Source organism: Manacus candei, unplaced genomic scaffold (genome assembly GCF_025592945.1).
Source record: "Manacus candei isolate 608988 ecotype Guabito, Panama unplaced genomic scaffold, ASM2559294v1 h1tg000011l, whole genome shotgun sequence".
In the NCBI taxonomy this organism is placed as follows: Eukaryota; Metazoa; Chordata; class Aves; order Passeriformes; family Pipridae; genus Manacus; species Manacus candei.
Genome location: NW_026138059.1, coordinates 29,566,465 through 29,638,553, shown reverse-complemented (window position 1 = coordinate 29,638,553; position 72,089 = coordinate 29,566,465). Strand labels below are relative to the sequence as shown.

General features: G+C 37.5%; 1 protein-coding gene across 2 annotated transcripts; it reads right to left on the bottom strand.

Moving 5' to 3' along the window:
* Positions 1-51,388: 51,388 nt before the first annotated feature.
* MANEA (mannosidase endo-alpha) lies at positions 51,389-64,862 on the bottom strand. 2 transcript variants are annotated; one of them, XM_051778201.1, is made up of 5 exons: positions 64,497-64,862; positions 58,994-59,205; positions 56,124-56,233; positions 53,706-53,782; positions 51,389-52,401 (listed from the first exon to the last, which is right to left on the bottom strand). In XM_051778201.1, exons 1-5 carry the CDS (start codon positions 64,631-64,633, stop codon positions 51,765-51,767), a joined length of 1,173 nt encoding a protein of 390 aa, XP_051634161.1. In that variant the 5' UTR covers positions 64,634-64,862; the 3' UTR covers positions 51,389-51,764. The 2 variants fall into 2 exon arrangements, with proteins under 2 accessions (XP_051634161.1, XP_051634160.1); XM_051778200.1 differs by having other exon boundaries at positions 58,613-59,205; positions 64,497-64,859.
* Positions 64,863-72,089: the final 7,227 nt, after the last annotated feature.

Below are 72,089 nucleotides of genomic sequence, written 5' to 3'. Positions count from 1 at the left end.
GTCATTTTATTGTTCTTTTTAACAGAGCGTATTCTTCACCAGTGTATCCAGTCCCTGTGAGGAATTTCGGCATATTTAGATTCATTTTTCTACCTCTACTTCCCACCAACATTCAAGATACCTGGAACAAATCCTAGCAAAAAGATATAAGCACTTTGCTTCTACAGACTTGTCAAGTACAGAAAATGCCCTTGTAGCAGCATACTATGTGAGCTTTCTTCAGCTCATACTGTCTTTAGTGAAATATCCTTTTTTCTGTCCTACATGTTTGCAGTCTTACCCATTCTGATTCTGACAGTTCATTTTTTTAACCGGAGGGAAGGATGTGGACCAGGGGATCACTTGAGGTCTCTCTGTGACTCAAAGTTTCTCTGGAAAATATTTCGAGGGGTAGAGTATGAAAATACAAAGAAGGAAAGTGGAAGGAGACCATCAAGCCCTGTATGAGATCTAAAAGTTAAACTCTTAGTGGGAGAGAAAGACTGAAAGTGCGTGTTGATAAATGATGGTAAGTGCTTTGCAGAGAACGATTTTACAAGGCTAAACAAAGTGAGGTTACCCAGAACTGAAGCAGGGGAAGCAAGGGATATCATTCATACAAATAAGCTAGATGGTAGCTTCAGGAGAAAGGTAAAACCTTTATAAAATCTAATGATGTGTAAATACCACCTGCATTAATTATGCTGCACTACTGAATGTTAAAAATCTGAAGCCCAGAGCTAGAATAATTAACCTGCCCTTGTGATTGCCTTGGAAGGGAAAGAAAGTTACTGTTCCAGCAGTGAAAGCTAAAGTTACAAATAAAAAAACCGGAAGCTTATTGTGTTCAAACCCTTTTTTGACAACAGAGAGTTTCTCAGGGATGTTTGCTGAAAGCCTAGGCAATAGACACACTGTCATTTAACTATTTTATTTTTTTTCCAAAGTACCCAAGTAATTTCAGCCTTAAATCCCCAAGAGCAAGCCATTTCATTGATGTTAGAGATCTGACGAGCTGAGCTCCATACATTCCAAGAAACCTGCCCACAAACAAAGCCAAATACCTATGTTTACAGTATCCCATCACATCGTGAAGGATGTGCTGTATTAAGTATATAGAGAAACAATAGTTTTCTGGTTTATTACTGGCCTAGAGGGCTTGATTTCCTGTAACGTAATTTCTTCAAACGGGGTCTTTTAAGCTGTGTATGCCAAAATGACATTTCAACTTAGAATCAGCCTATCTTTCTATACTAAATTTTCAGAAAATCAGAACAAATTGCTGTAGACATGGAGACATTATTAGAGGGAATTAATATAGTGTCACCAAGAGTCAAGGGAAAAATCACTCGATTATTCAGAGGCATGTATGAATGAATGTACCACAATGAGGGAGATGTCCTGGTTACCCTGCTTTTAATGTGAGAGAGAAACAAGCCCTGACTGCTAAACCTGTCATTTCCTTAAACTGACATTATTTTATACCATAGAATCATACTGTAAATAATAATAATAAGAGGTGTCTTGGTTTTAAGTAAGAAAACTGTGGTTTAAACTTATTTGCCTTTCACTGAATCTAATATTTTTGTTTTCAGGTATAGGTGAACAAGAAATACAAAAGCAAAAATGCAGAAATATGTTAATATAGAAATATATCTGCATGTGGAAATGGCCTTTGTCATGCTTATTTCATATAAATCCTAAAAGATTGCATGCCAGAGAGAAAAATCCATCTTTCCTCTGCACTGTATTGATACTTCTGTCTGGACATATTTATAAAATTTGTCTTCTTAGTATGTTTTAGATAACAAGATAGTTGTGAACACTTTAGGAAAAAAAATTCAAATTAAGAATCCAGTGTGAAATAATCTTGCAACAATAGTCTACCTTCGACAACCTGAAAACATTGCAATTTTCTAGTGTCCTGTTACATGAAGTATACATATTTTTTTAAAAATGGAAATGAAATTTTTGATAAAGTGTTTTCCAATTCTTGTTATTAATTTGTGGCAGGAGTGTTTGGAGTTTTCTGCAGTCTTCTGGATGAATTTAGTAAATTGAAAATTAAATATTGATTTGCTGCAAGAACCAAGCTTTTTCTCTTGAAAAAACTGGCAGCCCACAGCTTGGACAGGGGCACTCTGTGCTGGGTTAGGAACTGGTTGGAGGGTCGGGCCCAGAGAGTGGTATTGAATGGTGCTGCATCCAGTTGGCAGGCAGTCACTAGTGGTGTCCCCCAGGGATCAGTGTTGGGCCCAGGTCTGTTTAGTATCTTTACCAATGATTTAGATGAAGGGATTGAGTCCACTATCAGCAAATTTGCAGATAACACTAAGCTGGGGGGGAGTGTCAATCAGCTGGAAGGCAGGAGGGCTCTGCAGAGGGACCTGGACAAGCTAGAGAGATGGTCTGATTCCAATGGGATGAAGTTCAATAAAGCCAAGTGCTGGGTCCTGCACTTTGGTCACAACAACCCCCTGCAGCGCTACAGGCTGGGGACAGAGTGGCTGGAGAGCAGCCAGGTAGAAAAGGACCTGGGAGTTTGGATTGACAGGAAGCTGAACATGAGCCAGCAGTGTGCCCAGGTGGCCAAGAAGGCCAATGACATCCTGGCCTGGATCAGGAACAGTGTGGCCAGCAGGACCAGGGAAGTGATTCTTCCCTTGTACTCAGCGTTGGTGAGGCCACACCTGGAGTGCTGGTCCAGTTCTGGGCCCCTCAGTTCAGGAAGGATATTGAGGTGCTGGAGCAGGTCCAGAGGAGGGCAACTAGGCTGGTGAAGGGACTCAAGCACAAGTCCTAGGAGGAGAGGCTGAAGGAGCTGGGGCTGTTCAGCCTGGAGAAGAGGAGGCTCAGAGGAGACCTCCTCATTCTCTACAACTCCCTGAAAGGAGGTTGTAGCCAGGTGGGGGTTGGTCTCTTTTCCCAGGCAACTATCAGCAAGACAAGAGGGCATGGTCTCAAGTTGTGCCAGGGGAGGTTTAGGTTAGATATTAGAAGGAATTTCTTTCCAGAGAGGGTGGTCAGACATTGGAATGGGTTACCCAGGGAAGTGATGGATTCTCCATCTCTGTAGGATTTTAAGATGAGACTGGATGTGGCACTTAGTGCCATGGTCTGGTAACCATGGTGGTAGTGGACCAAGGGTTGGACTTGATGATCTCAGAGGTCCCTTCCAACCCAGCTGATTCTATGATTCTATGAATAGATAGAAATAAACAATTCACAGAATAGGAATCAGGCTGCTATTGCAGCTTTCCAGAAATTTAATGCAATTACTTTCATTCTGGGGCAAGTCTGTAGGGAATAAGGTCTAGTGGTACAGGTTCAGATAAATAGACACTGATATCAGTTTTCATGGAACAGTTTTGTAAAAAGTATAGTGTTACCCAGTATTAAGGATAATACAAACACACAAGGCATCTGCCTTTTCTTTTCCCCCCTGAGTGAAGCCTATTTAATTATGTATTGTTGAGAGTTTATTTTCTCTCTTTATCACTTTGCTGGTATATGTCTTTTCTCCCCCTTGATTTATTGCGCTTTTATGCCTAGAAGCATATTTTTAATTAAATCACAGAATAGCACAGAATATGTTGATCTGGAAAGGACCCACAAGGATCATTGAATCTGACTCCTGGCCCTACACAGGACAGCCGCAAGAGAGTATGTACCATGTACATGTACCATGTACCCAAGACTATCATCCAAATGCTTCTTGAACTTTGTCAGGCTTGGTGCTGCGACCACTTCCCTGGGGAGCCTGTTGCAGTGCCCAACCACCCTCTGGGCAAAGAACCATTCCCTAATATCCAACCTAAGCCTCCCCTAACACAACTTCAAGTCATTCCCTGGGGTTCTGTCACTGGTCATCACAGAGAAGAGATCGGTGCCTGCCCCTCCTCTTCCCCTCATGAGGAAGTTGTAACTGCAATGAAGTTGCCCCTTGGTCTCCTCTTGTCTAGGCTCAACAGACCAAGAAAACGAAATAAATTTTGTCTTGTAAGAATCTATGTATGTTTATGTTACAGACAAATGTCGAAGTTATTCATACAATAGGACATTTAACAAATATTGATCACAAAATCACTTTAAAATGTAGTTATTTTCATGAATTTTCTCCCCCTGAAATGAATACGATCTCACTCAAAAATCTCCTGACATTTGTCAAAGGTTCCCCTTTGCTCCATATCACTTGGTTGGGAGTGGCTATCTCATAAGATGTCATTTTATTTTCAAGAGATCCATTTGAGTGCAAATGGTAATTTCTCAGATGTTTAAACAAATAAAACACTGATCTTGAGATGAAAAATTTCGAACAAGAGAGGCATGCTAAATATTGAAAAAATATGGACTGGAAGAAGATACGTTATTTCAAGTCTCTCTTACGCGCTTGCAACAAACATGGGTCAACGCGCTTGCAACAAATGTGGGTAGAGCCCTTCCCAAATCTTCGTTTGCGAAGCCCAGCCATGATTACAAACAGGCTATTCCTTGAAAAATGTGAGTTGTTTGGTCTGGCCTCCTCAATCTGCTTGGTCAGTATTTATACAGTTTCTTTTTTTCAAGATTGCTTTTCTATGATCATCATGGAGTGTGTAGGACTTTCCCACTCACTCTGTTGAAACATTTGGATACCTATGAGAAATTCCGTTTCATATTTGTCTTCTGCCAAAAGATAAATGAACCTGTCTCTTTCATGGTATAGGGCATCCAACAGGAGAGAGTGACGGAGTCTCTCCTCCTTTGAATATCTCCTAAGGCTCTCCTAAAAACTGAGTGCCCTCAAGCCTAAGTTCTTCTATATTTAGAGCTGAGACATTTCAACTAAATTCTCACATACTAGTGACTAGGCCATGAAGCCAAGGCCAATTCATTTCTTATTCTTGAACTGTTCCACCTTGCATACAGTAATTCAAGATTAATTCAGTTAGAAAGAAAGAGAATCAGAAGAGCTATCTGGGATGCTACTTAGGGGATTTAAGCAAAAAGATAGCTAGTGAGAACACTTAGCTTCTAGTCACAGATCAAAATAACTTGTAAATATTTTAGACCAAACTGATGGCCTGAAATTAAAAGATGAAGAGTAGCCTACTCAGCTCAGCAAGTTCTTTAGCAGCTGAGGAACACTGATTGGAAAGTTATATTCCCTGAAGCAGAGGAGAGAAATAAATTTGAGCTATGCATTCTTTAAGTGAGTGCCACCGAGTAAAAAGTGAGGGGCTGTTTCTTCTCATGTCTGGTTTAGGAGTGATTTGCCAAATTTATCTCTTCACTTTGATTTTTTTGCTTTGCCAAACTTACCTGAAATGAAATTAAATTGTTTGGTCTTAGAATCACTTGAAGACATTCCAATTTTTAATTTTTAGAGGTTTTTTTCCTTTAGTTTTTATTTTAAGAGGGGAAAAAAAAGCTTATCTGATTGGATTTTTCTTTCTGCCAACTGAAAAATAATTATTCACACAGACCACATTCCTTATTGTTTTTGCTCCTTCTTCTGTAATATTTATTTCTCAGTGTCCTTATATGTTCAGGCTTCTATAAAAGTTCCCTAACTCAACTCATGCTACTAAAAACATTATATATTAAACAATGCTCTTGTTGATTTTTCAGCAACTTAGTAAACGGATCAAGTGATTTAAATAATGTTTGTCTCAGAGCTCTTCCAAATGAGTCATTATTGTGGCTAAGACAGCATGAATTAGAAAAAAATGAACAATTGTGGGAATGAACAAAACTTTTATATGGTGCTTGGGTAGATGAATACTTCAGATAATTAGGATGTCATTTGATAACCTACTTCATTAGTGTAATAAATCTTTGCACTGAGTAAGCTTTCTCAGTTAACTCTTCAATATTCATGGGATTTTTGAAAGATGCAGCCAGAATTAAAAGGCGTTACACAACTAGAGATTGCTGAGCAAATGCTGATTCAGGTGAGGATGGTCAAAAACACATCCAGGTCAAGGTCAGACTCTGTCCTACATATTTTATTTAGGCCTTCCACCTTTTGTCCCTTTTGTTATATGTCAGTCACTCCATTCCTGTATTTTTCTTCTGTTATAGTCCAGTCCTAAGCAGAAGCATCAAAATAGTTAGTGATAAAATATTAAATTTCCATTATACACATCACAATCTTTTGAATAAATACATGAAAACTTATTGCCAAGTTGAAACTGAAACTCAATTCAGGGTGGTTTTTTTCTTTTTTCTTAAAACAGAGTTATGTCTTTTTGTTTGTACAATAGTACTATAGATTACAGTTTTAGGTGAGATGAAGCACCACAACATGTATTTGTAATTCATGCTTCCACAGTATGAGGAAAGACATTTTACATTATTATAAATTAAAACTGTCTCTTAGTAATACTTAGTAAACACTGAGCTGATTGCTTTGATACAAAGCATCTATTCTACCAAGTAAACAGAGCCTTCCTATAAGAAGTATTTTGGAGATTCATGATCAGCTGACAGTCTGATCCTCAGTGATTAATAATGTCTTCAATTAGTTTGTCTACCATCTGGCAAGGAATGTCAATGTCTTCAATACGGTCTTCAGCTGATAAATACCTGACTTCAACACACGTACCAACACTTGACTTACTGTAATTCTTTTACCTAGTAAAGCAGTGAATGGGCTTCAACTAGTTACTCTCATATGATACTTCAATTATGTGCAAAAGGTTATATGCAAGATTTTGAGTTTAAAGGGATAGATCTGATATTCCCCCTTGCCTCTCTGGATGAAAGGAAAACCTTAAGAGCAAATTCATCCCTTGATTTTGTTATGACTCACCCCAGAAAAGAGGGAGGCAACCCAGGTTCTTATTAATAATTCCCTTGGGGTGGATTAGAGTGAAACAACACTGAATAATCCGTGTTTGAAAACATATATATGTAGGGTTTATTTTAGACCAATTTTGTTTCAAGGTAAATAGGTGTGTTAGCAATTTGGGTGTTATCATCTATATCTCTCATCTATAACAATATGGTATAAAGACAACCTTTAGGGAAAATGTGTAAGGGAGAGAAAGGAAAGACAGGATAAGGGTAAGGGAGAGTAAGGGAAAGAAAAGATGAGAGTGGAAAGATGTCTATAGTCACTGCCCACAGGGTCCAGCGATGAAACTTGGTAGTTGCAGCTTCCACGTCTGTGAGTTGAAGTGGAGGTCTTGATCCATTGGGGGTGGTGGAGGGAAGTCCACACACTCAAAGAAGTTATGAGTTATTATATCCATTGACAGTGTCTCAGGCCATGCCTCGAGCCTCCAACATCTCCTAGGCCTGCGCAGAGTTCCTGTGAGGGGCATGGTAAAAGGGTTTTTCCCACCTTTCAGGATTGGCAGGGGGATGGGTTTTGATGGGCCATGCCATGAACCTCCAACATCTCAGACAGTCCAGCGCAGAGTTCATGTGGAGGGTGTGGTAAATACGGCTCTTCTCACCTTTTCAGGGCTTGACACCTTCAGCAGCACTGGAGGGGGAGATGGACCCAGCTGCCTGTCATGGTATAATATAAAAGTCCTGCAAAAGCCTGCAAAAGTCTCCTGGCAATCCTAGAATGCATAAATCATTGACTGTTTCAGTCTCTTGACAGACTTTCCATACTAAGGTATGCTCGCCTGGGAATAAAATACACACTCTGGAAAATGATAGAACAGAAATGTACCCCAATGATTTAAAAATAAATGCTGAAAAATTCTGACACTGTTGAATGTTTCTGTGCAAAGGATGATCACAGTCATAACTAAAAGGAGAGCTGAGGCATCTCCTCAAATTCTATGCACCACCACAGAGTTTCCCTACAATTCTCTGAAATTATGTCTAATTCCTTTCTCTAAAATTTTCCTTTTCTTTCTTATTGTGACAACTTTTCAAACAACTCATCATATGTTGTGCTACAGACACAAAGCTAAATCAAGTAATAATAACTCTAGTATTTTGCTCCAAATACTTAAGGCATATATTGCAGTGCAATTAAACATACTTATAAACAAAACCCTAAATCCTCAACTTTGTGAGCAAAAAAAGCTTGTGAAATCACATCTTTCAAAAACATATAAAGTGCCTACTTTAAATTTAACTTGGCCAAAAAGGTATTTTCAGACTTTAATTTTCAGGGAACTTCCTGTAATAAACTTTACAGGAAGTTCCTGTAAAGTTTATTACAGGAACTTTAATAAACTTTAAATAAATAAACTTTACTTATTGGCCAAACTTTGCACACTTGCACAAGTAAATGTTCCTGACATCAACACATCTGTGCTTGCATACAGCATACATATTTCATTCAATGCAAATATATCTAAACATCAGATTTCTTATTTCAGGCATTGTATAAACTCTTACATTGTGTATTTAGTGTACAACTAAGTTCATAGAGGGAAAGAAGTCAAAATAAATGCATAGAAGGACTCAACCTCAAAATATAAATATAATTAACTCTATGTACATCCACTATTAGCATTCTGCTATTTTCCATTTGTTGAGTCATGAATAAAATTTTAACTTTGTTCCTCCAGTTGTGCATCTATATCAGTTTCAGCATGTAAGTGGAGTGGCCTCAACAGTTTCATTGGAATATTTAAAGGCATATCAGGTGATAACTTGATCCAGGCTCCTGCCTTGCATCACAGAAATCTTCTGCTTTAATAGAAAACAGCAATTATTTAAATACTGTTAGCACAAGCTAGTAAAAGCAACATTACAAAGTTAAACAGGTAGTGAAAATAAGCAAAATAAGTCTACTGTGTTGGTGTTAAAGTAAAAATGCATGAAAAAACATGGACAAAATAGAAAATCCCTTACCTCTGCAGGGGAGGTATCCCATAAAGGACAGATTTATAACACAAGGCGTAGATGGAACATTTGTGCCCAAGTCCTAGACTGAAGAAGATAGTGATTTGTTTAACTCACTAGTTAGTCACCAAGATATTATATGAAATGTAAGCAGCAGCAGATAATATTGCTCATGAGTGAGGCTATGACTAGTCTGGGTTGTCCCTAGGTGCCTAAAATGCCATGCCTGTCAATGAAGAGATTCAGAAAGACTCTATTAAGCAATTTATTATTTGTCAGTCTTTAAATTATCTGACAGGCTTGCTATCTGCAATTCTCTCTGTTGCAACTTGAAGAATTTAAGCCTAAAGAGTTAATGTGTGGAACTAGGAGCTCCAGACTGCTAGTCATTACAGTACAGTGATTAGGCTAACTAGATGAACTAAAGTTTTCTTGTAGCACAGGGTTCTTCTTCCACAGCCAACTTTATACTTTCACCTGGCTAGTTTCTTCCTCCACTCTTAGCATTGTGTCTCTCTTTTCCCAGCTAGCCATATGTACCATGCAGAAGGACACTTCTCTCTGCTATACTGTCATGCTATCACTGAAATGCTTCAATTTGAAGTTCTGGGTTGTTTCTTTATCACCATTTTAATTTTTGTCCTTTTAATGTAGGAGCTGCAATAGCATGAACTTTGGCACACAAAGTTTTCATGTGGAAGCATAGGTCAATTAAATTTCATTATGAATTTTAGCACTAAGGAATAGGTCCCAGGAAGAATATCTTCTTATCTCTCTAACTTTTAATTGTGTCAGCGAGAAATCCATTACACTTAATTTGTGCTTCCTGGTTAAACAAAATGTTTAGAGAGAGACAAGCACCTCGAACATATCAATGTGTTGAAGGCATCCCTGCCTGCAACTAACTAGTAAAAATAGCCTCACAAGGACTGTTGTTTCTTGTTACCCTACTCTGATTTGATTGGTAATAAGTTAAATTTTTTCCCAAGTCAGGTCTGTTTTGCCCACGATGGCAAAATTCTCCCTGTCCTTATCTTAACCCACAAGCCTTTTGTTTTGTTTTCTCTCCCCTGTCCAGCTTAGGAGAGGAGTGATAAAGTGGTTTAGCTGGACATCTTTTGTCCAGACAGGGTCAACCCACCACAATGAATTATCCAAAAGATGTGAATGTATGTCTAAATGGAATAGAAAATAATACAGTGTGTTCTGCTGTCATTGATTTCACTGTGGTAATGTGTGTGTTTGTATGCATATATACAGATTGCAGGCAAAGTGAGTGTGAATGCTGAACCACCTAAGGCAATTACATATAAGCCATCTCTTTCTGAAGTCAAAAATAACAGGAATAGACATATATCATTGGCTCTGTAACAGTTCAAACTCAAGGATATTCAATTACTGACAGCTGATGATTACATTAGATATGTCCAGTAGAAAACAAAGGGTGAGAGAGGTTTTCATGGAAACAGAAATGCTCAGAAGCAATTTAATTTCTAATTATTTTTCCTGAATTATTATTTTTTGCTTGTCTTAAAAGAGGGTGTTATGTACTCTGAGAGGAATGAGACAATTACATCATTTATTATCCACTGAGAATGGGTCCCTCTTTTCGTAGAAAAAAAATTATAGAAAAGGTTACTTCCATTCACTCTGATGGAAGGAGGAGATCTGAAAAGATCATCTAGGTGAATGCAAGACAACCATATAAGCTAAATAATATCAGGAAGAAGGCCAAGAACTTTAGTGCTTTGTGCTTCAATGAAAATCCAACAGCAAGATGTTAAAGCTCCCTATGCTGTATCTCAAAGAGAGCAGTAAATATGGACCATTTAAACCTTGACTGAAACAGCAGAAAAGGAGAGATTCAAAAGGACCTGATCTTAATAAAAATACCAATTTTCAAAGACCTTTCCAAGTTGCCAGCTACATAACTGGTTCTAAAGATGAACTATATTTTAAGTACTTTTGAGTGTAAGACTAAACACAAACAATACTTTGAGAGTTTTCATGCCCTCTCAGAGTTTGAGTAGTTTTAGCAAGTGTCTGCCAGAGCAGTCAGATTGTCATGTGTGATGTTTCTATCTCTTCTTAAACAAGAAGTGACCAGATACAGTATGGAAACACCACAGCAGTCTTTTTTCCATACTAATTCACTGGCATTCTGATACCACATGTAAATCTAATATCTAGTGCGTGAGACAAAAAGATTATATATTAGTGATTTGTAAAAGGAGCCTTTTATTCATGGATTATATGACAAATAGTTTCTCCTGGCTTGCCTAGCGGAATAAGTGTCAGCCCCAGACAATAGGAAATTATTAACAAGTTCTCTTGTTAATCTTGAGATTTCATTTTCTTATTTGAAACCCCCATGAATATGATAGGATTCAAAAAGAAAGCTGGAAGGAAGCCTGAATAGAAATATCACTTATAGCTTTCATGTTTGAAAACACTGACTGAGTAAATACCTTATGAGTCAGTCAGTTAGAGAAACCTTTGAAGGTCTGAGCCCATGAGCTTCTCTCTACAGAGTACCCTGGGAGAACTGGTTCATCAGAGGGGTGATCCTAATGATACACTAGAGGAACAGGGATACTCTTCCAGGATGGTCTTTAAGGTCCCTTCCAACCCAAGTGATACTGTGATTATATGATTCTGTGAAACTCAGACACAGTGGGACACCAGATTCAGGCAGACTCACTCCTACCTTATATCCCTGAACTTCTCTGAGTATCTGAGCCTTAGTTGCAGATTAGATGAGCTAAGTAGTGTAAGATTCAGTTTCACAAGCTGATGATGCTTGTGTTTCTGTGCAGCAATGTTACCATATCTTACTGATCAAAGGAAAGGCTACAGAAGTCAGGTAGTCAGCAATGCAGGTATTATATTACTGGTAAAACTGGTATGTTGGTTCTGCAAAATGTCACAAGCATATTGGAACAGACCCATACATGAGATGAATACATGGTTCTTGAGTCCTATTCAGGTAAACAAAGGTACATCATAATACGTTTATGCATCTTTAACCTTTCTTTTTACCTTGCAGTGAGGAACAATCTCTGCCATTGGCATTTATCCGCAAACATGAGTTTCTAAGAAATATTTTAAGACTTTTGATAATTAATAAAGCTGATTTTCTTATATGTTCTTTGTTCCTTGCATACTTTGCTTTGATGCCTAGAAGGTGTCCTGTCTTTTGGAAAATATATGTATGTACCGTGACCAAAAATAAATTCTGTAAAAATTATATTTGCTCTACATTAAAATATCTCAGAACACCTTAATAGACACTCAAGGCTCTACTCTAGTCTCCCCCACAAAACTTGTCACTTGACAATCTCTCTCTTAATAATTCTACTCTCTTGTAGAGCCACTGGGTTCTGAGGGACCAATGCTGACTGCTTTGGAAGACAAAATTAAAGTTATTCCCTTAATTTGCTTAGATAAAAAAAGATTCTTTGTTTTTCTTTGAAGTTGACAGTCAACAAAGTATTTGCAATTGTATGTGCCTGTAGTTGTGACTTCCAAAAATGTTGCTTTACTGCAATTGCTTGTCAGCCAGCGAGTTTTACTGAGGCAACAATAGCAGCAGACTGAGACCATCAACAAATGTTTTTTCTAGTGCATGTTTCTTTCAAAATTCCCAGTACACACATAACAACACCATTCTAAAGAATTCTTACATAATTTATTCCTGCAATATTTATATCTTTGTGTGATATCACTCACTTGCATTTCTATTGCTAGCCAAATAAAAGAGCACCATTGTGCTTTAATCATGATGCCAGTTTTCTGTTTGAAATGAACATCTGTGAACTTAACACATCAAGGAAAATAACGATACAAAATTTCTATCAAGCTCTGTACTTTCTCCTGATGCATGAACAATTTCAAAAATCTCCCTTGCTAGTTGGATGGCACTATTAAAGCCATGGAACCCACGCTCAGCAAAGAAAATGCTTTGAAGGAATGCCTTGTCTTGCAGAATCCTGTTATTGATTTTGCCAAGTATACTCAGATCAAAAGTTTGCATTTTCTATGAAGTATACACTCCAGCAAGACTTAAAGTTGTATTAAAATTAAAACAAAATCTGTTATTGAAGAGGCACTCAGAGCTATTGATGGAAACATTTTATTAAAAATGAAAAGAGCACCAGAGCTCTGATATCCAACAGACATATATTGTAATTGATGCAAGTCTCTTAATGATTTAAATTTTTAAATTAAAATAAAAAATAGTAGAAGAGAGTTTAAGTAACATCAAAAACAGTAACAGGATTTGGGAAGATGTAGAAAAATAAGCCAAGAATGACTACTGTACTGAAGGCCCTATTCGGTTACTCTCCTGTCAATAACAGTAATAATAACAGCAACCTCCTGTCCCTACATTGCTAACAAATGAACATTCTAGTCAGTTTTGACCTTACACAGGGAAAAGAAACAATGATTTCATTAAATGCATGGGTTTTTTCACTATTGCTCTGTCTTCCAGGTGAAAGTTGGTGGTCTTATAAGGTTGCATCTCGATTCAAACAAACAAATATATTGCTTTAGGTTCAAGTATAATAAGACTACCATAATCAAATGTAAGGTGACAGTCTCCTATGACTATACACTGATGAAGTAGCAGAAGAAATAAAAAATCAAGATAGATTGCTTATTCACACATATACATAGTTTTATGGGGTTTCTGTGGCCAGGTTTTGGTAGTGGGGAGGCTACAGGAGTGGCTTCTATAAGAAGCTGTCAGAAGCTTCCACCATGTCAGGCAGAGTCAATGCCAGCCAGCTCCAGGATGGACCTGCCACTGGCCAAGACTGAGTCAATCAGGAATGATAGTAACACCTCTGTGATAGCATATTTAAAAGGAGAAAAAAAAAAGTTATTGGGCAGATGAAAATTTGAACCAGAGACGAGCAGAGTGAGAACATGCGAATGGTTCTGCAGGCACCAAGGTCAGTGGAAAAGGAGGTGCAGTGCTCCAGGCACTGGAGCTGAGGTCTCTCTGCAGCCCGTGGTGAAAACCATGGTGAGGCAGGCTATCCTCCTGCTGTCCATGAAGGACCACAGGGGTGCAGAGATCCATCTGCAGCCCATGGAGGGGACCCACACTGGAGCAGTCTCTGCCTGAAGGACTGCACCCCCCTGGAAGAGTGACCAACATTGCAGCAGTTCATGAAGAACTATTGCCTGTGGGAAGGACTCACGTTGGAGAAATTTGTGAAGGACTGTTTCCCGTGGGAGGGACCCCATGGGAGCAGAGGAAGGACTACTCTCCCTGAGGAGCGGCAGAAACAACAACTGACCGTAACCTCCATTCCCTGTCTCCTTGCACCGCTGGGGGGAAGGAGGTAGAACTTGGGAAGGAGTGGGGACGGGTGGGGAGAAAACGTTTTTAAGATTTATTTTGCTTCTCATTATTCTGGTCTGATTCTGTTAGTAATAAATTCAATTAATATCTTCAATTCTAGTCTGTTTTGCCTGTGACAGTGATTGGTAAGTGATCTCTCCTGATTCTTATCTCAACTCATGAACCCTATGCCATATTTTGTCTCCTCTGTCCAGTTACAGAGAAGAGTGAGAGAGCGGCTTTGGTATCTAGTCAGGGTTAACCCACTACAACAGTTATATCCATTTTGTGTTGTCAGCTGAAATTTTTGGTCCTGCAAAGTTCACTCTAAAATTATTATATTATTTAATAAAAGAATATTTTCCCTCTACTCAGCACTGGTGAGGTCACACCTGGAGAACTGTGCATGCAGTTCTGACTCCCCAGTACAAGAGAAACATTGTCTTACTGGACTTAGTCCAGTGAAAGGCCAGATGATTAAGGGACTGGAGCATCTCACCTGTGAGGAAAGGCTGAGAGAGCTGGGACTATTCAGTCTGGAGCAGGGAAAACTCCTGGGAATCTCATCAATATTCATAAACATCTGGAGGGAAGGAGCATAAAGGACAGGCTCTTTTCAGTGATACCCAGTGACAGGGCCAAAAGCAACATGCACAAACAGAAACCCAATAGGTTCCCTTGGAACATCAGGAAACACTCTTTTCACTGTGAAGATGACTGAGCACTGGTACAGGTTGATCAGAGAGGTTATGGAGTTTCCATCCTTGGAGATATTCAAAAGCTGTCTGAATATGGTCATGAAGATGACCATGTGTCATGGGGACTCCATGTGTCCCTGCTTGAGCAGGGCAGTTGGACTGGGGTATCTCTAGAGGTCCTTTCCAATCTCAACCTGATTCTGTGATTTTGCAAAGAAAACCAGGAAAATATGTAAGAGTATTTGTTCTTGTTAACCTGTATACTTTTCATCTAGCTCTTTATGGTAGCAGTTCGGTCAGGTAATAATATTCCCTTTCTTAGTTCCAGTTCTCTGGAATCTCTGCTCAGATCACCTGTAGCTCTGGCAATAATAATGGTTTGATGGTCCCTCAGACATGATCACTCATCATGGGCAATGACATGAGCTACATCTGAGCCTTTAGAAACCATGGATATGTTTCTCTGCTGGCTGCCTTTGTATCGTTAGATCAATGTCCAATACTGTAATAAAAATGCCGGTATTTCCATTTCACATAATATTAAAAAAAAAGGAAAAAATATTTTTTGTATTGATTACTCACAGCCTTTTCTGCCAAGAGTTCAAATATCTTTTCTAAAGTTGATATTCCCTAGAATTACAGTGGTAAGGGATTGATTCTCTTATTAATTAAAAGACAGAATGTTTCCAAGTAGCTTTCCCTTGCTCAGCTTTTCTTTTATTATTTCTGTTGCAGCTGCTCTCTGCCAGTTTTCTTCCCTGACTGAATCTGTCCACAGCCTATATACTTTTGTCTAGTACAAGCAATTTAATCCCTAATGTCCATGTCCCTCAGAAAAATGTAGCAGTGATGCATTGTTTTTCTGTCTTGCTTTACAGTAGTAGCAAAATTTATAAGCCACCATTTATCATTGGCAATTTTTTTTGCATTTTATATCTATATTAGAAGCTAAAAACTGTTGCAAGCAAAAAACCCCATTGCAAGCAAAAACCCCCAAATGGATATTTTATTTTCTCAGTCTTACTGTTGTGGTATCATGTATCAAAAGGGTTGGCAAAATTTACTTGATTGGGAACCTGTTATTGAAGGCCAAAAGTCAATGAACACATAATCAGGAACGTGTACTGGACATAAATGTTAGAAACAAACCAGAGTCCAAGAAGTTAAAAAAGTCTTCAGGTTATCCTTTATAAAGCTTTGTCTGCTCTAGATAGAAGATACAAGTAGATGTTTTTCCTTCATATTTTGACTTTAATAATCATGACTGCCATTCATAAGTCAGGAATGAGTTAGAAATCTACAGCAGGGAACATTTCCACATTTTGGTCAGTAGTTTGCAGAAAGTGCATACAGAAATACACAGTCCTTATAGCTTTGTTATGAATGCACACTTCATAACATCACCCAGTCACCCTAAAGCACTTCAAGCAAAGCTTCAACACCTGTCTTGCTTTTTACACACTAAGCATCTGCAGATCTGAATTACAAGAAAATTACTTTATAATTTTTCTCTCTTTATATAGCAGAATCATACCTCAGATACCACGTTGTAACATGGTACCCTCTAGACATCAACAGTTGTAAAACGAGCTTGAACGTCCCAGTTAAACTGAGACACACCTGTGCTTAGGAAACATAACAGCCAGTATAAGGAGTTATTATATTATTAGTGGGTAATATGTGTTATGCTTAGTTTAACTTCTATACAAAATCCAAGGGAATTGAGAGATGCAATGGGGTAATCAGTCTTGTTCTCTGAAGGCTACTCTAACCTCAGTCTGATACTAATGTAACAAAACCAGAATGTTTCCTCTTGTCAGCAGTTCATAATAAAAAAAAATCACAGCAATTCACAGGATTCATGAAAATAAATAATTTTAAATTACAACATTGCCATTTATTTGGCACATGTCATCACTGCTGATGAATTTAAATGTCTTTTTCAAGTGAAACACATCAATAATAATAATAACAATAATTGGTAACCAAGGAAAAAATTCTTTCCATACATCTCTAGAGATGTGCCTGATGTATGACTTTATGAAGCCTAACTTCAGCATTGATACTCCTACCCACTATCCTTGAGTAGATACTTAAACTAGATTCTTCACATAGTTTTCAAAAAGTAATATGTCAGATATGAAATTGCAGATGTTGCACAACCTATTCATTCTGCGAATGAAGTATGGAGATATAGTCTAGATCTCTCATGCTATTCCTTCATCATAGTCTATGGCAAACATACAGTTGCATTGTGTAGCTTTAGTTCATAGCAGAGATGGATGAAAGGCACCTTTGGTGCTGGGATACCAAGAGTGGGTAGGTAGCCTGTTCTGTTTTGTCTGGTTGAGACAACACAATAGATCAGAATGTAAAATCTAATACAGTCTGGATTATTTTTTATGTAAAGAAGGAATGATATGTAACAGATTCTTCTTCTTTGATCCATGAACCATAGTTAGGGTGTCACCTTCCTCCACTTCCTTCCCACTCTACACTGCTCTGGTGCAGTCCCACTTCAAGCACTGTGTGCAGTTTTTGGTTCTTCAGTATAAGGAAAACATCAGACTACTTGAGTGTGTCCAGAGGAAGGCAACAAAGATGGTGAAAGGTGTCAAGGGCAAGACTTACAAGGAGTGACTGACATCATTTGGCTCATTCAACCTGGAGAAGAAAAGGCTGAGGGGCAACCTAATTGCAGTCTGTAATTTTCTCAAGGTGGGCAAGTGAAGGGAAGGAGTACTGATCTCCTCTCTATGGTGACCAGAGACAGGACAAGAGGAAATTGAATTAATTGCATCAGGGGAAGTTCAGCCTGGCCATTAGGAAAAGGCTCTTCACTGAAAGGGTGGTCAGTCAGTGCAACAGGATCCCCAGGAAAGTTGTCATGGCACCAAGCTTGTTGGAGTTCTAGTGTCTGGATCATACTCTTAGTCATAGCATTTAGTTTTAAGTGAGAAATGGGGATTTGGACTTGATGATACTTATGGGTCCATTCTAATTAGAGATATTCTGTGATTATAGATCTTTCTAGATCTATATTTCAAGCATTAAAACTTTTCTGCAACACTGGAGCCAGGTTTGGGAAAGGCAACACTACGATGTATCTTGTTTTCTGTTTAAGGTTCATAAAACTAACTAATGTTTCAGGCTGAAGTTCAGTGAATGCAATCTGACCACTGGGTTCCATTTACACTGGTGGAACACTCCCCTGAGCCTAATGTCTCCTTGGGTCTGTAGACATTGTCTTAAGACAGGGCTATAGAAGTGAATTAAGCACAAGTCATGCTTCCTAAAGTACAGGGTTCTGTCAGTTTCTCCAGTTAGGGAATAAACTGCAGTTTCTCTTCCATCTCTTTTAGTATTTAATGAACTTCACACTGATAGTTATTAACTTCTGGATAAATGTCAGATGCTTTCATGGTTTTTTTCCACAGGTAACTGTAGAAACTGTTTAGACAAAATAATATTATCAATTTTCCAGCCCTAGCTAATGAATTTAATTAATTCTTTGGCATGAAAATTTATTAAGCACTGATTCAGAACTGAAGGTAGAGAATACCAGAACTTACCTGCACTTTTAACTTTAATGTCAATGCCTGTCTGTAAATCAGCTCCTCTTAAAACTGTGTGGATATTTATTGCTTTTGGCTTGGCTGCTTTCAACTCTTTCTTTTGCAGCAGTAGATAATCTATGTCAAATTTATCCTTAATAGAAAATAAATATTCCTAAGTCTGTGCGGATAATACGAAGGATTCCTTCAAACTGACCTTCAGTTTGTGATGGATGTGGTTCATGGTTAAACCTTTTATTTAGCATCTTTCGTGATGTTTCACAGATACAGTTAGATTTCCTATGACTTGTTAGTAAGTGGGATTAGGAAACAGATTGGTTTTGGTGAATGCAAGTAATTCAGAGATTTTAGTCTTTTAGAACATTTGGAATCTGGATCATCCCTCTCATAGTATTCTTTGTCTCCTTTTTTCTTCTTAATGCAAACAACTTTTACAAATGTTAACAACTTTTAATGATAATGGACCTCAGCAGGAATAATCTGTTTTTCTAATGTGGTGGAGGACCTGTCGTTCATTTTCTTCATTGAAGCATTTCACATTTGTGCATCATCACATAGCACATTACGTTTAATCAGCACTTTGCAAAACCCTTGTCCTTTCAAGTACTTGTTTTCTTATGACAGATGATGCTTTCTGCCTCATTTGTGATTGATCTGATTGGACTCTCTCACTGAGTTTCTAAAAGTTTTTCTTTTGTTCAGTGTCATTGCTTTTTTGTATCTTTGAGATAAAATCATCAACAGCTTCTATTACAGACATTCTATAACTTTTCCAGAGTTACTGGATCTATAGCATCTCACCTGTAGTCACCAACTGTTTAATCTGTTAAATGTGGTACTTTTGCTTTAAGCCTGAAATAAAAAATGAAGATATTGCAAAGCAGACCACGAAAAAGAAAAAAATCCATCAGCATGTGAATAGGAGAAGTGGTAGCAGATGTGCAAATGAAAATGATACTGTGGGATCCAACTTTCATTTTGGAGAACGTCTTTTTAAAACTACTTATGTGGAAAGGTCATTGCAGGAAACATGTAGTAGACATATAGATAAACTGATATCATACAAATTTTGCTACCTCTGATGGTACCATTTATTTCTTCAGCTTGTAGACAAAATTACTTCGTTGACCTTTTTAATGGAGAAAAGTTGAAAGAGAGAATAGATGGTGAAATAGGGAAGAATGTGCATATCAGCTAAATATATACCCTATTTAAAATATATCATAACTTACTGTTACTGGGCCATAAATTCTACACCAAAAATGGGAAGAAATAAACAGTTTTTTCTACTATTTCTCATCCAAGAAATAATTTTCATTTTAAAATCCAACAGATAAAATTTACAGGTATATTAGGAACACCGACACAGAGTTTATACAGATAGTTATTTCTATTAATTTCCATTTTTTACTACTCCAGTTACGATGAATTTTTGAAATGTAGGAGGCAAAAATTATGTAGAAATCAAAGTCTGAAGACATAGTCAAATCAAACTTTTAATCAGGAAATAAACATACACAACCAAATTCTTTGAACCACGTGATCTTAATGGTCAAAAAAGACCAAGCCTTAACCTCTCCATGTGGCATTTGGAGTAATTCTTTAGGCAGAATAAACATGAATGTAATCCAGTATACAATAATATTTTATCAGGTTTCTTTGTCCTCTAGAAATACTGCTCTCCACCAAAAGGTCAAGGTTTTAAACAACCCCTCAGAATTTGAAAATCTGTCAATAAGGTGTTGGTCCTGTCATCAGGATTTACTTCATGCTTGACTACGTACCAGTATCCAGAATTACACATAAATAGATGCAAACATGAATTTGTGTGAAAGAGCTTTGGTGAGACCAGAATTGGTAACAGACCCAAGACAGTGAAGCCTGGCTGGTTACAATGCAGCAGTTTCCATTTTTCTACAGAAAACTGAGTGATTGTATTTGACAATTCAGGACAATTTACTCTTCTACCATTGAACATGTGACTGAGAATAGATAATTATTGGAAAAGTTCACAGAAAATTAATTTCAGACTTTAGCTTCACATTTATCCTGAGGCTGATATTTAATAGAAAGAAGCAAGGAAGACTATAATTAATGCAATGTGGTGGGAAGCCCAATCTCATTTTCATGAAAGATGGAATTGGAAAATGTAAGAGATGTAACAAAAAATAGAAAGACCTCCTCAGACAACATGGCTTCTTTAACCTCAAAGCAAAGTCTGAGAGTAGGACAAATCCATACACAATTTGTTGCTTTGTCTACATATATCAGGAGGGTATCACACCTGTAGGAGAAATTGTTATCCAAGCTGAGGCAATATTGATGCAAGAACAAGGTATATATAAACTGTACACATAGACTGAAAATAAAAAAATATATATTCCTAGCCACTAAAATGGTGAGATTCTGGAATTGCCTTCAAGTAGAAATAATATGATTAGCTATCCTACATTTATTGTGATAAACAGGTAGATAGGTATATTGTGCTTGATCTCTTTTGCAGCATTGGTCAGTCTTTTATCAAAATGAAACAAAATTACATTTGGTAACATGATTCCCAGCAAAAAAAAAAAAAAAAAACAAAAAAAGGCATTGAAAAACTAAATGTTCTCCCTGGTTATTCCAGGCATGTTACGTATCAGATTGTTTTTGCTGCAAAATCAGAACAGTCAGAAATAATGAAGGTCTCAGTCTCATGGAACTTATTTATGGTTTCTGGTAGACATGGACAAGCAAATGTCAAAGAATCCTAAGAATACTGGAATGAGAAAAATCAGTAATATTATAAATGTTTTGCCCTTTGTAACTGGAGTGTAAGCTGAAGCTGTGCCTCTTGAATTTCCAATGCATCACAAAAGAGAGCTGCAGAAGAAAAATAGATTGCAACATAGGAATTATTACAATTTAGTAGTTCTGTGGCAGATATTGTGTTTATCCACTTACGAACAAGAAATACTTAGAGTCAAAGTTTTTAAAAATACATCATTTTGCCTTTTTATGTCAGGGACAAGGTAGTGAAGAGTTCATCACTCTAAGGAAAGAGTTTCCAACTCTCTCTCTGAGGCTGGTTACTACCCTTAATATAGAGATATCTCAATCACACCTTCTACAGGAGCTTATGTAAGAGCATAATTGCAGTACTCTCTCTGAATTATTTTTATGCCTGTGGGGATACAAACTGTGCTGCTGGAACAATAAAATGTCACTAACTGTCTAAAGTTCACATTCCTACTGGCCTCTTAACTATAAATTGCAGCAACATCCAAATTGGACATCATTGCATTGTGCTGCTGAAAATTTTCCCCAATATGAGCCTCAGAAGTAGGTAATAGTTACATGGATTGACAAGGCAAGGAAAATCTTTCCCTTTTCCAAGTTTTTGCTCCTGTTCCTTTTCTTTTCAGTGCATTAACTACTGAATTTCAAGGTGCATTTCCTCCTCCTGAATGTGTGAAAGAGGGTCCCTCTACCTGGGCAGGGCAGCAGGCAGCAATCTCCTAGAATGCAAGTATTTGCCAAAGCTAATATCCAGGAAGTGGGATATTGCATTTAGTGTAACAAAAAGATTTTTTTATTCTCCATCCTGTGTGATGGGAGTATGTTAAGCACTGATGTACTGATATCAAGTAGAACATAGAATCATAGATTCATTTAGGCTGGAAAAGATCATTAAGTCCAACCATTAATCTAGCACTGACAAGTCTACCACTAAACCATGTTACTTGAGCATTCTTTAAATACTTCTGGGGATAAATTCCCTGGGCAGCTTGTTCTAATGCTTGACAACCCTTTTGGTGAGGAAGTTTTTCCTAATATCCAATCTCCAATCTAAACTGCTCCTGGTGCAATGTGAGGCTGTTTTCCCAGAAGAATATCCAGTTTTGGCAAACATCATCTTTAGAATGATTAAGGGGGTTTTGTGTGTGCTCTTTGCAGATCAAATGCACTGGAGTAGCTGTAAATCATTACTTTTGGGGAACTGGTTTTCTTGAGGCAAGTATGTTGATCTTTGGTTATCCTATTTAATAATCCATAGCAACATAGATCACAGTGTCCTTGTTCAAAATAAACATCTAAACATGTCCATTCTTTTATCTAGTGCACAAAATGGTATCCCTGAAATTACTTGGATAAAACAACACACACACATGCAATTGACATAGGACATAAAAATACAGCTACCAATGAGAAAAACTTTTTTGCAGGCCAGCTACTTCATCTTTGATACTCAGAGGAAACCTAAAAATACTTCCAAAGACAAACCTGGGAACTAAAACTCATAACTCTACCAAGTACTTAAAGTCATAGATTCAATATAGACCCAAAGAAGTATTGTTTTGTCAATGCAATAAATACAATTTCTTCCTTATCTTCTGATCCTGAAGCAATTCCTCAATATTTTTCAAGATTTGGGTGATATTTCTTGTTCTCTTCCAGGACTGGGACTTAATCATCCTGTCATGTATTGTCACAAACTGCAATGTGCTGCTACACTTTTGCTTATCAGAACTTGGTCATATAAATTAGCATAGGAGAAGCTTAGCAGAAGTTTAGTAGAAACCACTTCTTCTTGTCCCATGTACAATATAAAAACTTTTGGCTTCTGCTTCCAATCTGGAGGAAAGACTCGTTTTTTTTACAAGATCTGTCAGCTGGTCTAAAAAAGATATTTTTACCCTTTAACACAAACTAGTCCCATTCATACGTTTGGATAATTGTGGCTGCAGTAGCTTGCTTCTTTATTGCCTATTATTAAACCATAACAACATTCCTATAGAATAAATAGGCTCATGACCCAATACAGCCATTCATTATCCCGATAATTAGATTGGTAATGAATACATAACAATCTTCTCGTTCTCAGAACATTCTAATCTTTTCATGTTTTTATTTTCTTCTGGTTTGTGAAAACATCTATCAACTTCTTATCACAAAATACCTGTAACAAGAATTCAAGCTAACAAAGCCCACAAGCCTAGTCATGGCAGTCTTCCAGGAGCTCCGAGCTTTGCTGATGCCTGATTACATGCTGTACCTTTTAAACCTGTTTAGAAATCCAATCTTTAATGGAGTACTGAAAAATACAGGACAGTACTCTACCAGTATGCCTGCCAGCTTATCATTCACATGAATATACCTAAAAGTAATTAGTACCCTTTTTTCACTTTAAACATACAAAAATATGTTACTATATTTTCCTCCTTGAATGTTGCTCTGATTCCCAGATTGCTTAATTTATCATTAGTTCCCATTTTCCCTAAAAATCCGTGTGGGGAGAGATCAAAATAATAAATTACTCACCAGTTCAGGAATCTTTGAACAGAGAGGTCATTACAGAATTAGAGTTTTGGGCCATGAGCTTTTAAAAGGATCTTTTGGTACAAGCACCTCTACAAAGACCTGTACTGAAGGACAGCTCCCCTAGGACAAAACTGCTCAGAGATTAAATGGTTTTTACAGTGGCTGCCAGCTAAATGAAAAGATGCTGATTGATAAACATCTGCCAAGAAAAAGTTGTACGATAGAAATACAGCTTTATGAACCTCTGAAAACATTAAGTCAGTGAATGCAAAGCATGCCTGTGTTTCACAGTCAGAGAGGGCATTTTTCAAAGGGAATATTAGTGCTTTGCACCACTGGTACTGTCAGCCAAGATGATTAGCACTTTGATGTGTTATGACTACACACTTAATCAAGGGGATTTTTATGCAGTAAGTGTGCTGAAAGTTGGTCCTTTCTGTATGCATGTAGAATGGAAAGTCCTTTTAAATCTCTTGTATATTAGGGCTTTACCTAATGATGGTAACTGTTACATAACTCACTGAAGTGTGAAATACAAAGAATACATGTCAAGACATAGGGTAAGGATAACGCAAACTTTCTTGTCATAAGTGAGAAGAGATGCTGGAGCTGGGAAAGCAGCCTCATCTACTCCCTGTATAACGAGTGCAACTAAGAAAAGGTGATGGGTGATAGTAGTAGGCAACTCTACAGTTGGCAACAGGAGGTACGAAGGCACCCATTTGCTGACCTGGTAGGCTCCCTAGAGATGTGTGCTGCTTACTGGGGGCTCATATCAAAGTCGTCACTGAGAAACTGAGGTCTCATACAGTCCACTGACTATTACTTGCTGCTGTTGTTTCCTGTGGGCACCAGGGATACTGCCAAGATCAGTCCGACAAGTATCAAGGACTACTTGACCCCTGAGAGCAGCAGTAAGGGACTCTGGAGCACAGGTAGTTTTTCCATCAATCCTCCAGGTCAAAGGTAAGGTGTTTGAGACTTGAATCTGGAAAATTAACAAATGATTACAGAACTGGTGTCACAAGCCGGGGTTCAGCTGCTAAGATCATGGGGACCCATTCTAAGTAACCTTGTCTATGGGGGGCTGATGGGGTCCACCCATCAGAGAAGGTAAATTGTATGTTCAGTCACAGACTCGTCAAGTTGGTGAAGGGGGCCTTAAACTAAAGTTGCCAGGGGAATAGAACCTCAGTCCATCCCATTCACAACAGTTTGATGCCAAGTCCAGCAACTGATGCCTAGAGCCTGGAGAGAGATCACAGGTCATCAGGAGAACACCTGAAGAGCAGCACAGGTATTCACAGAATCTTCTTTGTTGGCAGGGATCCACAAGGGTCATTGAATCCAACTCAAAAGAATGGCCCATAATGGGGATACAAACCCCCAAACATGGGATTATTAGCACCATGCTCTAACCAACTGAGCTAATCTCAGGGTCATTCCAACCATTGCAGCTTCATTGGGGGCCCAATTTAAATGCCTCCATGCAAACACACAGTATGGGGAATAAACAATGGGAGATAGAGACATGCATGCCTGCAAGGCTTTGATCTGATTGGCCTCAGGGAGATGTGGTGGGATGGCTCCTATGACTGGAGTGTTAAAACAGAATGATACAGGCTCCTTAGGAAGGACAGGAGGGGAGACAAGGAGGCGATGTTGCCCTTTATGTCATCGACCAGCTTGAGTGCATGGAACTTCACCCGGGGATGGATGAAGAGCTGACTGAGAGCTATTGGTCAGTATTAAAGGTAAGGTGGGAACAGGTGACGTCATAGTGGGAAATCTGCTACAAGATGCCTGACCAGAAAGATCCTCATGATCCCCTGATCCTCATGGGGAACTTCAACCACCCCAATATCTGTTGGAGGGACAACACAGCAAGGCATAAGCAGGATTTTTGAGTCTCCTGGTAGCTTTTTGTCTGAAAATAATTAGTCATGAGCAGCCTTATTCTCCAAGTCAGAAGCCATTTAAAGATCCTTCTTGCTGCTTGCAAAAGAGTTTTGATTATTCCCTCCCAGAAGAGATTATTTTCCAGTGAGATGGTATTTAGTGTCACCATTCCTCCAAACAACCCTTTCACTGGGAAGGAAAGCACATGACTCCAATTCCTGAGAACTCTCTAATTCAACTTCAATAACAGACTTGGCAACAGTTGGCAGCTCATCCCACGTAAAGATTGATTGTTACCCTCAGTTTGTAAGTTTACTTAGGGATAATGACTGTTAGGAAAAGAGTAAGTTAATTCAGTCTACCAAGATAATTAAAAATTCAATAATAATAATTATTATTATTTTAATAAATATTTAACTATAATTACCACCTCCTGAAATTGCAATGGAAAGATTTTTTTATTGTATGTTGTTTCTACCCCGATATTAGCTCTATTCAGTTGTTAGTTCAGTATCTTTCTATGAGGTGTTTTTAAACAAGGACAATGAATGCCAGATAGATTCCTCTGCTCACTAAGCCCTTTCCAATGGAGAATGCTTTTGAAAGAAGTGATTAGAGGTTCTTCTCTCAGCTTGTCAGAGTAGGGGAAGTTATTTTAGCAGATTCTCTCCAATATTACTTTTTGGATATGAACTTTCTGTAAAGAATAAGTTCTGCTGTAAGTTCATTAAAAATTAGGTAGTTCAAAGGGTCTGGAAACAGCCAATGCAACAGTGTGAGTGGGCTATGAAGAAAAGTTCTTTGAAAGCAGAATTCTTTAAAAGCAGGCTAGTCTCTAAGGGACCTAGGAGATTTAACTTCTGTGCAAAGCTGTCAGCAAGAAGGTATCGAGGTATTAAGGAAAAAAAAAACCTAACAAAAAAACCCCAAACAAACCCCATCTAAATCTTCAGATTTCAGATCAGGGTAAGTCTGCACTCCTTAACTCAGAGACATTATCAGAAATCTTCTTAACATTTTGAAGGACCATTCTCATTCTCCTTTGTGTCCATTGTAAACACTCCACTTTAAAAACAAGGTGGTATTTCGGGAAGGTGAAATGGGACAAATAACATAAACTACTGTTTGACTCTGACCCTGGTGCAGGGCTGTGCTGAGCATATCTGTAAACAGAGTGGCCTGAATGTGAAGCACACCCTTCTGAGGGACAGTAGCTCTGTCTCTGACATGGAGAAAACACAAGGCAGTGAACATCAATTGACAGTTCTAAGTATGGCCTGTTGATGTATTTTCCAACGAGTTTTGAGGGAATTTCTGCCTAAGAGTTAGGATCTATCAAATAAAATTCAGCAAATTTTATAATCGTACTCTTGTGTGAAAGTCTGAGTCAACTAACTACACCTGGGCACTAGAACACACAGATGTTCTCACAAGAACTAATAAAGTAGGTGGTATATGGGCTTTGATGCTGTATACTCCTGAATGTTGAGGAAGAGTAGATTGTAACTTTATAGCATGCCTGTAGCAAAAATACCACTGCACATCGGCATTGTTCTGGAAAGCCAGATAACAGATTATTGATAATTAATTGTAAATCTGATTCTATTTTGAGGAGGTGATGGAGGAAGTAAGCATGTTCAGCTCCTGCAATGCAGCAGCCTCATTAGTTTCCTTCAAAGTCACTGCAGCCATGAAGAAAAGCAGAGCTCTTTGTGCCACTTCTGAACCACCTATTGACAGGTGATATGTGTGAAACAGTTCCCAAAATTATGGCTTCAAAGGACATGTTTGAACAAGACCAAGCAGTGAAGGTGTAAAGGAAAAAGGGACTCTTCTCTTGGTCTAGGCTGTGTGATGTGCAGTGACAATCCTTTCCTTCCCTGCTAAATATCTGAAAAACCTCTTCTGACTCTATCTATGCTGAGTTTGCCTCATAGCTTTTATCTGTGGTATTTCTACTTTTTTGGGCCAGACATCAGAAGTAATTAATACCTTTTTTTTTTTCATTTTTGTTCAAATGTTGCAAACCCCTTACCAAGAAAGGACAATAATACGTGACTGTTTTATTTTAAAGAATTTGTAAAGTTCTAGAAACTTTTTTTATTGTTCCCCTTATTACTTAAAGGTATGTAATTTGAATATTTTCAAGCACTTACATTTAAATACTGTTTGTCATGCTGGCTTGACACAGGTGTGTCAGGGGCTTATTTCCAGTAAGAGCGTCTAGATATTATTGACCAGGATATCTGCTCAATAACTTGAGCAAACATGATCAGAAAATTGACTCTAAGTACTCCAGGAGCACTTAAAATTATTTAAATTACTTAAAATTCTTCATCTTGTTTATCAAGAAGTACAAAGGAGGAAGAAAATCTCTGACTAAAGTTACAAATGCAGGTCTGTTTTTCTCTAATTTTATGTTCCTGCTGCTATTGATGGCACGTTATGCATATTTCTCAGTAATAGAGAGTGATGCTCAACCAGCACCTTTTTGAAAAGGCCAAATTCTCTCTTAAGCTGCTAATAATTTTGAATTGGGCTTTGCAATGGAATAGTTTTCATGTAAACTCTGCCCTTTATGCTCTTTCTCTGATCACCTGGAGAAACAGAAGTTTTCATACACCATGGATTCATGACTTCATAATAATTTTCTTGCTGCTCTTCATGTCTTTTTGTATGTGTGTGTTTTTGTTTTTGCTTTTCCTGTGGATTTGAACATTTCCCAGTATTTCTAAATAATTCCCTATAACAGTAATTTTTCTCAAAGCATTCAATAAACTAATGATTCCCTGCTCATTTCCCCCCAGCTTTTAATCAGTAAATTAATGTTGTATGAAACTATGATAAATTATATATATCTACAAATCTGCCTGCGTACAAAATATATAAACAACTCAGTGTTGATACAGGATGAAAAATACTTTAAAATCATGCCGTAAGTAATTTCTATTTGCACACTGCATTAGTCCTATATGGGTCGTGCTTGCAAAACAACAAAGTGCAGTGTGTATCTAAATTCTGATTTTCTAAGAGAAAAGCAACTCAAAAGCAAAGCAACTCAAACAGTCAATGAACTTTTAAAATAACAACTCAATTGCATCCAGCTCTGGGGCCCCCAATGCAGGAAAGTTGTGGACCTGCTGGACTGAGTCCAGAGGAGGGTCACAACAATGAGCAGAGCACTGGAGCACCCCTCCTATGGAGACAGGCTTAGAGAGTGGGAGCTGTTCAGCCTGGAGAAGAGAAGGTGCCAGCAAGACCTTATGATAACCTTCCATTACCCAAAGGGGTTTTACAAGAAAGCTGGAGAGGGACTATTTACAAGGGCATGTAGTGTAGTGCGGTGGTAGGTCATGCCCTTCAAACAGAACTGGCTTCAAACTGAAAAACAGTAGGTGTGGATTAGCAATTATTTACTGTGAGAGTGGTGAAGCACTGGAACAGGTTGTCCAGAGAAGCTGTCATGCCCCATCCCTTGAAGTGTTCAAGGCCAGGTTGGATGGGACCTTGTGTAACCTGGTCCAGTGCAAGGCCCATGGCAGGGTGACTGGAAATAGATGATCTTTAAGGTCCCTTCCAACTCAGGCCATTCTATGATTCTATAATTCTATGAAATGTGGACTTGGAAACAATATAGACATTCTTAGCTCTACAAACAGGTAGAGATTAACATTGTCATTGGCTTTACAGCTTTACTCAGGAGAGGCTGAAGAGTACGACACTTCTTTAGAAGCCATACTATTTTCCTGTGGAAACATTGTGAGAATCGTTCCGGGATGCTCTAAAATACAGAGCCACTACAGTACTTTATGGTAGCCTCAGCAGTCTTGTTTCTCCTCTTTGTTGGGGCCCTGAGAGCATCAACAGGCTTTGCAGCCTCTATGCCCTTTCTGGGGCTCTGGCTGCAGGCACTCAGGCCAGCTTTGAGACGATGCAGCCGAGCTGTCTGAGCAACAGCTGTGGGAAGCCGTGGTCCCTCCACTGTGCAGCTATGCTGGACCTGAAGCCTGTGCCTTCAGCTGCATTGAGGATAAACCAATGACTGCCTGGCCAGGGACCTTACTGGACCAGCTTGACCTCAGGGGTGCCTCACCAGCACTGCAGCAGCCGAGCAGGAGCAGGGCTACACAGAGCTGGCTCTCCAGGGGCGGTTCAACTCAGCGAGCGCTCCCAGCATTTGGCCCCTCAGGTATGTTTGATGACACCACCTATTTTGTTAGGTTAAAAGCAAACACATTTACAACATCTTTACCTTCTGGAATATATCTCTTCTATTTTAAAATACGGTAAATGTCTTTGATATGGAAATGTGGAGATCAAGCTTATGAGGTGAAGCAATTTTCCTATTATAACAAGAAAATGCAAATAAGCAATATGTAAACTCCTCAAGGACAACATTTAATTATGTTGCATACTATACAGGACACTCGATGCTACTGCAAGATAGATGGCAAAGCTGAACAAGCTCATATTAGCTCTTATCTCTTAGGCAAATTTACTGTGATGATTGGCAAAGTCCATTGTGTTGCTGGAGAAGACAACAGATTAAATCATCTTGGATTTCTAAATTAAGCTGCATAAATTTTCAAAACAATAGCTCTATGTTATGGTAACTGAAATGATGTATTTTCTTAGCAATTATGACTTAACCAAACAGTGAACAGTAGGTTCTAAAATAAATACGCACCTGGCAAGCAGAAATTGGCCAGGGAACAGAAACTGTAAGAACTACACTACATTTAGTAAGAGTCTCACGATCTAAATGTTAGATAAGAACCTGCCACGCTTGCTTTCAAGCATTAGGTTTGTGGGTTCACAGGCAGTGCAAGGTAGGCACAGGAGGAAGAATTCAGCCCATAAAGCATTTGGAGTTCAGCTTTTCCAACAGCACTCCTGGGCCATGCTTAGATATTGCAGAGGATATAGCCTGAGCTACTGTTCCCTCATTACTGAATTTCAAATAATGGTCTAGATTTGCCTTCTTCTGAACATATTTTTATAGGGAAAATAAAATCATTCATGTTCAAATCACTCAAAAGTAAGAGACAAAAAAAGAGATTGATGATTGTCTCACTAGACTCAAATGAAAATGCACTTTTGCGTATTTTACTTCTTATTTTGAATAGTTGTTAAGTACAGTGGTGCTTCAGAGGTATTCAAAGATATGCCTAGCTTGAAGACTTTGTGCTGACAACATATATTTTCATTGAGATCTATTTAATGAACTTTTCACTGTATTTGACTGTTCAAATCTCTTTACAAAATAAGACCCTAATTTCCTGGGAAAATATTGCAGAATGTGAATCCTTAGTTTGTGCGATTACATTTTCTTTCACAGGTTTTGTAAGTTAAAATAGAAAACAGCTATAAAGAGATGCAGTCACAGGCTTAACACAAGCCCTTCAGCTATTTGGATGATGGCTGCTGTAGAAGAGGGTAGAAGAGAGAACTTGTTGAAAGTGCTGTGCTTCCTTCCTTGGCCACTTCTTTTTATTATGGCATTCTTTTTTTTAGTCTACAAAGATACACCTTTAATGTTTTTAAATATTTTATGGGACTTTTTTTGCCAATCCCTGCAAGAAGAGGCATCTTTCCCATTTGCTAATGAGAAGACATTAGATTCTTCTGCATCACTTGATTTATATAGGAGTCTCTGTGAAGCTGTAGCACTTTAGGGGGCTATGACAGAGGCACAAAGACCTCTTCATTGTTAGTCATGCAGTAAAAAAGTGACTGCATACATATTCATTAGTTTGTATTTTTTACATAAGAGGAAAAATTCCATCCGTCCCCCCTCATTGCAGTTTACTTTCCCTGCGTTATATTCTCTATTTTAAGCTAATAGTTAAAGTAACATGCCAACAATATAACACTGCATAGATTGAAATGAAACTATGCTGCATAAACTAAACTAATGTAAATGAGAATGTTTTGAAATAGAATAGCAATGCTGTTCCATCCTTCCTCAAGTAATTCATGCTGACATGGTAACATCAGCTGAATCCAAGGGTAAGATTTTATGCAGACTCCTTGGAGCACACTGTTTTTCAATTTTTGAAACGTTCAAAGGTCTGACATGGTTGTCCCCTGAGTTTCATGGTAGCTATGTTCCTACAGAGACAATGAGGATTTTACACAAAGTTTAATACAGAGTTCGGACAACTGCTGGTTGGCTATAATTAGAGGAAAGGTTCATTTAATACCTGCAACAGAAGCCTTGAAGCACTAGACAGCTTGAAGACCTCCTAAGAATGAACTTTGGGTCAGCACAAAGGTAGCACTGGTAATACCCACAGCATCAAAATAGTCACAGACAAAGTGCACTTTATATTATTGAAAAAGTACTTAAAAAAAAAAAAAGCAAAACACAACAAAAAATTGTACGTCCATGTACGTCCTTGGCTGCATCAGGACAACCACTAGAATAAATAAATTAAAAAAAAATTAAAGAAAACAAATCAGTCAATTTAGTTGTGTTTGGATGAATATTGGTACCAAAGGCCAAAATTACCTTCCTTACAGTTCTGCTTTGCAGCTGGAACAATTCAATGGGCCTCTGACTTTCTATTGACTTCTTATTAACTTAACCTTAAAATTCAATTCTCTGGCATCACCCACTTCCTTTGCTTGATCAGATGGTCTGTAACATTTGCCTTCCATGATGTCTTTGACAGAATAACCAGTTACTGAAGCAAGGGCCAGAAAATGGCTGTCATGCTCTCTTCTAAATGTTCTTCCTCTCTCTCTATTTTGCCAGTGAATCTTTATGCCTTTTTTGCACTATGATATAGCATTAAGAGAGAAGGGTGAAAGTGCTCTTCATTACTTTAAATAACTTGTAGCACAGTACTAAGAAAGTCTTTTTAGAAAGATTAAGGTTACAGGGCACCTTAAGCGGAGCAGGTTTTCCCACTTCCTTGGTAAATGTGTAGTAGGCTGTTCTCTGAAACAGAGAGCAATTTTCACTCTAGTCCTCAAAAGAAAGCAGTCATCATAACAATGTTTTTAAAGCAGAACAATCCTTCTGCTGTGTCTCAGGGATGCTCTGAGAAGATCTCTCCTGATAGATCCTTGTTGGACACCAGCTCAATGTAGGCACTGAACTACTTAGCTATGCCAAGGTTACTCTAGTCTGATCACATATAGAAAGGGGAACTCTGTACTTGGAGTTAAAAAAATGAAACAAAATGTGTTTATTGATTCAAGACTAAGCAGCTGCCATTTGAGTGTAGGAAGGAGAAAGGAGTTCAAGGGTTCAGTTTTGAATCTGGTGCTTACCTTTGATATAAGAGCATGTGTTCTGTTTCTGGATTTTTTTCAAAACCTCTGTCCATTTGACAGTTTCAGAGGTGAAGATCCTGCAACCAGAATTACATAAGGAACCAGGCTCTATCCTCAGCAGCGATCCAAAGCCAGAAAAAGATCTTCTGCTTTTTTTATGCCATAAATTTATGACATAAACTAAGAAAACAAACAACAAGAAGTTCACAGGAGCTGTGGGAACAGCATGATGTCAGTTTGGCGAGGTGAGCTCTTCATACCCTCAATGAATATAAATGGTTGGGCTGGCAACAGCTCTGTGACATGGCCTCTCTTTATGCTCTGAATAAGCAAGATGATCTGAGCAGTGGCTCAGGACACAAAGCAGCAAGGACTGAATGGGCACAAGAAACAGTAGTGAAGTGTTTGTAAAAATATTAAAGAAAAATAAGATGAAGAGCTGGCCCTAGTGGGGAGTAGTTCTGGTCATGCTTATGTGCCAACATATAGTGCTGTCCTGAGCACTATGTCGAAGAGACAAGTGGAAAAGGAAGAAATTCATGTTGTCATTCTGCCTCCAGGCAAACAGGATTTAGGAAAGCAGAGAAATTCAAATGCAAGAAAAATCCATTTCATGGTGTCAGCTACATGCATCAGAGAGTAGGAAGGGCAGAGAGAAAGATAGAAATTGAGACTGACACTCCAAAAATGTATTCGGGCCATGCAGGCAGTATGAGGAGAACTACATGTTATCTTTAGCTAGGATGGCTGTGCAAGCTTAGCCTGAGCAGTCATTCCCAAACAGAGATCCATTAGCTGTCCTACCATCATGGACAGACATATACACGCACACACATGCTTGACAGTGAACATGAAAATAAATCACAACCAGGAGCTGAAAACTGCCAGATCATCCTAAGCCCTAAGCTCAAGAAGAGGAGCAAACTGTGAATTTCCATGATTGGAACAACAATCATGGCCAACAGTCCTGACATCTGCATTCTCTCATATGACAGTGGGAAAACAAGACAGTGCATTTGAACAGTGTGACTGGGGCAAACAAGAAGTGACATGCTCTAGAGAATGTATGAATGTATAGGAAAGGTCATCAGAGCACTCCTGCTTATCCTTCCTCATAGCCTTGCCCCCAACAAAATTGGCTGACCCCATATTCAAAAACGGTGAAATGAATGTGCTTATGAAAGTCAGGTTAGCAGCACTAACCTGACTTTGAAGCAGAATACAATGGTATTTCAAATGCTATTGTAAGAATAAAAAAAATATTAAATAATTCAGGAGCCAGCTTAAAATGTTTGGTGAATTCAAACCTTTATGTTCCTTTATGCTTTATATATCACCTAATAATTCCTATGTATAAAAAGAAGCTCCCCTGTATATATTTGTAGTATTTGCACATTAGATTATTATACTCTGTATATAATTATACATTATATTGTAATTACAAATACTTCTTATTATATTACGAGGAAGCTATACATGTACCCTTAGCATCTAGGACAGGTTGGATATACTACTCACATGAATTCATTTGCCTTTCCCTGCATTTCTGCTGTATACAAGAAAAGATTTCTTACAAAGTAAAAACCAACAGTAGAAATTCAGTACCCAAACAAAAAGACTAGGTTCTATACTTTAGGTGCAAAAGCAGACCACTTTCATCAAATGTTCAAAATTACACTCCTGCATACTACAGTTGCCTTTCTTTTTCTCTTTCATTTTCGTTTCCTCTTCCCTACTCTGACATTTGGCAGACACTGGTAAACTTCAAGGAAAGGTCCAAGTGTCATATTATTATATTTAAATAGATTTCAGAATTCACCTCCTATAACACACAAATATTACTTTCATAACACGATATTTGCATTTGCAGTACCCTTAAATGCCAAAACTTCATTAAACGTGATTCTGCAAATGTTGCTCAGCTTTTCCCAAAACCAAGAACAACGCTAGGCATACACTTAAAACTAACAAAACTAATGAGGTTATACACAGAAGAATTAACCTTCTTTGAGGTAAAAGAGCATAGCAGAATTCAAAATGTTATCTGAAATAACAAATTTATTAGTAGTCTCTTGAGATAAATTAGATTTCTTGCAAAAATAAGGGTTACTCTCAGAAACAAAGGTTTAAGTGAAAAAATATTGCAGACGAGCTTGGGAAATGCTGAATATAGGGTGTTTGACTCGGTTGTGCCATTTGCTATCTCCATCTAATCACAATTCAGAAGGTCAGGGTCCCTTGAACAGCACCTGAAACTGAAAGGATTTGTGGCCACATTTGGCCATGAAATTCAGTGATCAGTACATTTTCAAAGGGATTTTGGCTCTCCTTATTTTGAGTTCAACCTGTTACTTCCTGGTGAAAACTGATTCTCTGGCTTGAGAAATGAAGACCTTGTTTAGAGAAGGTCTCTAGACCATCCAAAAGTAACCTCTACAGTTAGTACTCAAACACAGGACACCACACCACTAGCCATTATCCTCATTGCTTGAATTCATGTGACTTAGTTTTAAATTAAGTGACAAATAGCTTTGTTCTCAAACCAATCTATGCCAATAGTCTGCAAATTAGAAGAGCCTCCAAGGAAACACAAGAACGTGTTTAGAAACTAAATGCTCAGAAGAAACTAAATGCTAAGAATCTTTCTTCCTGTATGAATGCTGGCATTACAACATGCTTAAGTAACAGCTAGTGTCATTTCTTCTACCTGTGCTTTGTATTCGAATGAGAAGTTGTCCCCGAGAGCAAATAAAATATACTTACAGTCTTTGTCTGTTGATGCCATTGGCTGACAGAGAATGGCCTGCAGCCACACTGCTAAACACTCTCACCATCCACAACAGGGGCACATCTAAACTTCCATGTGAAAATTATCTATTGATTGTGTTGATGCCCAAACTATACCCAGAAGCTGTTGAAGACATGGAAAGGGTAGGGACCAGAAGGCAGCATTTAGCATTGGCTAAAATTGTGCCAAGTTCATCCTAAGACATCAACAGCACAGGTTATCAGCAGCAGCACCTAGAAACACTTCCTAATACAGTTTGTTTTACTTACCCAGCAAAGCCTACACGGGCAATTTGAAAATGAGAGATTTCGGTATTTCTCTGCTGTCTGTAGAGAGGGTGCAAGAAAACAAGGTTTAGTGAAGTGCCTATGATGAATATTATGAATCCAGGCTTCGCTGCCTACTTTGGAACAGCGGTCAGCAGACTGGGACATTACAGTGCATATGGGGCATCTTAGCATGTAATACCTAAGAAAAGGTGCTGGTCCAGACAGAATATTATTTACTTCTGCATATTCTTAGAGTTGTCCAAGTCCCAACAGGCCCAAGCACATTGCACACTCAGGTTCAGTTCACGACTGTGCTTTGTCAGATTCAGAAACTATCTTTTACCAGTGATTGGATTTGGCAGATGTTTTCTGAAAACACTGTCGCATGCCCAACATGTCAGCTTTGCTGGCAGGTGCTGTTCTCTCTCCAAGACAGGTTTTGCAGCCCATGCAGAGCTTTGTGCCAAAGCAGCCAGCCTGCAGTCCTGTGACTGCAGCACAGATACACCTCAGGGGAGCCACAGGTAAGATGCTTTCCTCACCAGTCTTATCCATTTATTTTACTAGACAAATGGACTAACTAACTCTGAAGTACTAAAGGTCTCCTTGGGTAGCAAACTACCCTCAACTTCACTGGTTTCTATGAGAACTGACATTGCTCAGTAACATCCTGGGGTTGCTCAGCACCTTGCAGTACTATGTCCTAAAGGATTTACTGTGGGTGTGAACGGAGTACAAACAAAGCAAGACCCATGACATTATGAAACTTCTATTGTAGATATAGACCTTTTAAAGGCGTGAAAGAAGCAAATGGAATCCATTACAATATATGAGAGAAAATTAGACACCTTGTCTTAACACTCACTTCTGTCAGAAGATCACACATGGGAAGAAAAAATCTGCAGCTGATATTAATAAAGTTATGAGCATTTTGTTAATTATAGAGAGAATAGCCTTCCTCAGAGCCCCATCCAATTTGGTCTTGAACACCTCCAGGTATGGGGAGTCCATAAACTCTTTGGGCAAAGTATTCCAGTGCCTCACCACTCTTATAGTATAGATTTTCTTCCTCATATCTAATCTAAATCTACCCTTCTTCCATTCCCCCCTGTCCTACCACTACATGCTCTTGTGAAACGTCCCTCCCTAGCCTTCTTGCAAGCTTCCTTTAGGTACTGGAAGGCCACATTGTAAGATTCTCCGAAAAATAATTTCTCTTTACCTCTGACTTGACAGAGAGTGATCTACATAGCAACGTCTCATATAAATATGTTTTTATTCCTTTCACAAGGTAAAACAGTTATTAGTGTGGTCTGAAGATTTATAAATAATATAATGATAGCTTGAGGAAATTCTCTATTTATTAGAGAATAATAATATTCATGTTAATCTCTGGCCAAAAGCCTCACAGTTTACTGGAGCAGGATAGGACTACTACTGCTAAATTATCAAAAAGCAACCTCAAGCTATTACTATGATGAAATTTTAATTAAATTATCAATTTCAAATGACATTAAAAAGATTTGCAAAAATGAGCCATCAGATTAGGAAGGAAAATAATATGTAGTTAAAAATCTAAGCTTATTTTTTGGCTTATTTTCTGTTGTTCTCATTCTATTTTCTTCCAAATTTCTATGTGTATTTTCCTTTGGTTTCACTTTCTTTATCTCATTTACATTTCCACTCCTCAACTTCAGTTGAGATCTTTCTGGTCCAGGAAAATGTAATATATTTTGAACGAGATATTAATGTAATCTACTTTGTTGTAAACCTTCTCCTAAAGCTGTCTGCTTTCGCCAGTAATGATGCAAAGCACCCAGGCAACAATATTTTTCAGTTTTTCCATAATACTATTTTTATATATGTAAAATGAAAATTATGTGAATATTCCTTCATTATTTATCAGCTGATCTGGGACATAAAAGGTAGGATCTCCAAATAAGACAGAATACTGCCAACAAAGGAACCCTTTTGCAAACCACTGGTCATCTGTAGATCTCACAGTGCTTTATAAAGAAGAATCGATATTATTAGTCTCAAATGCAAGGCTAAAGCCTGAGGCACAAAGTGAGAACATGGCTTTCCAGAAGCCATGTTGAAGACTAGTGACAGGGTCAGGTACAGAGTACTTGACTAAATCATCAGGCTAATTCCTCAAATAGCCTGTCAGAGCAAAATGTAATCATAGCTACCTTGCTTGGTAGAAAGGTTAAATAAAGGCCAATATGAGTTCTGTTTTCTCAGAAGCATGTAAAAAAATGGAAGAATGTGGCACCAAACACACACACACACACACACACATATATATATATACACACACATATATGTTGTGTTTTATCACATTTCTTCTCTTTGAATAATATTTTGAGAATTCTAGCTGAAAGGAGATGAAAGTTCAGGAAATACCTTAACACTGGGAACACAGGATACAGCCAAGTAATGAGAAATTTCAAAGCACAGATATTACATACCACGTACTAAGTACATGCATTACACAAAGAAGGCACTACAATAAAACCTCATCCTTCATCCAACACCACCCCCACCCCCCTGTCACCTCTCCCTCCAAATCAACTAAATTACTTAAGGAAACACTGGTATAGGTGTGTAACAGTATCTGTACAGTATTTTTGTTTTGACTGTCCTGGACAATTCAATTAAATATTGTTGATGATGCATTTAAACAGAAGTAAATACAGTTTATTTTTGTAATAGGTTATACTTGTGTTTTGAATGTTTATTTGCCTTTTTGCTAATTTTCAAGGTTTAATCATGTGCAATGACACATTAATTTGCAAGGTTCAGCTAAAGTAAGTACATCCCCTGTTCTGCATTCTAGTAAATAAAAAAAATACAGATATCTTAAAATATATTTTTTTAGAAAAAATCAGTATGTTTTGCATGTGGAATTATATTAACTAAGCTGCCTAAACATTTTTAATGGTCCAAGTGCTGTCTGAACTCCTAAATAGCTTCTCTAATTTATACCATGGATACTCTTGCTTATTTGTATAAAAAGTTATAAACCAGTCATGTTTTTTTAAATTATGATTATGTAAATTAATAGGAAAAATAGAATTTAAATCATTTACCCAATATGTTCTTAATTATGATACAAAAATATAATAAATTAATGGAATATTTGCAAAACATTATGTAAAATGTTCTAAGTAGAGCACAATTTTGTAATAAATACCACTGACATTCCACTTAACCTGAGCAATTTATATACAATGTATCTGTGTTAAGTGCTGAATAGATTGCTGAGATTTGTACAGACTATAGTTTGAAACTGACTGCCAGCAGAAATGAATTAACAAATAAAAATGTTATTGCAATCAACCTAGGAATGGTGGGTATGAGCATTTGTTCTCAATCACAGCTGCCCTACAGTTTGCATTGGTTTCTATTCAATTTCTGTACCTTCCTGGCCTAAATTGGTTATGCAGCCATTGCTGGTGCTGCCCTCATTTCATCTGAGGGCTCTTGCAGGGTCTGTTCTGGAAAAGGATACAAGAGCAGGTATCTCCCAGCTGCCCTTTCAGAGGGGGTCTCAGGTCTTTCTCCTTTTGCACCCTTGGACCAGCACAGAACTGGCATGTCCTAGGAGCTCTGGAGTTGCTGAATTTGTGTGGGTTGCTTGGTGCTGCCAAAGTCTGGCTGTTCCTCTGCACGCCAGCCACCCTGGGCATGTGCAATAGCTCAGCCCCGCACACATGCATTGCATTTGGTCCTTTCAGGGTACACAATTCCTTTTGTGCTCCTTCACTGAACAGCTATTAGCCCAATGATTCCAACAGGCAACCAATTTATTGTTTGTATACAAGTTCATTGACTCCTGAGTGTGCCATTAACACTAGTAGTTATTGTTATAAAGCCATAGCTTCCTTCTCTGCACATGTGCAGTAGGCTTATCATACAGGACAGGATAAGCTGGGGTATGCAGTTCTTTCCTCCGTGAGACTAGAAGGTGATAAACCTATTAATGTTCCTGGAACAGAAAACTGCAGAGATTTCACTCTTTATCCTCAAACACTACAGTCCTAAAATATCAGGATAACTAATAACGATAAACAGCAATGTGGAGGCAGTAACAACTTTTCCACACTTTAGCTACAAAATGAGCTACAATTCCAGACTAAGCTTCATCTTGACTCAGTAACAAAACCAGCAGAGCTTGTCAAACCATCAAAATTATTTAAACCCATTTAAAACAAGAGAGAGTACACTGAAGCACTCGGCTATTAGGAGGTGAATAAAGTGCTGTAAGGCATGCAAAGAATTACATGAGTCTCTGTATCTACATAAAAGGCCTGTGAATGAGTGTGCGTGCATAAAGCTACACTATAGTTACATCTTAAAAACTCATTCATTTAAAAGCTCAATGAGGATATCAACTATGGTTACCACATACAACCAATGAATGTCTTCTTATGGTATGTAAAAAGAGAGCAAAGTGCTAAGGACATCTAGAAACACAGTACCCAACAACCAAGTCATTCAGTTCATCATAACCTGTGCTAGGAAGGAACATACTTGGAAATGCAATAAAGGCTCACCATTTCAGACAAACTGCTCCTGTTCTTGTGCAATAGTTCTGACAGCAACAAGCAACCCACAGTGAGTCATCCATTTAGCAATTTGAACAAAGGCGGCATAAAAGTAAATGGAAGCAATCCTTCCAAACTCTGTCAACCACAAACTTCTAAGGAGCTTTTCCCAGTTTTTATCATGCTTTTTCTTTACTCTCCATGGCACAGGCCTCAGCTGAACCCAGTTAACTCTGAATTCCTGAGTGCATGCACTCAATACCTTGTGTATACCTTTCACAAAGGGAACATCGGCTAGACTGTAACAGTACTTCTTGCTATACTTGCTATTCTTTCACTTTTCTGACAGTTCATGTCTCAACCTTATCCTTCCCCCTGTAATCTGCTTCCTTAGAACTCTGACAGAGTTTCTGAATTTCACTGCACAATTTCTTGTCTGTAATGTATTTATCTGATTTGCTTCCTTCTGAGCAAGTCTTGTTTATGCATTAAATGCTGTCTGAGGATGTAGGCAGGACTCACACTCAGAACTTTGCTCTTACTGGCAGATTAATATCTAAACATAAACTTCAAAAAAGCAAACTGTACTTTGAAACACACTTAAGATACTGGTAGTTCAGGATCGTTTTTCATCCTGCACTTGCGACTGGATTTGTCTGTGAGCAAAGTGTTAGAGTACAACCTCTTACTTTATATACTGAATGAATTGGATTTAGTTTTGTGGCTAATGACCTGGGTGCCATGTTGCAGTCCAGTGCTGAGGTTACCCTCCATGCCTGCACACCACTCCTGCATTGCTGAATGCTCCTTTTCCATCAAAGAAAAGGAGAGCAGGGTTTTTTTGAGTTTCTCAAAGATCAGCTCTTTCACTCCAGCAAATACCTCTCTTTTGCTTCTCACTGAAGTAATCTTCAGCAGCCCAGATGTTAAAATTATAATATCTGATGATAAAAGAATTCTCCTGATAGTATCTTTTTTCTTAGACTAGGAAAAAAAAAGTATGGATTAGACGACCTTTATTCTTGTACAGCTGCATCTACAACTGAACTTTAACTGCTCTACATACAAAGCAGAAAAATCAGGCACCTCCAAACAAAATCTCTGAGATTTTTAGCTTAGGAAAACAGTTTGTTTTAGCAACACCTAGATAAGCATGTGACAGTGACAGGGTACCCTTTGTGCTCTGCACACAAATTGTCGTAAGCAACTGTCTTGGCTTGAAAAAAAACCTTTTGACAACCGAATAAATCAGACAGCCAGATCATAATAGATACGGAATATTACTGCTGTTTTAGACACAGGGGACTAAGGTAATTGCCTGAGGCCAGAAAGTTACTGGAACACAGTTGGGAACTGAATCTTGTATCTTACGAGTCCCACAGAAATAAAAAAAAAAATTACCCTTCCTCTAAGAATCTCACCAAAATATATTATGTAGCTATTTTTCTGCATCTGTGGTACAATAAAATATGCAACTGTAAAGACGGAGAGAGAGGAGGAATGGCTTATGGGAAACATCTATATAACACTAAATGCACAAAAGCTGAGGATGCTGTCAATACATGAAAGAAGGGCTTAAAACCCAACATTTTAGGATTTCAGATTTTACTGTGGTTTGAAAACACATGAATATTGCCACTAGCTAGCACCATCACAGGTAGCGTTTTGCTAACTAGAAAGCACTAACATTAAAAATATGGTTTAAAGAAGCAAAAAAAAAAAAAAAGTTCATTTATCTTTTTTCTCATTAAAATGCTTTTTAGCTGTTGCTGTTTTGCACAGCATGTTAGCTATTGTTACCAGTCATATGCTGGTTTCTCTATTATTTTAAAAGACTTTGGGAAATCTGTTTAGGGTCTAAACCAAAGCTCAAAAATCACAAATAGGCCCTAGTATTCTAATGCCCTGTACATGCTGAAGGTTAACATTTCATGAAATCTCAACTAAAGAAAGGATTTAGCCTGCAGGGTTGAGTACACAAATTCTGTATCATATGACAGTCTGATTTTGTAGGTTTCTAGCACCAACAGAGAAAAAAGGATAAAACCCCCTGTATTCTGCACTCTCTGCTTGTTCACTTTCCTGTCATAAGCATCCTAACTAAAGGCTGAATACTGGCAGAAGAAAAAGCTTTTATAATTACGCCAAGTATGAAAAATTTGCAGGTTAGCTCTAAAGGGTTTTCTTATGTATTCCAATTAGTCTTATAATTTAAAATTCTTTTTTTTTTTATTAATACAGACTTTGCACAGAAATGTAGTTAAGATTCCAAATTACAAAAAAGATCTAAGTACCTGTGAACACAGAACCATATCATTTGGCAAAAATGTACACAACAATATAAATGTAATTGGAAAAAGTATATTTCTTCAGTATCAGAAATTGTTTATATGTTTACCAAACAGATTTGGAGAAAATTTGTATAAGCATTACATTTTTAGAGAGAGAAAAGTATGAACTGATCTGTGTGAAATTATCAACAACCCCTTTGTACCCCTCTTTGCCCCTATGCATTACACATATTCAAGATGCATCTATGGGATGTGCAATCCTTCTCTCCTTCCTGATAACTGATAAAAGAAACAATATAGATCCCTATAATGAACAAATAAGTACTTAAAATCAGGAGAATCCATCTGGGCCTGAGAAGAATCAACTGTGTACATAAAACTAAGAACACAGACATGAATCAGTTTCAAATGAAAAAGGAGAAAATAAGAACAAAACCAAAGAAGGAATTACTTCACCACAGAAAAACGCTTTTCAGATAAGGTGTAGCAAAAATTAACAATGCTATTTTCTAAATTCTCTACAGATAACTGTGCAAACAATCCTTCCCTTGTTTCAGAAATTGTTATAATATTGAGTAACATTTTCAGACGTTATTGATAGAAACAGTTATAAGCAATAAGTAACCTCAGTTTTTTTCCCTTTGTGACACCTGAACTTTTCCCCATTAAACATATTTTACATAATAGATACCTTCCATGTGTTTTACATGCCAAGTACAGTATTGCTATTCGTATAACTAGCCAATTTTTCATTAGTTTCCAATTTCAGAGTTTTAGAGGAAAATTATTTCCAAATTGAGACTTCAGCTGATAAAGTTAATATCCCAATCACTGGGTTTTGTAGATTAACTCAAACAGCTTTTGGATGAGTAAGAAATATGGTTGAAAATATGCCACTGTAAGAAAGAATTTGCTACTTCACATCACATGAATAGTCTCACATTGTTCCTGTAATGTTGTGTTCCAATAAAGACCTAACGCATTTCCACACCCATTAAATTAATTTAATCCAGTTTCTCACCTCAAATGTAGCTGAATATAGTTTAAGCCATGCTTCATTTCACAGTAAAATATCCTAGAAGTGATTCCACAATCACTTACCTAGCTTTTGTTACAAGTGGTAACTAGCAGTGAGCAGTCCAAAGACTTCTGACCACAATGACTAAAGAATTTATTTACTCTTTTTATGAATTAGGATTAGTCACAGGCCAATACTGTTTGCAGAATAGTATGAATTCTGCAAAAAGACTTTATGAGACTTAACTTTATTATGAAATAAAGTTTGCAGATGAAATTTAATATATAAACATAAATGGATACCTAAGGAAAAACAATCATTAACCCTTTCCTTGGTATAAGGGACAGAAAATTTTCTAAAAGTGGTAAATCAGCTCTGAATGCAACAGATGACATCAAGATTATCTAATAAAGCAGTTTTATTTAATCACCTCCAAAGTTCTTTAATTTTGAAAAGTTCAGTACATTTATACCCATATTTTTAGATAAAAGAGTGTAGGAAATGAACCTGAATACTCTTGATTACTTCTGATTATCCACACTACTTAACTGCTAGGATCAAGAAGTGAGCCATTCTGGATCACTCCATGACAAGCACTGACAAGCACAGATCTGGGAACTGTTTAAAACTGCAATAGATTTTTCTCTATCAATTCAAGAGCAATTATATTTTTCACAAAGAAATGGGAAAAAAAAATGTGTGTGGATAAATCTGCATACTGCATTCTAACATCAAAATTCATTTTACAAAACTTCCTCGTTTTTGAGTGTGCTAAGCCAGCTTTGAATAGTAGCAATAATGGAATATACAGAATTCTTATCACTTTCCATAAGATCATCACACCGTATGATAACATAAGTAACTTCTTTCTTGACTTCATCTGAACGGACTGTACCTTTCTACTTGGAAAACACTGAAAGAACTGTGATAGGTGCCAGATATTTTTCCTCCAAATCTATCAGTAAATTGGGTCAGGTAATTAATTTTTCAATTTTTTTACTACAGTAAATTTCTGTATATTCCGCTATTTTCACAGTATTTTTTAAAAAATGTGACTAAACTGAAATTTAAAAAATGAAAGCTATGGGTACTTTTTGTTGTCTCACTGGTCCCTCTATCTACACTGCCCAGTTGAAGAAAACAAACATAAATGTAGTCTAGTCTTATCTATCTTTCACATAAAGAATGTACAGAATACACATTCCATATATTGTATAGAAAGTGATCAGATTAGATAAACAAGAGGCAATAAATACTGTTTCATTATTACCCCTTTCTACTAAATTCACATCAAGTGACATGAAATACCCTAAAAGACATTTTATTTACTAAAATGGAGAAGATTCTCAAAGCCTCTCACTAAAGTGTAAATTACAGGTACTTGTATAAGTTCAAATTTCAAATAGACCTTGTGTTGATTACCTTTTTCATTTCCTGACACAGGAAATTTTCAGGAAATCTTTTGTATCGTGGAGCAAAATACCTTAACTACAGGAGAGAGTCACAGTGTGATACACAAGAGATATGAAATCATTAAAATACTCTATATGTTAAAATACTTTTGACTCATGCACAGAAATACACAATACTATGTGTGTGAATTAGATTTCTTTCATACCAGTGTAGTTAGTTTGCTGGAATAACAAGACACACGTTTCAAACACCAAGGAGGTAATGTCACGTTACTTTGATATCGTGACATTATCAATATATAACACTTACCTTCAAGACTTTTTATACCTTAAAGCACAATATACTATCAGAATGCAACAAATATTTCTTTGACCCCGTTGTAGTAATCAGTTGTAAACCATTCTCCTGCAAGCCTAATTATTTGTGTGCCCATCCCTCTTAAACTTCTGTATGAACAGTAAACTTCAGTTTTACTTTGTCAACATAGAGTTGTACCTCAGAACTCAAGAGATGCTTGTAATGCTATGCAGTAGTGAACTCAGTAGCCTAATAAGATGTAATAAAAACAGGCCTAAAACCTTCAGGAGTATTTTCTGTTTAAAAGCATTGTGATAACCCTGTTGTTTTCAGTTTAATTAAATTCTACGCATATATAGTAGACAAAAACCCACTATCGCACACTCCTTTAAAATCACAATTTTTGGACATATATTTATCGTTCATGAAAGCACTCATAAGCAAAAAGGTCTTCTGTAAACATCATAGGGAATTAAAACCATTGCTTACTTAAAAGTAGCAGAATTCAGCTTGTAATTTTATTATGATGATATAGTAGTTTAAAAATAATTACTTCAGTTGTATGCACATATATAAATAGTTACACACAGGTTTTTACATGTTTATGTAAGCAAATGCATCTCTGTCACAGCCATGTAGGGTATTAAAAAATGCATTTTTTATTTGTATTCAATACATAGCAAAGATACACCACCCATTCACAACAAATTGATATCTATACAATATCAAACTCACATCAGGCTTTTCTGCTGTGCCAATAACCTTGTAGATACGCTTTACTGAATATTACAGCTATGAAATCTTAGAAATAGAGTCACTTTAGAAATTTATGCAACATTTAACATGCTGGTCAAAAGTAAAAGATAAAAAAGGAATGAAACATTGACACAATCTTAACCAAGTGACCAACCTCAATGCAATCACACAGTACCTACAGGATGGACAAGGGATCAGACCCAGCCAGCACAGGTTTAGGAAGGGCAGGTCCTGTCTGACCAACCTGATCTCCTTTTATGATCAGGTGACCCGCCTGGTGGAGGAGGGGAAGACTGTGGATGTGTCTATCTGGACTTCAGCAAAGCCTTTGACACCGTCTCCTACAGCATTCTCCTGAAAAAGCTGGCAGCCCACAGCTTGGACAGGGGCACTCTGTGCTGGGTTAGGAACTGGCTGGAGGGTCGGGCCTGGAGAGTGGTGGTGAAGGGGGCTGCATCCAGTCGGCAGCCAGTCACTAGTGGTGTTCCCCAGGGATTGATGTTGGGTCCAGGTCTGTTTAATATCTTTACTGATGATTTAGATGAGGGGATTGAGTCCACTATCAGCAAATTTGCAGATGACACTAAACTGGGGGGGAGTGTCGATCATCTGGAAGGCAGGAGGGCTCTGCAGAGGGATCTGGATAGGTTGGAGAGTTGGGCTGATTCCAACGGGATGAGGTTCAACAAGGCCAAGTGCCGGGTCCTGCACTTTGGTCACAACAACCCCATGCAGTGCTACAGGCTGGGCACAGAGTGGTTGGAGAGCAGCCAGGCAGAAAGAGACCTGGGAGTTTGGATTGACAGGAAGCTGAACATGAGCCAGCAGTGTGCCCAGGTGGCCAAGAAGGCCAATGGCATCCTGGCCTGGATCAGGAACAGTGTGGCCAGCAGGACCAGGGAAGTGATTCTTCACCTGTACTCAGCGCTGGTGAGGCCACACCTGGAGTACTGTGTCCAGTTCTGGGCCCCTCAGTTCAGGAAGGACACTGAGGTGCTGGAGCAGGTCCAGAGGAGGGCAACTAGGCTGGTGAAGGGACTCAAGCACAAGTCCTATGAGGAGAGGCTGAGGGAGCTGGGGCTGTTCAGCCTGGAGGAGGCTCAGGGGAGACCTCATCACCTACAACTCCCTGAAAGGAGGTTGTAGCCAGGTGGGGGTTGGTCTCTTTTCCCAGGCAACTATCAGCAAGACAAGAGGGCATGGTCTTAAGCTGTGCCAGGGGAGGTTTTAGGTTAGATATTAGAAGGAATTTCTTTCCAGAGAGGGTGATCAGAGATTGGAATGGGCTGCCCAGGGAAGTAGTGGATTCTCCATCTCTGAAGGATTTTAAGATGAGACTGGATGTGGCACTCAGTGCCATGGCCTAGTAACCACAGCAGTAGTGGATCAAGGGTTGGACTTGATGATCTCAGAGGTCCCTTCCAACCCAGCTGATTCTATGATTCTATGAAAGATCAGAACCAGGACTCGTAAAATACTTTAAGACTGGGAGAGAGATTGTCAGTTTATATTAACTGACAATTTGCCTGTAAATACTTTATTTCCTCTTTTTAGGTTCACAAGATTCACAAAAAAAGTGCTCTAAATTACAGTAAGTCCATTTTACTAGCAACAGTGCTGAAAACACTCCTGTAAAATGTTTTCAAGAGAACCCATGTGTGAAATGTTAATTCCAAATATGCAGAGCATATATATATCAAGTTTTATAACAAAAATGCTTCCATTAAAGAACCTTCTGCTTCAACAACCTCTTAAGAGACAAATCATTTGCACCTCAAAAGAAATGCATTAGACAAACACGATGAATGTCAGTACAGAAAGTATATTCACAATAATCTACAGCTTGCCACTAAAATAGTAACAGCATATGCACATTTTCCCACAAAATTCAGTACAAGATTACAGATCTGAGAAACATGCACTACTATACAAAATTTAATGCATATTCTTATTCCAGAATTGATGTATTAAGCTTCAGTTCTGAGACAGCTTGCAGAACTCAAATAATTTACTTGATCACAACCAACAGAAGCAGAAATGAAGCTATAGATTTACTTTTAAAACTATTTTCTCTTTTACCACAAAGACTTTGCTACTTCTCTCAGAAACCATTTCCCCTCTGAGAATACTGAGTCAGTAGTATGTAATTGATTACTTCAGGTATCTGTATTTGCAGAGGCATAGCATGGCACGAACTCTTATAAAACTTTCCAGTGTTTCTTGCCTAATCTATATAAATTTAGCATATGACTCTAAATACTACAAAATACCATAACAAGATGGGTCAAATGCACTTAATCAGTGTAAAAATATTAAAAACAATCATTACAATATTTTTTCTATTAGTCAAGAAATAAAAGGGGTTTGAAGCCAAAGTGAAATAGGATTTGGATATTCCTTAAATTCTATTTCAGATCTCAAAATCACTACAAATGTTCTTCTCTCCCTCTCAGTTTTGGTAGCACAATTTTTTTTTCCCCTACTATAACCTTAAAGCTTGGAACAACCACCTTCTTAAATATATTCATGTTTCTCCTCCCTCACCCCAGTAACTGTGCCCTTATAACAATCTTATTTGTTTGCATTTGTACCAATTGTCTCCCACAGACCTATTTTTACTCAAATTTTAAAAATTATCATGACTGCAACAACAGACTGTAAGCAAAACTCTCCATTCTATATAACATGAAGTAGCACTGTAATTTGCTCTATGTACAGAAGAAATATTGGACAAGCAGGTGGGGTAGTTCTAGTAGCTCCTATTCCATCATCTTTCCTTAGCATCATCAAATTCAATTCTCAACTCTGAAATATTATATCTGGTTGCATATTTATGTTTTAAAACACTTCAAGCACATAAAAATACAGTAAGTGTTCAGGGGTGATGAATTTCTAGGCACTTCGTTTTCATTTTTTTCTACAGAAATTCTGTAAATTCTTTTAAAAGTCTCATTAGATATCACTGTGCCATGGCCTGAACTACTTCATGGCAAGGGATAAATGATACCTTTAATGGCAATTACAAAAGTCTTTCAGAGTAATGAAGATCTATTACACTGTTACCATGATTTGTATTTTAAACAAGATAGATCACCTCAGTTGTACAATACTCTACAACAAATTTCAAATGTTTCTGTACACAGCAACAAAGGAGTGACTTTTATTGTCACAGAGAAAATAAACTACCCCTGGAGAAAGTAAGAGCTGAAAGGTGAGTGCTAAGTTGTCAAGACCAGTACAGTGCTCAGACAACTACAGTGAGAAAAGACCAGTGGATGACAAAAGTTTAAGCAAAGGGAAAACAAAAAGACTTGTTCGTGCAAAAGGTTTGATTTCAGAAGATTTTTTAATAACATTTGCAAAAAATTTAATTGTTCCCTCACATTTAAAATAAATTAATGGACTCTTTGGGCTGTAAAGCCTGTTAGCTATTTAAGGGATTTATAGTAAAATTAGTAATATCATTTTCCTTAATAAAGGGAGTAGTTAAGCTGGAAGTGGTTAGAACAAGTGCTTCTTATGTCTCAGACACTATTTTGTGACTGTGGTCATACCTATGTCTATGTCAGTTTATCCACCTGAGTATAAGTAAAATAAAACAAGCATTAGTAAACATTTCTTTCAGGAGTATTTCAGACCTCACAGACATGCAGTAGGAAAATGCAAAAAAATATGAGGAGAGATTAATAAGACTCCAATAACTCTAGAGGCACACTTCAACACGCCAGGTTATATATCTGTCACCCAATTTCTGCACTTTTTTCAAGCAGCTGAGGGCATTATATGACACCTCATCTCTTGAACTGCAGAGAAATGACAAAAGAATTAATCTGTAAATAAGTGAGAGATACATAAGCAAACCTTTCTCATACCAGAAAGACTCTAAAAATTATTAGTAGTAACTGACTTATGTTTATTTGGAATGACAATGTTTTCTGGAAAAAACATACTGGTTTGATTTGGTTTCTTTTTTAACCAGAAGTCCTCACATTCACCTTACAACTTCATGGACAGATTACAGTGAAAACCGAGTAAAGAATGTGATTTTCATGGGTCCTGCTGAAATCAATGGAATTCTAGTGGTTACTAGTGGTCACAACAGTTTCAGCATATGAACTAAAACACAGGATCGGCACCTTATACATAGATTAAAAAAATAAACAATTTTTAAAAAATCCTTTTTGCTATGGATTAGACATTTTCTGCAAATAAACAAAACACTGCAATTTCTACTAATCCAAAATTGAGGATTTTGTTATGAAACTCTAAGAAAATCCCCCAAGAAGGACTGCTGAGGAGATATGCCCGTGTGACTTGAACTTTTCAAACCTCATAAAAAACCCCAGTTAATAATTACAACATTTGAAAGGTGAGATTCTTAGGACTGAAAGTAGTCATTTACAGCCACACCACAGTGTTACAGGTAGCATTGGTAGGGTGCTTATCTGAATGACAGCAAGATTTTAGTATCTACTATTCTGAATCCTCAAAAAACTAAATAAACTATACAAAAAACAGAAATTTCAGATTTCAAATTAAACTAATGGGTAGTTGCTGGCATTGAAACCAAACTAGGCTGCTCCTAAATCAGAAATAAAAAACTATTTCCTACAATTATATTTATTGTAGGACTAGTAAGGTGTTTGGTTTAGAAAGTTTACACATTTTAAAAAACATGCTAGATCTGTATCTGCAGTCAATTAGCAGACAATAAATAAAAGTGGAAGGTTTAGTATATTTTTTGTATGTTTAGGAGTTTTTCCCCACTCAAAAAAAATATTTTCCACTTTGTCCCAAACATTATTTTTTTATATTCAAAGTAATATAGAAAAAAAAAAGGTTCCTGGTCAGTACCCAGTAATCTGCAAAAGTTTACACCATGTACCAAACAGAAGAAATGTAAGTAAACTTGAAGTCTTTCAGCAGTTCTTTGGAACTTTCTTTCAAAGACTTTTCTATTTTCAAAAAACCACAGTGATGTTGCATCACACATAATTCTTCAGTGCTTTTACCACAAGCTAGTCATATGTCAAGAAGTCCCTGTGTGCAAAGCATTAAAAACAGTAGATGTAGATTATTCCATACAGTATAGACATGCATCCTGCAAGTAGCTATGAGCATAAAAACTTAGATTACAGCATCACTTTTATTAGAAACACAACTACAAGAATAAAGGAAGTAAGTAGAACTACGTCAATTTTTTGTTATACTTTGGTCATGTAGAGTTATCCCATGCAGATGTTCTGGAAGCTCAGAATGCAAGTTATGAAGTTTAAAAAAGAAACAAATAATCCTTCAGATTTCCCTGAATATTCTTGAACTAAAATATCCAATAAGACAGAATTGGCAATATTCTCATAATCTTTTTACTTTTCAAAATTAAAATTCAGTAGTAGTGCATATACATTCAACAGATACAATACATTTAATAACATATTCTTCAGCTCTCAATTTCTTTCTCAATACAGTCAATGCATTAGGAAACAACTGCAGCAGGGACAGCTCACATAAGCCACTGTTCTTGTTCTTTTCTGTACTTCTCAGACCACTTCTGAGTAAGCTCCAGGTAAATATTTGGCTTATGCGGTTTATAATCAAGGTAAACCATCTGTCCAGTCCGTTTAGGGACAGCTTTTTCAATCTGAGTTCCCTCGTGCCATTCATTAAAAGATGTAATAGAGATAATTTCCGGTCGGACCAGAAGGGCTGCGCTGAAGGCAGTCTCATAGTACTTCCCATTGACACGATTACGGGTGTTGTGGTTGTTCCATGGTCGGATACTGGTATCAATATAGCCTGGGCCCACACTTGGAATAAACATTAAGTTGTTACTATCACAAAAGGCTTTTAAACCTGCCCAATTATGATGAGATGAGCCATAGGAGAAGCCATTGGTGGCAAAGTACGTGTACATTCCATCAAAACCACTTCTGTGAATGTCGTGCTTATGTCTTTCTTCTACAAGAAGTGCAATGAATAATGCATCATACGGAGTATTTCGAATACTCTGGGATCCAGAAACAGTTAGCAGATTTGCCCAGATTTCAGGAATTGTTACGTAAGAATCGTAAACGTAAAACATGGGAAGAAATTTGCCTGTGCTGGTCTTCTGCCTGTAAAAGGCCGGATGGCCTCCGTATCTATAAAGCAAACAAGTATTGTTAAGACAAAATTTGCCACTTGGAAAATACTGTTGAACAATCTGAGCTGAAGACTTTTCCTAAAAACTAATTTAAATAGACAGGGCATAGAGTTCAAAACATAGCAATCCATATCCACTCTCAGTCCAGTGTTTGCTGAAGTATCAAATAATGAATCTTCAAAGAACCTTTCAACTACTACAAATTAGTAACTGTCCTGGTTTTGGCTGGAACAGGGTTAATTTTTTTCTTAGTAGCTGCCACAGTGCTGTGTTTTTTTGATTTAGGATGAAAATAACATTGATAACACACTGATGCTTTGGCTGTTGCTAAGTAGTGCTTACCCTAAGGCAAGGACTTCTCAGTGTCTCATGCTCTGCCAGTGAGGAGCTGCACAAATAGTTGGGAGGGAGCATGGTCAGGACAACTGACCTGAAGTGGTCAAAGGTATATTCCATACTGAAGAATGTCATGCCCAGCATATAAACTGGGGGAGTTACCTGAAAGGGGGCTGAGCGTTGCTCAGAGCTGGCCTGGTGGTCTGCAGGTGGTGAGCAATTCATCTTGGGTACTGTTACTCTCTTTCCGTCTCTTTATTGTTAGTGCCACTAATAATACTATTAGCATGATTATTATAATATTATTTTGTTTCACTCGTTAAATTGTTCTTATCTCAACCCGTGAAGTTTATCTTTTCGTTCTCATTCACCCCACAGTGCTATGGGGCAGGGTGGGAAGGAAGCAAGCAGTTGTGTGGTACCCTGCCGCTGGCTGGGGTTAAACCACAACAGCAACTTAGTGTCAAATTGTGCTACAGTTATTAGTTTCCTCTGAAGGATAATTCTACAATTCAGTATGAAATAAGATGGTCTAAGCACCACTGATAAACAAGACAACTAGCAGCTACACAGAATTTGACAAGATGAATTAAAATCACTAGAGGTCAACACATTAAAGCTCTAGGTGCTAGTCTGGCATTATAAAAATGTATATTTAATTTATATATCACGTGGTTAAAATTTTAACTCCTTTAATGTGAAGTATCATGACTTATGGTATTAACAACCGTTGAAAGCAATTTACATTTGAGTATCTATGTAAAGTTCACATTTTAATATTTAAAAGTATTTAATATTTAAAAGACAGACTGAGTTTTGCACCACTGAAATATGAACAAAGTTCCTTACAGTTCTCTTCAGTCTCAGTAGATCTTTATATATTCTTAGAACTTCTACATCATATGCATGAGCCCCCTAAACCAGCATGTAACAAACCCCAAAGGAAACCATCCCAAAACGACTCACTTGTCAATGATGTACTTGACGTTGTGGTACATACTGCGATCATCTCTGTCTTTGTAAGGTTCAATATGAAAAGTGACCTGAAAGGTGAAAACGTAAAAGCAACACAAACGTAAAACACTATTGAATACATGGGCACTGTGTATTAAATGAAGCAAGTACCAGTCACAAAAAATATACTTCTTCCTTACAGACCAAACATTTTCATCAGTACAACTCCTGCACTGCTAAGATTAGAAGCTTCAGATTCCAGGAAGATTGGTATTAAAGTAAATATTTAGGGTTTTTACATTAAAACAAAACACTGCTTTTGTATTCCCTAGGCTACAGCAAGTGGTAATCATGCTTCAGAAAACTTGAAAAACTATAGAAACTAAAAATGGAAATAAAAAATTATTTGAATGTCAAAGAACTGATTAACTAATGAAACATTTTTAAATTTAATTTCTAACCAATGTATTAAATTTGCTATAGATAATGCTCCATGGATAGTTTTCAGTGTCAAAATAGATTTTAAGATATGGGATATGAAAACTTTAATTTAAAATTTTATAGATTTATCTAGAGCAATAAGCTCTTGCAACTACATCTAATATAATGTACTGCTACTGCTCTGAATGTCAAGCTTGGAGGTAAAGGAATTAATTAACCTATATATGTGAAGTAATTCCAATATAAAAATGCATTTGTATTCAAATATACATTTACGGAAGAGTACATTACCTTAATGAAAGCAACTAGTTATTCAGAAGCAATTTTAGAACAAAATGCATTTAATAAAGTCTTTGACAACTTTGCAACAGTAGAAAATTTCCATTGCAGAGCCAATATCTATCTCTATTAAGTAGAAACAATAGAAAAATAGTATCAGACTAAATCACTAGGACAGATAGTACAGGTTGAAGAGCACTATAATTTCATCTTTTATTTCCAACTATCAAAACTAGGCAAATCAAAGGGGCATATCTTTTCACAGACTTTTATTTAGCAGACATAATAGAAATGTATTTTAGATATTGGTTTTTGTCTACTGACACTACTAACATTTACTATAATAACTTACTAATGCAAAAATGTTTAAAAACATTACAGTGAAGGTAGCATTTCCTAGTAGTATCTACACTGAATATCTGTATTCCCATAATTATTTCAAGCAGTAACAGCAGTTTCATTCATATTCCAATCATTATCACACTATTGCATGCATTTTTCTTGGTAGCTTATTTCATTTTTCCTTGGTTCCTTTGATACTTGGATGTTAACAAATTCTTTAGATGAGAGCAAGGTGATGATCTGAAAATACGTTTTTTCTTTCATTTTAATAGTTTGCTATTACACAGTGCAACCTATGTCCCATAATGCAATTCACACAGTATTTCTGACAGTTTCAAAATTACTTCTGTATCTGATTTATCTTCCTACTTTCCTCCTGCTTGCCAAGGAATCTACAGTTCCTCCCAGTGACAGGAAATTTCTCTGGGAATCTGCAACTTGCATGACCAACTAAAACCAGAGCTTATGAACAGGCTGTGTTTTCAGTACAGAGTACAGCAACACCCTCCAGAGACGAAACACATACAGCTACTTAAAAACTCAAATGTGTTACCTGGCAAGATTAAAATGCAATGCACATTTTCATTATCACAAAAGGAAAACACAAGTTTTATTCTGAAAATAATAATAATAATAAAAAAAAATCAAACAACAATTTTAGATTCTACTGATCAATTCACGTAATCTTTATTTGACATGATATTTCACCCATTTCAAGAAGGCAGTAACTTAGCCTTTCTATCCTGTCATACCCTGTAATAACCATAAAGTCAGAGCACCATCTCTCCGACCTTACAGTCCAAGGCAGAAGTTCCAGGTAACTTCTGGGATAAAGACATTCATTCAAACTAGATCTTCTAAATCTGCCTTTATTACTCATAGATGCTTGCTCATGATCTCTATGATGAGGTGCCAGCAAGTTATGAAATGCAAAACATGAAGACAGTCCTTCTTTCTCAAAGTTCCTTAGTTTATAGATCACTGTATTCCATAGTATTTTCTAAAATGTAATACTTCCTTCAACTCCTAAGCCTCATTGGAAAACAACATATCATCTTATTTTAAAAACTGTTTCCTGAAAAGAAATAGAAAATAAATACCCACAACACTATACCTTAGATTCTGCATGCTAAAGCAGATTACAATATTTATTCTATTTATAAGGCAATATTTCTCAGGTCCTACCAAAATTCAGTGCAATTCTAAGGCTTCTGTGACCGAAAAGAAGTGCAGCATAATAGGAGACAGAAACAAAAGCCACTATTATATGACCGGTTTCCCTGCCCTACACCTTGAGTAAAAGCAGTAAACTCTTAGCAAGGTTTACTTTCCTAATCAGTCCTATTTTATCATCTAAAAATACTTTACCTTTAGATTATATTTGTGTGCATAGTCCAGAATAACAGGCACCAAATCATCAGTTGGTTCTCCATTTTCATCAGCCATACCTGGTGGGTACCATGAAAGCACTATTACACCTGAAAATACAAAACTTCAGTTTTAATTCATGTTGTTTAACATATTACATGTACACTACTGTAACATGTAATGTTACATGAGTTAAAATTATTGTTTGATGCGAAACCTACATAATATAAATCAGAATCTCAAATTACTTTTTAACTAGTTAAAAAAATCTCAGTATTCTCAGAGTGTATTTTAACTCCTCTCTTTGTTTGCAGGACTACAAAATAAACAGTGGTTAGATCATCTGTCAAGGGAACAGATCTGTGCTCAGCGTCCTAAGCACAACACTCAAAGCCATTCCCTCCCACTTTTCAGCACAGCATTCTAACCTTCAGTTTGTACCAGGAGGAAAAGACTGCTCCCCAATAAGGCATTATAGCTATGCCAAAATAGAGCCAGAGAATATGAAGATACACAGGGTATATGTATAACATAGAGTTATAGAACAGTCAAGAGGAGAGGGGCTATGCATGTGATGAAAGATTCTTGTTTTATAAAAAATTTTTCTCTAACATATTTCTTCATTGTACCTCTGGCTCTACTACAAAAAAAATCATTCAATATTAGAAGCAGTGACTGTAATCCCACAACCTTCTTTCTTGCTAAAAGCAGTTACTCTGGTGTAATCCACACTTACAAGCATGTCAAACTAGTTTTTGAATTTATTATCTTCAAAAATGCTTGCGTAACTCTCAATAACTTAAGTATGTTACTAGTCCTGCGAAAAAAAGACAACAAATAGAATGACCTGGTACTGTAAATTTTTCTGAAGCTCTCCATGAAAGCGAAGAACACATACCTCTTCAGAAAGGCTAAACCCTTTCCTTCTAAAATAAAATGCTGTCAGATAAACAAATTAGATCTTTTAGATGTGCAGCTGGAAATAATGTCAAGAAGAAGGTAAGTCTGAAAAAAATACATAAAATAACTGATGTAGTAATATTTTCCTAACAATGTTATTTAAAACATATGGAAGAATAAAGCAATATGATTCTTTTTTACTAGGTAAAGATTTAAGTACACAAATAAGGTCACTGAGATAGGAAGTACATACTCTAAATTCCGCCTACTTTGCTAACATTATAACATTTCTGACTAAAAATTTCCAAACAAACAATTCCAGAATTAGGAAAAAGAAAGCATAAGTTAGAGTCAATACACAATCACGTTCTAACATCCAAACCAGAAGTCTGAGCTCACCATACACAGGAGGTAGTTCAACTGTCTCCATTCCCTCCACACTTCATCAAAAAGTGAATCACAAGTAACACTATCACAAGAGACAGTCTGCTCAAGGACAAGAAAAATGCAATATTTTACTGCATTTTATCACATTATCTTTTATTTTATGCAAAAGAAAAGGACCAAATTCAAATGAGTAAGATGGAAAGAACAAGCAGAACAGTAGCAACAACTTGGGTATCTTGAATACCTCCGACAAGACTCTTCTATACCTTTAGGAAACACATAAAAGTTCAGGCAACGGAATTGCTGATCAAGGAACCTAAACTCACATTTGCATTGATCTTTCCCTGAGAAAGATTACTTAACATTTTCTTTCCTGTAGTTAAAAAAATAAAGTTATGTACCACTTCAGGAGTCTAAAAGAGAATGCACTTGATGCTAAAAACAATATTAAAAATGTTTCAAACCTTAATGATTAGGTGAATGAAAGTGATTCAGTACAAGGTGATTAGCAGTCTCAGTAATGTTATGAGCTCTGGTCATGTTGCTCCAACTACATTTACAGAAGCATTCAGAGTTTAATATCAGCATATACGACTGCTAATTTAAAGAGGATTAACATAAAAAGGACCAGAAAGTTCAACAACAAAGAATGACCAAAAATATATTGAATATTCTTATGTATATAGTTCATCTTATTGAGAGAAACAGAACATCAATTTCTATTTAAAGAAGATACTTTTGGACAATTAGTGAATTAATATCTATTTGTTATTGCATACACAGAATTCAGAGAAAAAAACCCACTCAATAACTGAACGGACTGCTCCATAACCATGTTAACATCATTTTCTGAAACCTGGTCTTCAAACTGAAGTATAAAAATTTAATACACAGGCTATATATTCCAGAAATGGTTTCTGTATTTTCCATATATGTTATCAGTGCTTAACAGTAAGTCACAAAAAACATGTACCTAACTACTAATACTTTTCTTATATTTCTGTGCTGTTACACTCATCAGACAAAGCTCTGAAGATGTAGGTTTCGGCTGGGGGTTAAAACTCAGATACAAAGACATTTACTAGTTTCAGACCATTTCCTGAATTACACAGAAAAAAAATGGAAGAATGGGTCAGTTGTGTTCATTGGCATACATAAGGCTGGATAAATGAAAAACATGCTGAAATGTTAACACTCATTACCAGTTGAAGCTGAACGCATTTGTTTCATGTGGGCTTCTATGACAGTAGGGTCTTTGGAACTGTAAGATCCGAGTTCAGGATAAAAGTTGGCCCCAATGTCCTCAGGAGGATTATGTCTTCCCTTTGGATAATTGTTTGCAATTTTAGGATCCCAATGCGGCAACAGTGGATGGTTCCAGTGAATATATTTACCATCAAACTGTGGATTCCCATACCAAGTATAGTAAAATATGTGAAAGTTATAATTAGGAGAAGACAGCTCCTCTTCCAGTTTATTTACAGGAGGCATAGATGCTTTCATAGTATTGACAGCAATACTGTGCAAATTACTGACACGTGTTACAGTATCTCCTTGAACCCTATTCAGTGAATTCTGCTTACTGTCTAAGAGAACTGTTCGTTGTTGAAGCTCAGGCAACAAACCAAGTCCAAATGGATCCCCAAAGCCAGCTCTGTCAGGTCTCAGCGTCTTCAAAGCCATCATTATGGAGCAAATAAACAAAATAAAAAGCAACAAAATGATGCACGTTCTTCTGCGAAATCTTGCCATGATGTCATAGTTCAGAATCCCAACAGAAGGATTTTGGCCGCAACTGATCAAAAGACAAATATTTTAAAGTCAGATTTCTTATTACCTAATTCAACAGTATGAAATGCTTCACAAAGTCTCTACATAATAGAAATAACAAGGAGACAACTGTGATGCACACACTGACTGTGTAACTAACAGACCTTTGTGTGGGGGGACACAAACAAAACTCCATTTTTTTATTTGAGAACATGAGATTCTGAGGTTCTACCACCAAGGACTCAAATATTTCATAAAATATGTTACTTTTGAACTTCATTGTTATCCTAACCCAGGTAAATACCATGAAATGGAAATTCTGGTTACATTATTGCAGAACTATCATGCTTTGACAAGTGTTATTCTGGCAGAAATAGCACAGAAAACAATTAAAAAGCAGAAGCCATGAAAGGAGAATAACACAGAACAAGAGTAAAGTACAAAATGGGATATGATGGAACTACAGCTTATGTTCAGAATGCAGGTTTCATTCACTAACCTATTTACTGGGTTCAGACCAATCACCTTGTGTTTAGTTACCCAATATATTAATTAAATACTTCAGCAAATTAAACTCAAAACAATAATGCTTTGCAACTTTATAGATCTAAGATTCTAATCTGTTCTCTGAATTATGTAAGCAAAAACCAAGATAGCATTAAGGATGTAACTCAAGCAGAAAGCCTGCAAGTCAGCTGCTGACAGCCAGTTAATACAATGTCAGGGCTAAACTCAAAACAAGACCAACCGCACAGAGCAAGATTTGAGCCCTGAAAGTAGGGAGAAGAAAATCAGTATAATGGAATGCCCAATTGCTCTATTTATAACTTTAAGTCCTGTTCAACATTATCACAAGAGAACCACCGAAAAGGATTAACAAAATTTAGGTTACCACCGAATTACGTGGAACAAGATTATGCATAAAACTGACAACATTAAACTGGAAAATCTAAGAATAAATTTCTGATTCAAGAGCCAATACACATAACATAGCTGTGATTTTGTATTTCTGCCAATGACCTCCAAATTTGAGAATCTTATTTTAATTTACTGAGATGTACATGGGTAATTTTAAGATATTTATAAAGTATCTTACCTTAACTTCCTGTTAATGCTCTTTACTGATTTTATAGTGCATTAACATATAGCTCAGTTGTCACAACACACTGTTTGCTACTGCTGCGGTAATTTTAGATGAGGAATTTCAGAATATGCTTTTCAACAATATAGCCTAAATTGGATTAGCAGTAATACACTGCCAAAAAGGGAAGTTCTGCTTCCATTTCCAATATTAATCCCTTCATCCTACTGTCTACTCCTAGTCGCTTCTGCGATTCATTTTGTTTTCACACTAAGGTCACTCATTCACTTTAACCGCAAATCCCTGTTAACATTTCAAAAATAAACAAGAAAACCCTTGTGCACTCTGACCTTGTTAGAGAGATGACTCAGCTGAATAAGTATCACAGCACTAAAGTCAACAAAGAAGAACAGAGGGAAGAAAGCAAGAGCACGAAAATTATATTGTTCATTTTGCCCAGCTGGATTGTGAAACCATACCTTTGGCTACTGCCAGGAAAAATGATTTTACACCATATATGCTTATAGTACTTAAGACTTTGAATTAAAATTTTGTATCATTTTACATCAAATTACAGGGTTCTTCTTCTATAGCTAACAATCCATCCCAAGATCTTAGAATTTCATCAAAGAAATTATCTGGAGTGCAGAACATCTTTCTTCTAATAAGAAATTAAATACATTCAAACTACTCCTACTACTTTTCATGACCTTTTCAGTCTTCTTTCAAGAATATTATGCTACCTCTCCCTAGTAGTTTAAGTCAATTTTCAGATTAGACAAACTGAAATTTTCTAAAGGATCACGATTTTTTTAAAGAAAACAATATTATTCACCAGGCTAATGTATTAATGTACTCAGTTTAATTTAACCCAGGTGCTACTGATTTTCATCAAGCAACATACAGGATTGCCAGTGATAAACTACTTCTGCATTTATTATTTTATCTCTTCTCTTCTGTAAAAAAGAATTCATGACTGCAGTGTCTGTAATTAGAATGTTCATAAGGTTTTTCATTTGGGTTTTCCTATTCCATATCAAAGAAACAGTTCTTTTTTTATTCTTTGCTTGACGTATCTGCTACTCAATTCCTCCTATTTCGATTAAGATTTCACTATTATAAAGTGCTTTTTCTGAAGTCAGGAATTGATCTTGGTGCTCCATGTTCTTATTTCAACAAGTATTTTTTCAATGGAATATTTCTCATTAAAGTATACTGAAAAATGAGCAGCATGCTTATAAATATTTGATGAGCATCAAGACAGACTCTGGTCTAGCATAGCATATTATGAAGACCCAGTATGCTTATACAGAAGCTCAGCATCAAAGTTAAAAATTTCTAGAACAAGCAATTGATATCTATGGTAAAGGCTTCTGTTTTGGGAAGACGTCAGTCTCAATGATGATATAATTTAGCCCTGGCATAGACACATATACTGTAAAAGCTGCATTGAAGAGCTACAGGTAAGCAATGCTTCATATGTCTTTTATTCTTGTTCAGATCTACTTTTCAGAGACAGAGGCAGATAAATTACCCTCATCAATGCTGGTGCCACAGCAGAATGGTAATATCAGGGAAAGAAACTGAGCAACCATGCCCCATGAAACAGCTACCTGAAGTTACACCTATCCTTAGAACTGGAAAAAAACTTAGAACACATTTCTGATTCAACGGTCATTAAAGAAAGCATAGCTGTGATTTTGCATTTGTCATGGACATTCAAATTTTAGAGTATGACTGCAATTTACTGAGGTACATGCCATTCCTTTATACTTATAAAGTACTTTGCCTTGAACTTTCAGGTGCATTTGGATCTAACAGCAATTGCCTTTCTCTCTAGGAAGAAGTCAGCCTGAATAACTTCAGCTTTATGCAGATTAACATCCTACATGCAGTTACTCTGACTCAAAAGCTTTTGGATTCCTACTCCAAGTTTGTTGACCCATCTAGATGTACCAGCCAAAAATGTAAGTAGTTTGAGCTCTTTCTCTTGCCTATTAAATTAATTTTAAAAGAAAAAGCCATCTGTTACAGGTTAGAAGGAAGAATAAGTTAGTTTACACGTCTTTTGGTTTCTCCTTTAATGAGTACAGATACTACAGTTCCCTTCATTACACATCGGAAAAATATGAAGCTTTATCATGAAAAGGCAGAACCTATAATTCCATAACATCCTGTCCCCTTCTCAAAAAAAAAAATCTGACACAGTTATTTTACTTTTTAGTGTGTAAGCTCCTATACAGAATTAAAAGCACAAGATAAATGTAATTGTATCTATCCCACTATGACCATCCCTATTCCAAATTAATTTGTTTTTCATTGGTAATAAATAGTATGAAACTCATCACAGCAGGCAAAATCTCCAGATGGTCTTCTTAAAACAACTAATATCTCCATGAAGAAATAAAAAAAAAAGCATCTATGAAAAAAACAGAAGTATTTCCTTAATTCTTCCCCAAACTTAGCAGAAAGTCTGTCTCAAGGATAACATCTCTCATTTAAGCTCTTACTTGACAGTACGGTTTTTTTTCTCCCTCATGGTAGCTTTTTATACCCTGAAGTTACTCTGCAGGCAAACCTTCTGTTTATCCTTTCCACCATATGAAGAAAAAAGTGTACTGACGGACAGATGATGAGAGCTTTTTTCCCCAACTTGTTTCCCAAAATAAGGATGTTTCTTCAGTCAAAGAAAGCAAATAAAACAAAAACCAACCAACCAACAAAAAAAAAAAAAAGCTGAGAGTTTAATTGCCCTAGGTAATTTTGGTCAGATGATTCTGACCAAACTCAAGTTTCCATGCCCTGCCCAATGGGTTTTGTTTTCCAGGTTTGCTGATTCCAAAAGAGAAATACACAGTGTAAAGTATGTTCAGATATAACAGATTCATCTATTTTAGTAAGAATGAGCGAATACTGTAATTAATTTAATCTGATGTTCCTTAAACACAACAAATGGATATACAATACAGAATAGAGGTCTGAAAATCTGATTTTATTGATCAAGTGTAAGGTCATCCAGAAGTCACTGAGGCTGGTAGATTATGCATGGAATCAAAACTTCTAAGCTTATGTTCTGCTTTCTTTTTCTCTAAGAACATGAAAACTCTGAAGTGACAGATGACCTCTAGACAGAGCTGCAGCTCCCAGGCCTTAAAGGCCCTTGATTCTGGAGCTACAGTGCAGATGTGCACCTAGAAACATTACTTTGGTTCCCAAGTGATTGACCAGGTGAGATTTTGTAAACTTCCCTGAGGGCTGATAACAGTGTCTAAACCACTATATTTACATAGCACGTTCTGGTACACACATATAATAAAAGCAACAAAAGCTGACCATATGTTTCTTGTAAATGTTTCCAGCATTAGAAAAAAAAAAAACAGGGAATTTCTCAAAAAGTCTCTGCATATGAAAAACCTTTTTCTAAGGTTTTTTTTTTTTAATACCTCGAAAATCATTAACGATGGAAGAAGACAGTAAATATGGTCTTTATAGCTGTGCTTACATACTAAAAAGATATCCTTTTAACCAATTCCAATAATAGATTTCTCTTTGGTCCACTCAATTCAGAAAGAGGTATTTGAAATGTGACAATCCTAACATGGATCGCTCAAAAAACAGAAATGTGACTTGAATTTAAGAAAGGCAGCAGCAGTAACAAAACACAATGTTGCTGGATTCTTCATTCTAAACAAAGGTGGTAAGGTAGCGTTATATTATATATAAGTATTTGACCTCGACATGCCAACGTTCTTCTACTTTGAAAGGACATGGAAACACACACCTAACTTTTAGCAGCTACAGGCCATGAAAAGAAAGCGACCTTCAGGCAGCTCCATCACAGGGAGCTACCTGCGAACCCGCCCCCGGGGCAGTTCATAGCGCGGGCAGCTGCACAGCGAGGCTTTCTCACACGAGCTGGAAGTGACAGAGGGGAGCGAACCCCGACGGCAGAGCCTGCTCCCCTCGCCTGAGCCAGCCACCGCACTTAGAGCGTTCGCACTCCTCTGCCACAACAGGGGCATGAGCCGCGGGCGGGAGGAGACGCGGGGCTCCCGCAGAGGGAGGAGGACAGAGGGAGGGCACCGCCCGGGGGAGCCCCGGCCCCTCCAACAGCGGCTGCGGGCGGGGGCGGGCGTCCTCCCTTCCTCTCCCGGCCTCTTTCAGCCCCGTGGAGCCCCTTCCCCAGTGGCCGGGGCCGGGCGCGGGCTCCTGTGGAGGGCCGCGCCGTTACTCACCCGCGGGAGGCAGGAGCGCTGCCCGAGGCCGGTCGCGGTTCCCGCGGGATAACCCGGACAGGCCGCGCCGGGCCGGGCGGGTCCCGCCACTTCAACGGCGCCGGGCGGCAGCCGCGCGTGCGCCAGCCGGGGCGCATGCGCGGGGCCGGGGGGCCGGGCGAGGCTTGCGCCGGCTGAGGCGCAAATTCCCCGTAATCCCTTGGGGGGCTTGCGCTGCGCTCATTCCTTTTTCCTTCTGGGAGGAAGGCACGTGCGCCGCTGCTGAAATGCCTAAGGCAGCCGGTGGGCTTTCAAATAGCTGCATTTTTTTTTCTTGCCTTTTCACCTTTTTTCTTTTAACTTTTTTGTTTGTTTTACTTTGTTTGTTTGTTTGTTTGTTTGTTTGTTTTACTCAGAAGGCCTAAAAATCTTTCAGTTCTTTAAAAGCCTTTGCGGGATCGTTGGTTGCTTTTCAGCTGGGGAAGAGCTCGCTGAATGGTAACCACAAAATCACAAAAATCACAGAATCATTTAGGTTGGAAAAGACCTCTGAGGTCATCGAGTCCAACCTATGGCCCAACACCACCATGGCGACTGAGTGCCATGTCCAGTCTTTCCTTAAGCACCTCCACTGACGGTGACTCCACCACCTCACTGGGCAGCCCATTCCAACGTCTGATCACCCCTTTCTGTGAAGAAACTCCTCATAATGTCTGACCTAAAGCTCCCCTGGGACAGCTTAAGGCTGTGTCCTCTTGAACTGTCACTAGTTGCCTGGGAGAGGAGAGTGACCCCCCACGTGGCTACAACTTCCTTTCAGGTAGTTCTAGAGAGTGATAAGGTCACCCCTGAGCTTCCTCCAGGCTAAACAACTGAAGCTGCCTCGGCCACTCCTCACAGGACATGTGCTCCAGGCCCTTTCACCAGTTTCATTGCCCTTCTCTGGGCAGAGATAGGCAAGTAATGGCTGGAGAACACCTGTGGCTTGAATCTGTGGGCAATACTGCATATAAGAGTGGCACCTCTGCATCCTAAGGGTGGTATTTTACATTAGAGTAGGGTGTTCAACACAGTGATGCATTAACAAAATCAGTACAGTGGGGTAATTGCCCACCCTTATACCCTGTCAGCTGTATGGGAACAAATCAGGAAAAAATACATGGATAGAAGTGTGATGTATACTCATAAGTCATTTTGTGGTGTGGTGGGTCTGGCTGACCCAAAATTTATTTCCCCATAGTAGCCCTCAGAATGCCGTGCTGTGCATTGGTAGCTAGAGGAGTGTTGATAACACACCCATGTTTTGGCTACTGCTGAGCACAGCATCAGCACTGTAACATTCCTTTCTCAGTCGAGGGTGAGATCCTGGGAGGGGCCACAAGTAGACCAGCTGACCCACACTGACCAAGGGGATATTGCAGACCATATGAAGTCAACCCAGATATAAAAGCTGAGGCAAGAAGCAGGACCAGAGGCATTCATTGTCTCTGATGGCTGATTGTTACCTGTGCTGGAGCCCTGCTTCTCGGACAAGTGGCCATCCATCGCTGCTTATGGGAAGTAGAGATTAACTGCTGGCTTCTGCTTTGTACACGTGCACGCTGCTTTTGCTTTCTTTTTTTGCATAAACTGCCTTATCACAACCCACAATTTGTGTTGTTTTCTTTTCCCACCTTACTCTCTCCCCTGTCTGGCTGGGAAGGGGAGGGACAGAGTGGCTGGGGGGGCACCTGGCATTCAGCCAAGGTGAACCCACCACATGTAGCTACATATAATTTCAATAATGTAAAAATGGTTTCACTGATGTTTTGTAACTTAAGATTTCATGTGTGCTTTACCCTTTTTATTTCTAAACAGTGAAAATAGGTTATGAATAGTTTCCATAAGATTAGTAAGCAAATCAATGAAAAAACCCACATTCTCATTGTCTACTGTAACATCAGAAGTAAAGACAAACACTTGTGTATAAAAACTGTGGATTGACTCAATACAAGTTGTTGCATTAGGTAAACAGCACAATCTTCTGATCAAATGAAAACATTTCTTCCCTCTGCCATATGGAAAATAACTGTCATGAGTTGGATCCCTGTGGTGTAGTTTGCCCGATTTTTTGTTAAGAATCTCTCTATGCCGTGAGAGAAAGTACAGTGATCAGAATTGTGGTTTCATTGAAATCAATAGCAAAACTCTCATTAATTTCAACAGAGACAGTATTTGACCTCTTCTGTGAATGAAAAGACTTGGAATGAGTGTCTCATACTGTATCATACTGTAGATATAAACAAGAAAATTCAATAGCTCCTGTCGTTCTCTTTGAGTTCTTAGAAAATTGAAGGAATTGTTGCATGATGTTTTCTTTGTGTTGTCTGAGTGCTCTGATGAGAAAAATGTTTGAAGCAATTCTAATTTCTAATATTATTTCTTGCATGTATCTGAATAATTTCATTAACGGAATATGTTGTAAGTGATTCAGAAATGTCATGCTTTATTAATAAATGAGTTGGCATATGAATAGACTGGAGATCAAAATAACAAAACTTGATATCCATATAATTTCCTCACAGTCTTACCAATTTTTTCTTTACTGTTTTCTTTCTTTTGTTGTCTTCTTTCTTGCTTCTGTCTTTTTTCTTTCTCCTTTTTTTTCTTCTTTCTTTCTCCCTTTCCAAAGAAAAGGTAGTATAAGGGTGCTCTTCACTTCTATTTTATGGAGGACAGAACTTTAATTTTCACTTTCTCTTTACCATATAGGAGAACTCCTACTGTAACTAAGAAAGATTGTTTGAAAACAAGGTAATGAGAAAGTTTAAGAGTGTAAAAAGTAAATCTGAAGCTTCATTTGATCATGTTCCTTTAAGAGTATGTGTTTACAGGCTAAAAGTATACTAGTGTTGGGAAATAAGCAGAAAAAATAATTAGAGGGGAAAATTCCTTAAATTTGTTGTTCTGGCATAATTCTGGAGCATTTTTGCTGATCAGAGTCTACTGGCTAAGATTTCAGAAAGCAAAAAGAGGAAACCTGTATCACACAATTTCTTCCAAGCCTTTCTGCATATTAAGGAAATGAAGTAAATATGCTCAGTTTAAGTTTAGGTGGAACAAAGACGTTAATATGATTGTGGAAATGTTATTGATTAACTTTCTTTTTTAATGTTTTGTGTCACATTTCTTTTTCCTCCTTGGTCTTATGATTGCTTATTTTTTCTGTGTTAGGTCAAGATGTACTTTTCCCTAGCCTGCTTTCTGATATTCTTGTCCTTCCTGTAGTGTAGCTTCCATAATTTTCTCCTCCGTTATATCCTATGTCTTCTCACTTTTTTTTATGGATATAATAGCTGTGATACACTCTTCTGGCTTCAGAACAAACACAAAAGAGGGAATAGTCTGTGCTCGTAGCCTTCCCTTCTGTTCTCAGTAATCTGGTGCGACTCCACAAATCTCTCTATTTCTCTTTCAGTAATCACTCTTAATCCAGAGGTCCTCATTCAAAGTTTCATGAATCTCTGCCACTTTATCTGATACATAGCCATCCCTTTGAATTCTTCTTCCCAGAACCTCTTATTCCTTCATCCCACATTTTTCCTGGGCAGAAGCTAAAGACAAACTGTCTTTTGTGCCACAAAAAACAGTGGCAAAGTGATGCTCCATTTTTCACTGAGAGTTTTCAATAGCGGTGGAGATACTGTAATATTTTGGTTGGATTTGGATATCTATACACATACTTTTCACAGGTTTAAAAAGATAACTTTGAAACAGTAAAAATTGGCTGTGCAGATTATTTAGAGCGATGAAAGCTTTGGTTATGAAGACTTCAATAATACACAGCTAGGGACAAGGACATCTGTAGATCTTCAAACTGCTAATATAAGCAAGCTTTATTAAAACTCATACTCATTTTCTGTCATGAAACTAATCCCTGGTTTAGAGAACCATTTATTGAATGGTTTCCTAAACTGTATGTGTGTCATGGTTTAACCCTGCTGGGAACTCAGCCCCACATGGCCACTCGCCTGCTCCCGAGTAGGATAGGGGAGGGAATCAGAAAAGTGAAAAAACTCATGGCTTGAGATAAAGACAATTTGACAGGTAAAGCAAAACTGTGCACACAAGCAAAGCAAACAAGGAATTTATTCACCACTTCCCATCTGCAGGCAGGTGTTCAGCCATCCCCAGGAAAGCAGGGCTCCATTACATATAACAGTGACTTGGGAAGATGGGAAGACAAACAATCACTTTGGAGGTTCACCCTTCCTTCTTCTTCCCCCAGCTTTATATGATAAGCGTGGCACCCTCTGGTAATGGATACTCCTTTGGTCAGTTGGGGTCAACTGTCCAGGCTGTGTCCTCTCCTAACACCCTGTGCACCCCCAGCCCCCTTGCTGGTGGGATGGGGTGAGAAGCAGAAAATTCCTTGACTCTGTGCAAGTACTGCTGAGCAGTAGTGAAATACAGTTATTAACACTGTTTCCAGCACAAATCCAAAACATAGCCCATATGTTTTTCTGCTATGAAGAAAATTAACTCTATCCCAGTCAAAACCCCCACAGTATATGAGAGATTTGTTCCAGCCTTTCAGAAATGAAACTATTCTATACACATAGAAGTTATGTCAGTCTATTGAAGTTTTGAAATTTAGAAAACCTTTCACCTTGGAAAACAATGGGGTTTGCATAATTTTAATTTATGTCGTGACATTAAAACAACCAAAACAATTCAACAGGGTAAACTAGAAAAAAGAGTTGTAATTATAGCCACTGATAATGTACTATACTCACAACAGAAAGACCCATTTACTTTTTGTGTGTGAAGACAATGTATGCAAAAAGAAATTTCCTTCACTTACAAAGAAAAATAATCTAATGTAGCTAATAATTTTACAAGGCCAAAATGTTGTATACTTTGTTAATACAGGAGTGCCTACCAAGCATATTGATCTGTGTACCATTGTATATATTGGATTTTTATGAAGGTTATTCATTGGGCAACGAGTACGAAAAATACATTGCACATCACTTACATTAGCATATCTTGGGATGTACTTTTTTTTTTCTTTCATTTCATACTAGGTTTTAAGACCTTTCCTGTAAAGGTATAGCCAGATAAAGCATAACTCTTTATAGTACTCTTTTGTTAGAAATAAAGTTAGATAACATCTTAGAGGATGAGGGGAAAATTTTTTTTTTCTCTACCCATAAAGAAGATGGTAAAGAAAGAATTTAGGTAGTGTTTTCAATATTTTCCCTGGAGTACTTATCTATCTACAGATGTATTTTATTTGGATTCTCATCTCCTTCAGAAATTAGAAGGCTCATTTGTGCTTCCTCTCAGATTAAATGAACTGTGATGGGACAATGATGTTTTCTTCTTCTGGCAGAAAACATAACTCAACCCAGGTAATCTTGTGCACTGATTTTTTTTTTCCCCAGCAATTGTGAGGAAGAAATAGTTCTTCAAAGGAAGAAGCGTGTTCAGACCACAGGGTGATATATGCTTTAAGAATACCTGAGTTAGGCAGTACTGGTAAGAAAAGGAACCAAAGCAAGGGAGAGTTTAAAAAAAATATGACACAGATCCTGTGTGTACTCTTTAAAAACATAACCATTTGTATTCAGAGTGTTTCAATACCATTTAAGCATCCTTAGTTATGTAAGTATTAAGAAAGGAAATAAGTTAGCTGAATAATATTTCATCACACTTAGAAGCGTAATCAAGCATTTCAGTTGCTAGTTATACATTAGAGCATACGAACTTCCAGAAGAAATAAGTATTTTTCTTATTGACATGCAAGACAATTTACAGGTAAAATGCAAGCACACATGTGTAGATTTTGCTTGCTGTATGTTCAACCAGTCTGTAGCCTTGTACTTTTAAGAAGCCCCATTTTAGAGTGCCAACTAAGTTTCTGAAGATACAGCAGCCTAGTGATTTTGTGATGTGGTCAGGATAGCTCTGCAGGGTGAAAAAAGTTCTTCTAGTCTTGTAAGGGACCCAATTAAGGTTGATATTGCATAACCCACTGCAGAGTTAAATAAACTACCACCAGTGTTCAAGACTTCGAGGTTCAGAGGGATCAGGTACTTAATTGCTGCCTATACAAATCAGTAGTGTCATTAATAGTATGATTTCTTTTATTTGGTGGAATGTCAGGATGAAAATCAAACAATGTTCTGTGTTTGCACTTCCAACTTTTTCTAGCTCTTATTTTAGGAATACGTGAATCACTGATAAATTTCACATTGAAACATGTAACTGTCATACTAAAGTGACTAGATTTTAATTTTGACCGCTAGGTGCATGATTACTTTATATGTGAATGGATGGTAACAAATATACAATTTTTAATTTTTTAAGGGATTGCTGGTTGACATAAAATATTTGTCTTATTTCCCAGTAAACAAGTCTAAATGTTTTCATATATTAAACAAATATTGGCTCAAGGTAAACCAATATATATGCAGTATTGATGTAATATGCTATGCAGTATCTTAAACCACCAAAAAGTGTTGAATGACCTGATAATAGTGCAGCTGTGATGACAAAAGACTACAAACCAGTGTGTATTCTACCTAATCAGGCTGCACTGTTGAAGGTGCTGGGATTGAAGGAGTCACAAAGGAATGGGAGGAAATATGTGGAATTAGACTATGGAATGAGAACCTCTAATAGTGGAAGCACTATAAAGCACAGATTTTCCTCATAAAGAAAAGAAAAAAAAATGTGTTCGGGTTAAAGTATTTGTGCCTTCCATTCCAGTTAGTTTGAGCTCATAAACTAGAATGGGAATTGTTTTACCATTTTTATTACAGTGTTGTTCTAGAAAACAACCTTTTTTTTCCATCTGTATGTCTGCATGGATGTAACTGAGATGCATAAAACATTAGGTGCATACTACAGGCATAGAATCTGTTTTGTTCTATCAGCCATTCTCCACACAAACTGCACTTGGAGATCTATTCTACATGCAAAAATATTTTCCTGTATTAGGAGTCTCATTTTGGGACACTTAGAATTTGGATTAGCGAAGCAAGGTCACAGAGACCAGGAATTACTTATAAGGTGCATCAGTTCACAAAAAAAATCTGTTTGTACTGTATAGCCAAGCATTAGTGCCTGGAAAGTTGCCAAGTGAGTGCAGTAATTTCCATAATTATGCAGTTAAAACTGTCTGCATCATGAAGGCATCTGATTAATTTGAAGAGCATATTGTTTTATGGGATGAGAGAGGGATGAACTCCATGCAGTTGGTTAGTAGTTGCCTCAGGACTGTAGACAAACTTGTCATTTGATTTATCAGAAGGAGAAGAGGAACACTCACTGAGCTAGCAAATTATCAAGCACTTCAGCTTTCAGTATTACAATCACTAACACTTTTGATGTTAGATTATTGACAGAGCATGAATCTCCATTGGTCAGTACCTCTTTAGTAATAAAAATAAGAATTTGTTTCCAGTAGCACCTAATTGGATAAAAGTGCTTCTCAAAAGAGATGAAAAATTATACTGCCTGTCCTAAGGGCTTAGGAACTTCTCAAGTTTCATGATTCAATGTGGTGTTAGAAGTGAGACACAGTCATGGCATTGATGGATTTATCCTGTATAATTGTTATTTCCCTAT

What these genes read in the sequence shown, in the direction of transcription:
- MANEA (XM_051778200.1), bottom strand. Translation starts at nt 64,633, where the DNA reads ATGCGCCCCGGCTGGCGCACGCGCGGCTGCCGCCCGGCGCCGTTGAAG. An exon ending in AGCGCTCCTGCCTCCCGCGG is followed by an intron (nt 59,206 to 64,496) that starts GTGAGTAACGGC and finishes TCTTTTGATCAG; the next exon opens with TTGCGGCCAAAATCCTTCTG. An exon ending in AATGCGTTCAGCTTCAACTG is followed by an intron (nt 56,234 to 58,612) that starts GTAATGAGTGTT and finishes TTGTATTTTCAG; the next exon opens with GTGTAATAGTGCTTTCATGG.